The sequence below is a fragment of the Melospiza melodia genome, chromosome 28, assembly GCF_035770615.1.
Source record: "Melospiza melodia melodia isolate bMelMel2 chromosome 28, bMelMel2.pri, whole genome shotgun sequence".
Lineage (NCBI taxonomy): Eukaryota > Metazoa > Chordata > Aves > Passeriformes > Passerellidae > Melospiza > Melospiza melodia.
In genome coordinates, this window is record NC_086221.1 from 1,578,465 (window position 1) to 1,649,087 (window position 70,623).

The following is a 70,623-nucleotide window of genomic DNA, read 5'->3' on the forward strand; positions in this document are numbered from 1 at the left end:
GTAAAGAAGGCAGTTGATTGCTTTTGTCCTGAGTATCTTCTGAGTTCATGACTTCAGGTGGACTGGAACTGTCCCGGCATCACTAAAGAGGCCACAATGAGCAGGATCAAAGCCCCAGGGCACCATTAAGTGTTCTCCATCCATGCCTTCCAGAGCCCAGCAGCAATTCCTGCTGCTGCCCCCGCTCTGGGTCAGCCTGATGGGATTGCTCTGGTGTGAGGGGCCGGCTCCTGCAGGACACAGCGCTTGGAGCTGCTCTGTGTCCCGCAGCTTCAGCATCTCTGGCGCTGCTCCATGGCTGTGGGGCCTGTGCCACCAACATGCCTCCAATGTGCCACCAATGTGCTACTAATGTGCCACCAGTGTGCCACCAACATGCCACCATGTCTCCAATATGCCACCAAAGTTCCACCAGTGTACCACCAATGTGCTACCAATGTGCCACCAGTGTGCCACCAATGTGCCACCAACATGTCTCTAATTTGCCACCAAAATGCCACCAGTGTGCCACATATGTGCTACCACTGTGTCACCAATGTGCCACCACTGTTCATGGCTGTGTTTCCTGTGGCACCACTGTTCCACCTTTTCCATGGTCACTCCATTGCTCCTCAAAAGCTGCTCCACTGCTCCTCTGGGGATGTTCCAGCACAGTTCTTCTGCTCGTCCACCATTGCTCCACCACTGCTCCAACACTGCTCTACCACTGCTCATCCCCTGCTGTTCCAGAGCTCTGTCTCTGCTCCTCCCCTGCTCCCCTGTTGTTCCACAGCTGCTGCTTCTGTTCGAGTGCTGCTGCCACAGCTGCAGTGTCACAGAGAGGGGAACGTTTGGGCAGCAACCACTGTGGTGTCACAGAGACTGGGACAACGGGACTGCCAAAGCTGTGGTGTCACAGAGACCAGGACAATAGGAGTGCCAAAGCTGTGGTGTCACAGAGACCAGGAAAACAGGACTGCCACAGCTGTGGTGTCACAGAGAGGGGAAGGTTGGGGCAGCTGCTGCTGTGCTGTCATGGAAGGGAACACTGGGGCTGCCACTGCTCTGGTGTCACAAACAGGAGAACATTTGGGGCTGCCATCCCTGCAGTGTCATAGAGAGGAGAAGGTTGGGCCTGCCCCAGCAATGCTGTCATTGACAGGAGAATGCTGGGGGTGCCACCTCTGTGGCGTCACAGACAGAGGAACACAGGGGTTGCAATCGCTTTGGTGTCATAAACAAGGGGACATTGGTATTGCCACCGCTGTCATGTCACAGAGAGGGGAACACTGAGGTTGCCACCACTGCGGTGTCACTGACAGGGGAACACTGAGGCTGCAAATGTTGAGATATCACAAAGAGGGGAATGTTGGAACTGCCACTGTGGTGCTGTCATAGAGAGTAGAACTTTAGACAGCCACTCCTGCAGTGTCATAGAGAGGGGAACTTGGGGGCTTCCACCACTGCGGTGCCACAGAGAGGGGGACACTGGGGCTGCCACAGCAATGGTGTCACTGAGAGAAATTTTGGGCTGCCACCGCTGCAGTGTCACAGACTGGGGAACACTGGGGCTGCTACTGCTGCAGTGTCACAGAGAGGGGAATGTTTGGGCTGCTACTTCTGTGTTTTCATAGACAGGGGAATGTTGGGGCTGCCACCGATGTGATGTTGGAATGTTGGGGCTGCCACCACTGCTTTCTCATAGAGAGGGGAATCTTTGGTTTGCCATTGTGTTGGTGTCAGACAGAGGGGAATGCTGGGGGTGCCACCTCTGGTGTCACAGAGAGGGGGACTAGGGGTGTCACAGCTGTGGTGTCACAGATAAGGGACTTAGGGCTTCCCTAACTGAAGTGTCACAGAGAGGGGACAGTCAGGATTGCCACCACTATGGTGTCACAGAGAGGGGAATGTTGGTGCTGCTACTGCTGTGGTGTGACAGAGAAGGGAATGTTGGGGCAGCCATTGCTGTGGGGTCATAAAGAGTGGAATTTTGGAGCTGCCACCCTTGTGGTGTCACAGAGACGGGACATGGTACTGCCACACCTGTAGTGTCACAGAGTGGGGAGCATTGTGGCTGCCACCGCTGTGGTGTCACAGAGAGGGGAACGCTGCCAAACCTCCCCTGGGGCTGTGCCCACTCCAGTGCTGCTCCTCTGTGACACTGCAGAGCCTCCTGGGGACATTGTGACACTGCTAGGATTCATGGGGACATTGTGACACTGCGGGGACTCATGGGGACATTGTGACACTGCAGTGTTTCCTGAGGACACTGCGACACTGCATGGCCTCCTGGGGACATGGTGACACTGCCGGGACTCATGGGATCACAGGGGCTCTGTTACACTCTGGGCCCTTGTAGAATCCAGAAGCCCCTTTGCGGCCATGGGCCCTTGTGGAACCAAGAGGAGATGCCAACCTGTGGGGCCTCATGGAACCATCCACTGTGATCCCTCAGGGCCTCATGGTTCCCAGGAACCATTGTGACACTGCAGGACTAAGTGGCACCAAGGGGACATTGTGACACTGTGGAGTTCATGGAACTAAGGGGATGCTGTGACACTCTGGTGCCTAAAGATGTTCATTGTGACCCTGTGGCTTGTGGAAACAGGGGGACACTGTGACACTGTGGGGTCTCAGGGAATCCAGAGGCCCTTGTGACAAAGCAATGCCAGTTGGAACCAAGGATCCATTGGGATACCTCAGGGCCTTGTGGTGTCCAGGGGTCCTTGTGACATTGTGAGGCCTCATGGAGCCAAAGGGGCCCTGGGATTCTGTGGGGCCTCGTGGAGCCAAAGGGGCCCTGGGATTCTGTGGGGCCTCGTGGAGCCAAAGGGGCCCTGGGATTCTGTGGGGCCTCATGGAGCCAAAGGGACCCTGGGATTCTGTGGGGCCTCGTGGAACCAAAGGGGCCCTGGGATTCTGTGGGGCCTCATGGAGCCAAAGGGACCCTGGGATTCTGTGGGGCCTCATGGAGCCAAAGTGGCCCTGGTGACACGGCGGCCACTCGGAGATGTCTGCAGCCAGCCCTGTCTCCTGGCCTGTGCCAGGAGTGGCCACTTCCTGTCCGCCCTTGGGGCCGGTTTGGCTGGTGGTACAAGCAGGGCCGCTCTCTCCCAGAAGCAGCAGCTGCTCTGTGCAGCCACTGATGTTGTCTTGAGCTGAGAAACCCAGAGCCAAGGAAAGAGAGAGATCACTTGTGCAGGTTCCCAAGAGGATTTAATCCCTGAGAGGGTGCAGGGACAAGTGACAGCAAATCCAGGGTTCCAATAGCTTCAGTACGGGACAGGGAACATGGGGAGAATACAAACCAGAAGCAATGGCAGAAACCTGGGGAGGAGCACAGGGCAGGGCACACATTATGGCAGCCAGTGGGGAACAACAGGGGAGGAGAGTGGACTGAGCATAGCAATTGGCATGTGAGGGATACAAGATGGACACAGAAGTTTCTAGAGAGAAAGGTGGAGTTTCTGTAATGGACAAGGGAGGAGGGCAGGGTTTCCCTCAGTGGCAGGGAAGGATCTGGAATTAGGGGGAGCTCTTGAGGGAGATGGACAGGGGGATGGGATCTCTGGGACAAACCAACATGCATGGGGGGCAACTGGAACAAACTACTTTTATTTATAACAGCACAGTTTCATAACAAAGGAACTTACTGCCACACCTTGGGATTCTGTGTGGCCTCCCGGAAGCAAGGGAACTCAGAGACACTGTGGGGCCTCCTGGTTCTCAGTCTCTTCTGACACTGGCGTCCATCTACAGACACAAAACAGGGCAGCCTGAGCCTGTGGATCCAGAATATTCCCATCTCCATGGGAGGACGTTCCTGCCATCTGTGCTTCTGTGTGTTCCCTCTGCTCTCCTGGGGAATTGAATCCTACAAGAGACACCGACCCCGTTGGAAGCTGACACCACAGGGCCTCCTATGGGGTGGGAGCAGAGACATCTTTTGCTCCATCCTGCTGCTCAGAGCCCATCCAACCGGGAATATTTCCAAGGATGAGGCATCCACCAGGTGCCTGGGAAACCTGTGCCAGTGTTTCACCACCACAGCATCAAAGATTTCTTCCTTATCGCCAGTCTGAACTTATTCTCTTCTGCTTTAAAACCATTTCCCCTTCCCCAGTGAGACAAGCCCTACTAAAACATTTCTCCCCACATTTCTTGTGAGGTTCCTTGAAGTCCTGCAAGGTCTCAACTGGGTCTCTCCATGGCCTTTTCTGATCTAGACTGAACCACCTCAACTCCCCCAGCCTGTCTCTGTCACAGAGGTGCTCCAACCCTTTGGAGCATCTCAGCCCGCTCTGGAGCTGCTCCATGAAGTCTGAGCCTTTCCTGTGCTGAGGACCCCGATGTAAATTGTTTGTGCAAAAGCACCAGTCAGTCAAAGAGGGGAAAAAGCTCATTGCTGAAATGCTGCTGAGAGCTGGAGGGAGAGACTCTGCACAGCTCATGCACAGCCCTGAGGGGGGCAGGGACATTCCCATGGGGTCCCTGAAGCTGCAGGGCCAATCTGCCTACACTGGGACCCTCTGAGCTTGTCCAGCTCCTTCTGCCTGGGCTGGTGGCACATGGTCAGTGGCTGTCCAGAGCCACCCCCCTGACTGGCACTGATCTCCAAGGAGGTCTGGATCTCGCCTTGGCCATTATTCTGCAATTAGAATCCTGCGGACACGTCCTCAATTCCATTCCATGGTGTCTTCAGCAACCCAATGACATCACAGCTCTTGTCCATCAGTCAAGGATCTCCCACGGGTAACTTCTGATCTCTCAGCCCTGGGGCTCTCCACAGAAAAATCTTCCTGGGCCCTGCAGCTCCTGGGGCAAGTTCCAGAGCAAACAGTCAAGGCAGTGGCCTGAAAAGTTTTCCCAGGTGGCCCACAAGACATCTCTGCTGGATCGAAAATGTCCCTGGAAAAAGAGAGGTGCAGAACCCGTCACTAATGCCCTGGAATATCAAACAGGAATCACAGCCTTGGACAGTTCTCAGGAACCCCCTCACTGGGGATTTTCCTTCCTGGAAGCCCAAGATGTCTGAATGTCCTCCTGGTGTCTCAGGGCTTGGGTAAACAGGGCTTGTCAGAGATGCTGGCAGGAACCAACACCCCTCCTCCTCACAGGGCACCTCTGTTACCCCAATTAGCTTCGAGTGGCTGCCTGGGGACAGGTGCCCACTTCCCCATGTCCCTGGGACGGGCACATCCTGGTCAGGGCCAGTGCTGACCTGGGCCCAGAGCCAGGGCCATGACCCAGGTGCTCTGGGAAGGCTCTGTGGCTGCAGGTGTGACAGGATGAGGGGCAGGGCAGGGGATATTCCCCTCTGGACAGTGCTCTGGGCATGGAGCTTGGTCGGGTTTTGCGTCTGAGGGGAAAGGGATATCGGATTGTGTGGATGTGGGAATTGTCATAGCTGAGCCATTCCCCAGCCCTCAGCCTTGTCTGCAGGTGATCAGCATTGCCCAGTGCTCCCCAGTGTCTGCAGTGCCTGAGATGCCAATCAGCCGCCTGATCACATGTCCCTTGTTCCCCTTGTTCTCCCACATGTTGGGTTTGGGGCCGGGCTCCACTCTGGGGTGTCCCACAGGGAAAGCTCTGGGAGGGGAGGGGCAGCAGGAGATGGGGGATCTGGCACTGGGGGCTGTTGGAGGATGGATTGTGTTGGAGTGGGGGTTGTCCCCACAGGGTCTCCAGGTGCCTTTGGCTCCCTGCCTGCCCCCCTTGGCCCCCCAGGTGCCTGGGCCCTTCCAGGGGCAGCTGCCCTGTGCAGGAAGCTGGAGGGATGCCGGGCGAGCGGGCTGGATCCGTGCCCCAGGTGGGGTGGGATGGACTCTGTGCCAGGGCTGGGCTTGTGGCCAGGGCTGGGGCTGTGCCAAGCCGGGCTTTGGCCTGGGGGCTGGCAGGGAGAGTGCAGGGAGGAGTCCCGGCAGGGATAAAGGTGCTCCTCACCTGCTGCAGCCTCAGGCAGCGCTGCCCAGAGCCAGAGGAAGATGAAGGTGGCTGTGCTCAGCGTGGCCCTGCTCTTCTCCATCCTGCTGTGCCCCCCCACACAGGCCAAGGTGAGACGCCAGTCAAACACTGTTCCCACATCCTGCCCTTTCTGGCCTCCCATCCCACCCTTCTGGTTTCTCCTCTGTGTCCCATTCAGGGTCCCCAGCTGCCCTCCCACTGACCATTCCTGAGGCCTTTCCTTCCACGTCCTCCCTCAATCCTTTGTCTTTCTTCCTGGCCACTGCAGAGGGGTCTCCCTGTACAATTCCCTGACTCACCCCCCACTCCCACACCATCTCCCAGTCCTGTTGGTTTTGTCCCCACCCGTCCTTGTACTTCTGTCCCCACCAAGCCCCTCCCTTGCACTCCCATGTCCCTACACCTCAATTCCTTTCTCCTCCCCTGTACCTCACACCCTGCTCCTTCCACACCCCCAGCCCTGTCCCCTGGGCCCTCAATTGACCCCAGATCAGTGTCTTTGGGTCTCCCCCCACCTCAAACAGATCTCCTTGGAGGCCCTGAATTCCCATCCCTCTGCCTGTGCCCTGCTCCCTGCACCCGTGTCCCCCCACAGCGCCACGAGGTCTAGTTCAGACCCAGCCTTTGTCCTCCTTTCCAGGCACTCCTGGAAGGAACCCAAGATGATCTCCGGGAGGTGAGTGGACTGCTGGCATTGGAGGGCATCCCCTCAGTGAACTGGGGGGCAGTGGTGTCCCTCCATCCTTTGCTGGCACTGGGGACATCCCAGTGACCAGTGAGGTCTCCTGGTCTCTCTGCAGTTGAATTTAGACAATGTCGTGGTCCTGGAGACGCCTCTGGTGGGTACCACGAGTTCTGCCGGTGTCAGACCCTCCCCTTCATGGCCACCACAGCCCAGGCCATCCCAGTCTGTCCCAGCACAGCCCAGTGCACCCCTCCTGACAGCCCATACAATGCACTGCCCCAGGGCTCCTCCCCAGGGAATCCTTTGCCCAGGGCCCTGCTGCATTCCATCCCTGTCACCCCAGGACCCCCTGGATGAGCCAGGGTACAGCCCCTGCCCCAGCTGTGCCTCTTGGCCAGGAGCCCAGTGCTTCTGGGCAGCAGCACAGCAGCTCCTGCACCCCATTGCTGCCACAGCCCCTTCCCCAAGCCCGCCCCTGCTCTCCCCTGCCACCCAGTCCAGCCCTATGCCCTGAGTGTGTCTCTAACGCTGTCTTTATTCCCAGTCCACTCTGCGTTAAGTATTGAAGCAGGGGTGTTGTTTTCTGCGGCAGCAGGACCCGCCTGACCTATGAGGAGGTGAGCTGTGCCTGCAGGGACAGGGATGGGGACAAGGCCCCTCTCACATCCCAGTGGAAACAGAAGGGTGATGTTTTGGGCTTTGTGTTTTAGGATTCTAAGTGGTGCTGACATCTGTGTCCTGTCCTCCTCCGGTGGCAAGAGGAGATGATCGACCCTGGAGGATCCCTCTGAGCCCAGGGCCATTTGCCCTGAATAATAAAAAACCCTGTCAGCAAAGCTGTGTTCTGTATTTATGTCTCTATGTCCCCCTCCGTGCGTTTGTCCTTGTGTCTGGATTTCCACTCTCCTGCTCTCTCCCGGTGTGCAGGGGAGCTCGGCCTAGGTTCTGGTCACTTCATGCCAGGCTCTGCTGCCCCTACACCATCCCCCCACCCAGGTTGTTTGCTGTGGGTTGTGTGGGGTCTGGTGGTGGCAGTTTGAGTGGGTGGGTGGGTGTGCAGGCAGAGCCAAGAGCAGATGCTGGCTGTGATCACCACTGTGGTGTTGTGGGTCCGATACAAAAAAAATTTACAAAATATATTTCCGAAGGAATTTCTTTCTTCAGTGTAGAAATGCATCTATTTAAAAAAAAAACTAAAACAGTTTATTTTTGTCAAAAATATATTTATTGATGTTGAAATTTGGTTTCTGGGTTGGATGGGGCTGCTGGGTCTACCCAGTTCTGTGGTGGAATGGGACTCTGGGGTTTCCCCATGTCTGGGGTGGAAGAAGGATGCCAGGTCCACTTGATCTGGATGTTCCTTGGGGCCCAGGTGTGTGCAGCTCAGGAGGGTGGTACTGGCTGGCTGCAAGGTCTGCCCGGTCCCTGGGCCAGGTGCGGCTGCAGCCATACCCAGAGATGTGAGGGTGGCAACACTGTGGTGCCCAGACCTAATGAGAACTCTGCCCAGCTCTGGTGGGACTAGGACCAGTTTCAGAGTGGGCGAGGAGACCGGCTGTCACCAATGCTAACCAAGGGCTTGCTGGTTTTCTCTGCCTCCAGTTACTCCATTGAGGGAGCCGCTGCTGCTGGCACCACCCTGGGCAAGCCTCACAGCAGAACTGGCGCAGGGCATTGCCCTGGCAGAGGGGCAGGGAAAATGTCCTGGCTATGAGCAGCAGAGCAGAGAGAAACCCACTGGCCCAGGCAGCTGCTGCTGTGTGGGCACAAGCTCTGCTGGCCAGGAGGGTACCAGAGTGACCACAAGGCTTTGCAGATGGAGACAGAGCAGACATAGGTCATGATGGGGAGAAGAGAATATTCTGCTCCAAGGCAGAGGAAGAGGAAAATTACCTGTGCAGCCCATTCCCCTCAGGAGATATCCCTGGTATCCTGGAGTGTCTTGGGCTGAAATGCAAGATGTAACCAGAAGTATTTATTCTATCATCATCGGTTGAAATCAGGTGAGCCAGTGTTCTTTATCTCTTCCAGACCCATCTCTCATAACTCTGGAGGGGATATTCTCTGTTAATGGGCCACCTGCTAAAATCAGGTGAGGCAGTTTTCTTTATCTCTTCCCGACCCTCCAGGGAGGTATCTTCTGTTAATGGGCCACTGAGTCTCACTGCATGACTGATAAAAATTACATCATCCCATTGGGAGATGCTCTGCCCAGGAGGAGGAGCCAAGAATTCCTATCTGGATATAATCTGAAATTTGGAACATGACAGGCAGCCTTTTCCACTGGATTCCCAGAGGAAGACCAGGCCCTTCTACACCACCACTGGATCTTCAGAGGAAAACTACACCCTTCTACAGGATCACTGCTCCAACAGAACCACATCTGTCAATTCAGGAGGACTGCAGCCACTGTGACCCAAGAGGGTGTCAGGTCATATTCTGGCTCTGGCAGTGTTGTTTTGTATTACTGCATTTTTATTTTTATTTTTCCTAATAAACAGCTGTTATTCCTATTGCCATATCTTTGCCTGAGAGCCCTTTAATTTCAAAACTATAGTAATTCAGAGAGAGGGGGGTTTGCATTTTCCATTTCAAGACAGGCTCCTGCTTTCCTCAGCAGACACCTGTCTTTTCAAACTGAGACATTCCCACAGCATACTCCTGGAAAAGCTGTTGCCCATGGCTGGGACAGGAGCACTCTGTGCTGGGCTCAGAACTGGCTGGATGGGCCCAGAGAGTGGTGGTGAATGGTGCTGCATCCAGCTGGCAGCCAGGCACCAGAGCTGTCCCTCAGGGGTCTGTACTGGGGCCAGTTCTGTTCAATATCTTTACTGATGACATGGATGAGGGTGTTAAGTCTACCATTAACCAGTTAGTAGATGACACTAAGGGGGAAGTGTGTGTCAAGCTATTGGAGGTAAGAGGGCTGTCCAAAGAGACCTGGAATGGTTGGATGGATGGGCAGAGTCCAAGAAAGCGATGTTTAACCAATCCAAGTGCCAAGTCCTGCATTTTGGCCACAATAACCCCCCTACAACATTCCAAGCTGGGGACAGTGTGTCTGGACAGTGCTCAGGCAGAAAGGGCCCTGGGGGTGCTGGTGACAGCTGGTTGAATATGAGCCAGCAGTGTGCTCTGGTGGCCAAGAAGGCCAATGGCATCCTGGCCTGGGTCAGGAATGGTGTGGCCAGTAGGAGCAGGGAGCTCATTCTGCCCCTGTACTGAGCACTGCTGAGACTGCACCTTGAGTGCTGTGTCCAGTTCTGGGCCCTCACTTTAGGAAGGACGTTGAGATGCTTGAGCACATCCAGAGGAGGGCAACAAGGCTGGTGAGGGGTTTGGAACAGAAGCCCTGTGAAGAACGACTGAGGGAGATGGGGTTGTTTAGCCTGGAGAAAAAGGAGACTCAGAGGTGACCTTACCACTCTCACCAGCTATCTGACAAGGTGGTTGTAGTCATGTGGGAGCTGGTCTCTTTCTCCAAGCAACAACTCAGAGAATGGGAGGACACAGTCTCAAGGTGTACCCAGGGAAATTTAGGTTGGATGTTACAAAAAGTTTTCCTGAAAGAGTGATAAAGTACTGGAGTTGTCTGCCCAGGGAGGTGGTGGAGTCACCATCTCTGGATATGTTTAAAAATGACTGGATGTTGCACTCAGTGCCGTGGATTTAGTTGAGGTAGTGTTAGGGCACGGGTTGGACTTCATTATCCTAAAAGTCTCTTCCAACCTAGTGATTCTGTCTGTGAAAGTATTGTTGGAATCGCCAGCCAATGATGTCCAGATATAAAGTGAAACAAATTTAAGGTAAGAGCTGCATAACTTCTGTCCCAAAACCTGGCCCATGGGTTTATACTGGGCAAAGATCATCAAGTGGTCAGGGGCTCCACTAGCAATCTAATACTTCCTCTCCGTAATTTGCGACAAACTAAAATTCTAGACCTGCAAAATGGGGCCGTTGGTACGCTTATTCCAGGTATCAACCTGCACCCAGGCCAGCCTTTCTGACTGGGTGGACCTGGGATCCAGAAATTTGAAATTAGACCCCTTGTACACCTGTTGTCTGCAAATTTACCATCTGCCCCCTTAGATTTGGTGGAAAATGAATTCAAACTGGTGACATAGGAATTTTATAACTAGGGAGTGTTTGAAATGAATGAATGTGTTCACTTGTCCACAAGTTGGGAGAATTTGACCAGGCTGCCAGAGGTGCATGAACATCTTACACATCATCGAAGTGTGGGAAAAGACAGCTGTCACCAGAGGACCAAAGAGCTGTTGGTACTTAACCACAGGGAAAAAAGTGGTGAGCATGAGAGAGAAAGCACAATGGAAACATCACCTCCTCAGCTGGAGAACAACATGCTGGCAATATCCCCACCCATGCCAGGAACATGTTAATCAGATGCCTTAGGGCATTCCAACAGTGATGATTCCTGACAAAAATCCACCATGTCCAGGCTGTGGAACCTGTATGGACTGTGTGTTGGGCTTAACCGAACACCTAAAAAGAGCCTACAGCAAAAGGAGGATTTGTTTTCGATCTGCTAAGTACAGGAGGAAAACAAGTAACTAACACAGTATTGCATGTCATCTTCTAAATGCAGGACAATGGCTGAAATAGCTGCAACTGGGTAGTGGATCTGTGAGCCATGGGGATGGTACTTCAAAACAAAAATCAGTCTGGAACAACATAAAAGATTGGTACATCCAATTGTCAGAAATTGGGAAAGGATTGTTGCTTCCCATGCAAAGGAGACCTCCACCCGCTTGAGGAGCTCACAAAAGGTGTTGGACCAAGAAGGAAGAACATCTACTGATCAGGTTAGAAGCTCTGTTTCAGGGAAACAAAAACATCAATAAACTCATAGCTGAACACATTCCATCCAAGACAGCAAAGCAAATTCCTGACAAAAGGAGACTGTTCCCCAGAGAACCAGCGGTGGGTATGAAAACAGAACCTGGCATGAGTCATTGTCCAGAAAATTAGGAGGAACAGCTGGGGAACATCAACTAGCAAAAGGAGGGGTAGCTCAGGCCCATTATCAGAGAACTCCTGGTGAATGGCTTTCAGCTGGGAAACTCAACCCCTTCCCGAGGGCATTAAAGCAGTTACTTAATGGCCAGGAGACGACATCACTGGTCAATGAGTCAGTGCAGGACTGCTTCTGATGGCTGCATATGGTAAGCCAGATAAGAACATCAGCCACAGATAAGAACAAAATAGGGACCCAAGAAAGAAACTTGAGAAGAGGTAGCCAGAAGTTCATCATGAAGACAGCAATCAAGAGAGGTAATTAGCTGTGCTTCTGGCACCTCTTCCATCTAAATAGGGGGAAATTAGCCAGGATTATTCTGGATGATGTTGAATGTTTGTGCAGTGACATTCCACCCAGCAAAGTTTATTCAGAAGTTAAAGTCTGATGGCAAACACTAAGAGCCTTGGGAATTTCCAAATTAAAGGGAAAGCCAACAACTGCACTTTCAGGGACTTAATTACAGCTAAAGAAATTGAGAAGAATGTGCAAGAAATGAGCAGAAACTCAGCTCCTGGTCCAGATGGGATCACCCTAAAGGACATCAAGAAGATGGACCCTGAATTCTCCTGGATCATGGAGATATTTAGTTAACATCAGGTGAAATCCCAGGTATGGTGAGGGGATGCAGGACTGTTAATGCCAAGGTCAACCAAATCAGAACATTTAAAGGACATTAATAACTGGAGACCCATCAAGATTGGTTCTGTCTTGTTACAACTGTTCTCCAGAATGACAGCAAGGCTGACTAAGGTATGCCCCCTCAATCCAAGCCAAAGAGGCTGTATAAGAGCAGGGGGATGCTCTGAAAATTTGATACTCCTGCAAACAATAATTTCACCTGCCAAAAGAGAACACAGAGTGCTGGGTGTCGTACTTGTGGACACCGCTAAGGCTTTTGACACCGTGAGCCACCAGCACATTTTCTACATGGTCTGCAGCAAAGGGAAGTGGACTCCCATATTGTTAGCTTGGTGAGTAATATGGATGAGAACATATATCATCATGTTAAAACCTCTTCAGAAAACTGACACGCCAAAAAAACATTCATCATCCCCAGACTAATGTACTTGGCAGACCACATGGATGCAAAATCAGGGCTCCTTGAATCCCCTGACCTACAGATTCGATCAACTGTCAAGGAATGGCTACACTTAACACCATGCATGTGTAATGTCAAACTGCATCACACGAACATGGTGTTAAGTGTAGCCAAGGATGGAGGTTTGGGTATCACAAAGTTGATGGGACTCAATCCAAGTACACAGGCTTGAAAATTACATGGACTTGTCCAATGTTCGGATGATGCCTTAAGATTGATCCTGAAAGAAGAATGCTTAGGTCAAGTATATAGGAAATTATGGATGAGAGCTGGAGGAGATTAAGAAAAAATCCTGTCCATATGGAAGCCTAAACCTAGACAGAACTGCTGGATGGTGCTGGTGATGATACAACGTCAGAATGGAAAGCAGCTACTCCAAAAACTCAGTATCCACAAGCATGTAACTGGAGGAAACAGGAATTTAATAAATGGAAACAGCTGGTATCCTGTGAAGGTCCGCCCGAAATGAACGGGTGACGAATGATTTTTGGGTGCAAAAATAACCAACAAAGGCACAGGGGTTTTGCAGTAACAAATCAACAAGGTGCAATTTTATTGATGATAACCACAGCTAAATATGCGTTTGGTTAGGGGATCCGGGGAAGAGAAGGGTAGGACAGGGAAAAAGGGAGGAAAGGAGGTCAGGGAATGGGGTATAGCTACCAAAACGTGCTGTCTTTGGGGTCCCGCTGCCGAAACTCGCTGGTACACGTCTTGGGGAGAACTCAAAGGGCAGTCGAACCGAACCCCCAAGATATACTGTTCTTGGCTGGGGGAAGGGCGGCTGAAATTAGGTTTCCATGGAGGGGAGAAGAATAGGAACAGGAGGAGGGGGTGAGACAGTTCCATTGTTTTCATGGCTGAATGCTCACAGGTACGTTAGGTTTTTCCCCCTCCCTGAGTTGGGAGGGAGTACAGTCCCAGTCTCTGGAAGGAGGTTGCCAGGGGGGTGCCATGGGGGTGCCATGGGGGTGCCAATAGGGTGCCAGAGGGGTTCTTGGTTCCTTGATGAGGGGATTCGCATCTCTGTTGGTCCATCACGGTGGTTGAAGACAGGCAAGAGGGGTCTTCTCATGGAGCGGGGGGGAAAGCCACCCTAGAGCTCAGTCCAGCCAGGTCAGGAGTTTGGAAGAAAGTCCAGTTCAATTGTCCAGAAAAGGGCAGCATGCCCCCTTCGAGTACAGCATGGCATGTTCTGCAAACACCACTTGTGAACACACTAGATAAGCATGAGACTTTCTTTCCCAACTGGCTCAACAGTTTTAACCCTTCCGTAGTCTTTTCTCATGACAATTGTGAGGCAATTTCTGATGGACTTCTACATATCCCAAGGCTGTGCTATTACAGACTTTAAGAAGGATAACATCAGCAATTTCTAGATCTCAAGATACAGAGGCACACCTCACAGAAAACTAGTAACAGCACTGCAGCTGTGGGCCAATGTCTACACAAGGGAATTCCTGGCAAGAGGAAGACAAGATCAATGCGTCAAAAGCTGCAGACACTGCAAGCCTGAAAATGAAACATGCTCCCACATCATTAGAAACTGTCGAACAGCACAAAAGGCTAGGATTAAAAGACACAACTACATCTGTGACATATTAATCAACAAAGCTAAAAAGGACACTGCTTCAAGAGCCACATTGTGAGGGAACACAACAGTGAACTACATAGCAGATCTGATCTTTGCAAAAGAAAAACAGGCATTCTGGTGGATGTGACAATTGGATATGAATGCACTGACACATTTTTACAAGAAGCTGTAACCCAAAAGGTGAGTTTTGCACAGCCTGGCTTTTGGTAGCAGGGGGCCCACAAAGATGGCTCCTGTAGGAAGCTGCTGAAAGTGTCGACCATGTCCAGCAGAGATAATCCTTAATGGCTCTGAGGAGGGACATGCTGCTGGCCAAAACTGGGCCAATGAGAGAGGCTGGGAATGCCTCTGTGATGACATATTTGAGAGAAATCAAAACAAAGGTTTTTGCATCTAGTCACAGGTTTTTGCATCTAGTTAAAGAAGAGAAGGAGGTAAGAACATGCGAGGGAAAACAAGGTCAGTGGAGAAGGAGGGGGAGGTGGTGCTCCAGGCTCCAGAGCCAAGACTCCTCTGTAGGCCTGCCAAAACCCCTGTCTGTGTGGATTCCATGGCCTGGCACATCAGATCCACAGAAGTACAAAGCTTTAGTAGATACCAGTGCACAGTGTACACTGACGCCACCAAGGCACAAGAGTGCAGAACCTATTGGATCTCTGGAGTGACCAGGGGATGCCAGGAGTTGTCTGTAATAGACTGAGGTGAGCTTAACAGGGGACAGATGGCAAAAGCACCCCACTGTGACTGGCCCAGAGGCCCCATGTATCCTAGGCATCAACTACCTCAGGAAAAGGTACTTCAAGATTTGAAAGGGTATCAATGGGCTTTTGGTATAGCTACAGTGAATGCAGAGAAGATCAAACAGTTATCCACCCTGCCTGGCCTCTCAGAAGATCCCTTCATTGTAGGATTGCTGCAGGTGCAAGACCTGTAAGTACCAATTGCTACCAGGACAGTGCACTGGTGGCAGTACCACACAAACCAAGACTCTGTAACTCCTATCCAAGAACTAACTCAACAACTAGAGAGCCAAGGAGTAATCAGCAGAACCTGCTCACCCTTCAACAGCCCCATCATGGCCAGTGAGGTGTTACAGTACAAGCTGACTTGTACTGGGCAATTCCTTTGGCTATAAATAAGAAACTCAGCTTGGTTCCATAAACAAGTCCCTGGCTGAGCTATGATTCTCCACTGAGTAGAATCAAAACAATGGACTGATAGATAAGGCCGTCAAAATTGCAATAGCTCAGATGGACCTAGACTGGGAAAGAAAGGGTGAGCAATTTACATCCCAATGGGCCCATGAAACATCAGGGCATCTTGGAAGGGATGCAACACATAGATGGGGTCTTAATCAAGGGGTGGATCTGACCATGGAGTCCATCAGTGTGAAACAATGCACTGCCATCAAGCAAGCCACACGAGTGAAGCATCTTTGGAGTGGAGGGCAGCAGCTGGGTTTCCAGAATAGTGAAGCCTGGCAAACTGATTACATAGGGTCATTGCCATCAACATGCCAAGGCAAGAGTTATATCCTCATCAGGACAGAGACTACAACTGGCTGGCTGGAAACATACCCAGTAAACCATCCCACTGCCCAAAACAATTTCAGGTCTTGAAAGACGCATTTTGTGGTGACATGGAAGCCCAGCTAGAATTGAGTCAGACAGTAGGACTCATTTTCACAATAATCTTACAAACTCCTGGGCAAAGATGCATGGCTCTAAGTGGATATATCACATTCTCTAAAATCCACAGGACTCAGGGAAGATTAAAAGATAAAATGGGCTGCTAAAAACTATGTTCAGGGTATTAGGTAATGAGACATGGAAGCACTGGGATGCAAACTTGGCAGAAGCCACTTGGCTAGTCAATACCAGGGTATCTGCTTACTGCCCTGGTCCCACCTAAACCAAGCCATTAGACACTGTGGAAGGAGACAAGGTTCCTGCATTACACATAGGGAAGTGGCTGGGGAAGCCAGTGTGGATTTCTTCCTCCATGGGAAAAGGCAAACCCATTTGTGGGATCGTCTTTGCCCGAGGACCTGGGTGTACTTGGTGGGTGATTCGGGAGGATGGGGAGACCTTGTGTGTACTTCAAGGAGATTTAACCTTGGGCTAAGAATAACCTACAGCATAAGTTGTATGTTACAGGAGGTAAAGTAGCAGGAGGGAAGAACGGACATGGAAGAATGAATTTTGGCAAGGAGCAGGAAAAAGATTATGATGAACAGAGATGATGCCAGTGCCCAATAGTACACCATCAGGTGTACTATTTCTCCTGTCCTGACCTCACCCTCTGGTGGAATGGAGATCATTGGGAAGGATATGAAAGGACAGGTGATAGTAGCTAATAAAATGTATGTTTGGTATACAGAAGGCTTAAGGATTCTAGCAATGAGAGTATATGGGATCCAAGCATGACACAAATTCTATGGAATTGGGGTGGAGATTGTACTGGGTCTGACCAAGGTCAAGATCACTGGCCTTACAGTGCTGTGCTTTGCACTGGTAGCTGGATGGGTGTTGATAACAGACCAGTGTTTTGGCTACTGCCGAGCAGCGCTGCTCCTCTGACATTCCTTCCCCCACTAAAGGGGATGGGAGTGGGCAAGATCGTGGGAGGGGACACAACCAGTCCAGCTGACCCAAATTAGCCAAAAGGATATTCCATACCACATGATATCAGCTCAGGAGAGAGAGATCCTAAGCTAAGGGAGAGAGAAGGAAGGGGGGTACTCGTGAGTTTTCAACATCTGCTGTCCAGAGGAACTCTTATGTGTGCTGAAAGCCTGCTTCCCAGGAAGTGTCCAAACATCACTGCTGATGGGAAGTAGAGACTGACTTTTTATTCTCTTTTGCTGCTGCAAGCACAAATCTCTGCTTATTTCTTTCTTTTACTGTAATAAAACTGCCTTAGTTCACCCTGCTGGTTTTGCTCCATCTTATTCTCTGCCCTGTCCCATTGGGAAAGGGAGTGACAGACCGACTGAGTGCACACTTGCCACTCAGCCAGGGTCAACCCAATACAGTCAGGAAATATCAACATCTTCCCAAACAAATACAGGACCTCACCAATGCAGGATGTATCAGGTTTGCAGACTTTCCCACTGGACTTTCCCAAGTGGTTCTATGGAAACAGTGAGCTCCTACAGGACCTAGGACTCTCCCAAAGAAGGCAGGGGAAGACTGTTGTGCTGCTGGTCTCCAGAATGCTCTTTACCTCAGTAGATATTGTTCAGATGTTTGGAAGCAAGGCTAGCTTGGCTGCGTAGAGTTATTATCGTTTATGCAAATTAAAAAAAAACACAAAAAGTTAAAAGCTGGATGGCACATAAGGACAGTGGGAATGACACAATTCTTCCAAGGATGCAGCATTGTGTTTCACCCACATCGGAAGCTAAATTCTACTGATTTGGACCAAGGTGGATGGGACACCCATACTTAACCCAGAAAAAGAACATTTAAAAATAAATGCTCAATAAATAGCCAAATGCCTCATCATCTAATTAGTGACGTGAAGGAAAAAAATGAATGAACAAGATTCCCACAGTCCCTACCTACTATCCAGTGAAACCACAGCCAAGGGAACAGGTTTGTCAGAATCAGCAGGGGAAGAAGAACTTGTTGAGCCTGGTGCACTCTCAACAGTGTGGGATGACCCCCTGCTGGCGTCTCAGCTGCCAGTGAAATAGCACTACTGTGATCGTTTTGGTGAGCAGACCTGGTCTCCCGGGTAGAGGAGGGAAGGCCTCCCATGCTGGCAGCAGGCAGACCATGTCTGAGACCCCAGTGGGTAGACCTGGCCTTCCGTGCCCAGACTCAGCATGCTGGGGACACAGGGTACACCTGGTCCCCTTCTCCAGTGGGGTGACACAGCCTCCCATCCCAGCGGAGGACAGACCTGCTCCCTGTGACAGGACTTGGCCAGTGGGGACACGACTGTTTCCCAGGCCTGGGTTCGGGTGCTGTCCCTGATGACTCAGTGCCTGAGCAGTTCCCAGTGAGCCCTGCCACATGTTCCTCCCCCCACCCTCACCTCCCTGAACCACCACCACCACACTCCACTCCCTGGTGATATCAGAGTTGTCTCCAGCCTGCTCGGAAGGAGAGAGATCACAAACAGGCACAGGACATCCACGGTGACATCCCAGAGCTCTTTCATCTTCCAAAGACTTGCAAGGTCACAGGCCGTCACTGGTGTCCATGAGGACAACAGAGGTGTCTTGACATGCTAAGGGACCCATTTGGCACAGGCACTCGCTGAGGTTCTGTGGTGACATCCCAGAGGTCTCCAAGCTCCTAAAGAACACTGAGGTCATGTCCAATCCCAAGGGCTCCATGGGGACATGCCAGGAGTCCCCTGTTTGCTAAACTGCACTGACCTCACACGCTGTCACAGGGTCCCAGTGGCAACATCCCGAGTGTCTCCATGCTGCTAAAGAGCTGTAATGTCACAGGCACTCACAGGCTCTGCAGTGACATTCCAATGTGTCCAAGGTTGCAAAAGAACCATAAGGTCACACGCTGTTAGAGGAACTCCACAGGGACATCCCAGGGGGCTCCAGGCTGCTAAAGAAGTGCTTTGTCACAGCCACTCAGAGGGGCTCCATTGTGACAAGCCAGTGGCCGCTGTGCTCCTAAAGAGCAGTGAGGTCACAGGCAATGACAGCAGCTCTGTGCTGACATCCCCTGTGTTTCTGCACTGCTAAAGAACTCTGATGTCACTGGCACTGACAATGGTTCCACAGTGACATCCCAGGTTTCTCTAAACTGCTAAAGAGCACTCAGCTCAAAGGTCCTCCTAAGGCTTCCATCCTCACATCCTAGAGGGATCCAGGTCTCTAAAGAGCCCTGAGCTCACTTGCACTCACACGGCTTCCACGGTGACATTGCAGGGCTCTCTGGGCCTTCTAGGGAGCCAGGAGGTCACTGGCAGAGACAGGCACTCCATGCTCACATTCTAGAAGACTGGGCTGCTAAAGAGACGGCAGGAGCAGTCACAGGCACTCCGTGGCGACATGCCAAGGCTCTTCAATCTTCCTCCTCTCTCAGTCACCTTCAGCACCGCCACTGCCCCTCCCCTGCGCCTCCCCACGCCCCACCGCTCCCGGGGAGGGAAGGAGGGAGGGAGCCTTTAGGAGCCGCCGGGCTTCCTGACCCGGCCCCGTCCCCAGACTGTCAGCAGCGAGAGATCTCTCAGCCCGGGGCTTGCGTCTCTAACACCGCCGTGCCCCCACCCCGTCTCCCGCCTTCATTTCTGAATCGCTCCCTCGCCCCGCTGCGCTCCTGCTCGGCCCCGCCGCGGGCTGAAGGAGAAGCGGGAGAGCCGTGGGACAAACGCCATAAAAAAAGACTCCGAGCGACCCACCCAAAAGTCTCCTTGGCCAAGACACCGCGCAGGTGCCGGCAGCACCCGCAGCCCGTGCCCAGCCTGGCCCGTGCCCGGCTCCCCTGCCCGCCCCAACACGCTCGCTGCCCCGCGCAGCCGCCTCCTCTCCGGCCGCCGCCAGCCGCGCCTGAGGGCTCGGGCGGCGCCGGGAAAAGCCTTTCCCGTGGTGCTCCGCGCCACCGCCCGGCCGAGCGGGGACGGCCGTGAGGAGCGGCGCGGGGAGCGACGTGACAACCTCTCCCAGCGAAAAGGGAGAAAAGGAATCGAAAGGAAAACGCGGCGTGGGGCGGTGGGAAAGGGAAACGAACAATCACCGCACTCCCCTCTGCACTCCTGCCCGTACCCGCACCTCCGCCTGCCGCGCCGAAAAATAAAACACCCCGGCATCGCAACACAGAATTCCCTCAGAGCGCAGAAGCGAAGCCGAAAGCCGCCAAGGGCGCCCGGCCCCGCGATCTGGCGGCGGGCGGGGCCCTCGGGCCGGGCCGATGGCTGCGGGCCGGGCTGTGCCGCGTCGCCACGCTCCCCTCAGCCGGGCCGTGTGCGGGGCTGGGCGGGCTCGGGGGGCAGCGGGGCCCCGAGGGGCGGCGCAGGCGGAGCGAGGGGAGGCGGCTCGCTGGGAGCGCGGCGGGGACAACAGAAAAAAAAAATCTTAAAAAAAAGATACTGCGGTAGGGCGTGATGGTGAAAATAAAGGAGTACGATTTAGGGGTCTGGTAGCTCTCCAGATCAAAGGAGCTGTCCAGCGTCCAGTGCGAGCCGCCTGCTGCCAGTTTCCTGAGGGCCCAGAGGTGGCCACTTTTGCCCCCACTTTCCTTCCAACGATTGCAAAGCAAGATCACACCATGCAGCTCAGATTCAGTCATCAGCACTTATCAAATATCCCTGTCACCACCTTCCATCGGGCAGAAAATCAGTTTAACATGTTTTATGTTCATACTATCACTTATGTCCACCTGGGTCGTGCAAGTCGAGAGGGGAGAAAGAGGCCAAGAGTCACGTGAGAGGCCACATAGGCTCAGATAACACCTGTAATTTTTACTGTCTTCCACTGCCAGCTCATCTGGGAAAGCCTGGGAGTGTCATCAAGGCTGAGGCAAGTAATTCCCTGCCAATTTGTGGCACACACACTGGATGATAATGAATATGAGGAGACAATACTTCTCAAAGTAATTTAAAATCTGTGATGCTAAGTATCCCCCCACTCCCTTTCAGGCCTCACCATAATCTATCTGAGATATGCTGGTTGGGCCTTGGCCTTGACGAACCCTACCTGGGCTGAGCTGCTCTGGAGCTTCTCAGAAACACTGTGTACTCCCATGAACTGCTATGTTTTATTGGGCTTCTGGTTTTGTTGTTGTTGAATAGACTTTGAAATTTGTTTTTGCCCAAATGGCATCACATTCTAATTCTCACACTTTGAAAGAAAGCTGCTGATGGAAAGTTGGGGCCAGGATGAAAGCTTGTTGTGATAAAGGCCATCCCTCTAAGCAGGGGTGCCCAAGGAGCCCCTTGGAGCTGTGCGGGGCCACAGCAGCCGTGAGCAGCAAAGTCCCTGTGAGTGGGGCCTCTGCCAGACAGGAGCTCTCCTGTTTGCTGCACTCAGGGCATCCCTGCAGATGGAACAATCTCACTGAAACTCCCCTAAAACTGCTCCACTGGGGACCCTGTGGGGACAAGAATGTCACTGGGGACCCCCAACACCCACATACCCCCCATCCACTCTGATGGGGATCCTGCAGGGACAGGAGTGTCATCAGGACAACCCAGACACCCACCCACCCCTCCTTCCACCTGGAAGGTGGTTGTAATCAGCTGGGGGCTGGTGTCTTCTCCCAGGCAAACACTGACAGAAGGAGAGGACACAGTCTTAAGCTGTGCCAGGGGAAGTTTAAGCTGGACATTAGGAAAAAATTCTTTACTGAGTGATTGGGCATTGGCAGGGGGTACCCAGGGGGGTGGTAGAGTCACCGCGCCTGGAGGTGTATAAAAAAAGACTGGATGTGGCACTCAGTGCCAGGGGTTAGTTGATAAGGTGGTGTTGGGTTACAGGTTGGACTTGATGATCCCAAAGGTCTTTTCGTCTTTTCCAACCCAGTTAGTTCTATGATTCTGTGAACTTTGGTGCTACTGCAACTTTTCCTCTCCCGGAGGAGCCTCTTCCACAACAGCCCCTGGAGGAGGGAACACAGACAGCTCTGTGTCACCCCCGAGGCCCTTGGAGGGGGTGGGATCAGGGGTAGGGGGTGCCCACCTTGAGATTGATGAACTGGGAGGTTAGGGGGCAGTCTCTTTTTAGGGCTTCTCGCAGCCCCCCAGGAGGTCCTCCCATCTCGGTCTGGGAGGGACCAGAGTCAGCACACACAGTACGCCCAGACCACCCCTCTTTCCCTGGGAAACATCCCCCAAAGGTGCCAGATCCTGCTGGTATCTGGTGCAGCCAAGCTTTGGGTAGGCAGAGGGGAGCTCAGGGGGGCAAAGGAGAAGGGACAGAGGGGTTTATCCTGCTCCTGGTTCAGTGCCCAGTGCTAATGCCCAGTGCCAGTGTCCAGCCTCAGTGGCCATCCCTGCTGTCCAGTCCAACTGTCCAGTGCCCAGTGTCAATGCCCAGTACCAGTGTCCAGCCTCAGTGGCCATCCCTGCTGTCCAGTGCCCAGTGTCAATGCCCAGTACTGGTGGCCAGTCCCACTGCCCAGCCTCAGTGTCCAGCCCCACTCCTCAGCCCCAGATGGGTGCCAGCCCTGCTGCCAGCCCCAATACCAGGTGTGTGCAGATGTGTGCCAGTGTCACCCCCCATCCTGGGGGGCACAGGACAGCCACCAGTGGGCCCTGGGCCAGGCAAAGCCACACCGATCCTGGAGGAAGCTGATCCCTTTAACCCAGGGATCAGCTGGTGCAGCAGCAAGAAGGAAGCAGTGATGGGGACAGTGATGGAGATGGTGGGAGTGACAGAATAAGGCAGCCATGCACAGCTTGGTGTGGGGCCTGGGGCACGGCATGGGGCATGGTGTGAAGTATGGCGGTGGGACACAGCACAGGACACATGGCACAGGGCATGCTGTGGGTAGGAACATGACCCTGGAGCACGGCACAGGACACAGGACATGACACAGGACATGGAACATGGCCGGACAGCACAGGGACAGGGGAATGACTGTGGAGCGTGGCATGGGACACAGGGCACAGGACATGGCATGGGACAGGACCATGGAGGACAACACAGGGTTCAGTCAGTCCCAGCATCATCACCCCAAACCTCCTCCTACCAACCCCACTGGGACAGCCACCCCAAGCCCTGTGGACACCAGTGTCACCTGGAAGCTGGGCCAGCTCTGGATCTCCTGGAAGAGGGTGTTGCCAGGGCAGTTGGTGGGGCTGAGCTGGCCACACAGGACGAAGTCTGGCTGGACGCAGCCAGAGGCTGGAGTTCATCCTGCATCAGGGCCAGAGTGTTGGGGTCCGGCAGTGTGGCCAAGAAGTCCTGGAAGATGCCAGTGCTGAAGCCCTTGGTATTGTAGTCCTTGGTGTGGGCACTGACCCAGTGCCACCCCCGACCCTCGTACGGGTACCCATCCGAGCCCACCATGAAGCTACAAGGACCTGACAGTGGGGACCCAGTGGCGGGAACCATGGGGGCATAGTGGTGGGGACTACAAAGGGACAGGAATGGGGACCATGGGGAGCAAAAGGGACCACAGAGAGTGATAGGTACCATGGTGGGACAGTGATAGGGACAGTAGGGGGGACAGTGGTGGGGACTTACAAGGGAAAAGTGATGGGGACCTTGGAGGGCAACAAGTCCTTCAGGTGGTGACAGGGCCCACCAGGGTACAATGACAGCTCCCTTGGGGGTGCCAGCTCCCTACAGCCAATGTTGTCCCAACTGTGGGTATCCTGGTGGAAGCTCTGCATGTCCCTCATTGCATGGGAACAGGTGCAGCAGCTCTAGCATGGCTCTAGGGTGTGGTGCAGGAACATGGAGCCCAGCAGGAGCCACAGCAATTACAGGGTGCCCCAGTAGGGACCAGCCCCCACATGCAGTGGGACAAGGGGCTCCACGTATCCCTTAAGCCCTTAGGAACACGTCAGAGTCCATGCGGGGACGAGGGGCTCAGTGAGTCCTTGGAGACATGGCAGAGTCCATGCGGAGACAAGGAGCTTGATAGGTCTTTGGGGACACATGAGAACATCTGAGGGACCCTCAGCCTGGGTGTGGGAGGGTTCTCCTGGGAGTTACTGAGGAGATGGGAAGGGGCTACTCAGGGTGTCCATTGGCGGGGACATGAGGGGGCCAGTGTCCAAGGGACACAACAGTGTTGGCCATGGGGACATGGTGGTGGCCACCTAGGGACACCCACGCAGGGACCACCACCCAGGGGAGAGAGTGGTGGCCATCCAGGGGACAGAGTTGTGTCCATACAGAGGGCACGGTGGTGGTCATCAAGGAAAAACCGTGGTGTCCCCCCAGGCAGCATAGTGGTGGCCATCCACAGGACATGGTGGTGACCACCCAGGAGACCCCAAGATGTCCCACCACACCAAGCCACCTGTCCCCACCATCATCTCTCAGTGCCCACCCATGAGAGTGACCCCACCCCACTCACCTAGGGTCCCTTCTCACTCCTTCCCACCCCATTTGTGCAGTGACAACCCCCACTTGTGTGGTGACAAGCCCCCTTTGTGTGGTAACAACTCCTGTTTAGGGGGTGATAACCCCCACTTGTGTGGTGACAACCCCGTTTAGGGGTGACATCCCCTGCCCATACCCATATAGCACTCATTTAACTCCTGTGACACCCAACAGGCCAAGACCTCCACCTGCTGTGTCCTCACATCCCTAAGGGGCTGCCAGGTGTGTGACAGCACCCACAGCATCCCCAAAACCTTCTTTTGCCTCCTTCTCCTGCTGTCCTGGACACACCAGCACCCCAAATTTCCGGTGCCCTAACTCCTGGGGAGGGCAGGGGCGGTGGTCTCCCCATTTCCAAGCCATTGCTGGTCCTGTAGTAGCCCTGGAGCAGCTTGGCCAGCAGGATGGAGTCCCAGGCAAGTCGTGCACCCAGGACCACCCCATCCATGGCCCTGATGACCACAGCATCGTGGCCAGGGGATGGGAGGCCCTGCAAGGTGTAATTTTAGTTTTCCACATCTTCTCAGCAGCTGCTGGGTTCCATCATGGTCCCAGTGTTGTCACCTGGAAAGATGTCCCCAAAGCCTCAGTGATGGTGACAGTAAAGAGAGGATCAGCAGGGGGTTGAGGCTGTGGAGGGGTCGCCCATGTCGTCTAGACATCAGCCAGATCTGGGTGCTGGCAAAGAGGGGACTGAGGGCCACCATGGAGCTGTTGGGGGCCAGCATGGCCCCATAGTCCAGGGTTGCAGTGTCACAGCGCAGGAGCTCAGTCAGGAGCTGCCACTGCCCAGGAGTGAGACCCAGGAGGGGGTCCCAGGGGTGCTCACCCAGCCCTGCGTGGCATTCCAAGATTGACCCTCAGCCCCTGCCCCAGTGCCGGGGCGGTGGTAGGGGAGCCGCCCTGGCCCAGGGACTCGAGGGTGTCCATGATGTCAGTCACAGAGAACACACGGCATGCGGGACACCCTCGGGGACATGCGGGTGGGCAGGGAGCGGGGGCATGTGGGGGGAAGGGTGGGGACACGGTTGAGATGGGGAAGGCACCCAAAAATGCATCAAAAGCAGGGGGAGGGCAGCCAAAATTAAGAGGAAGGACCAAAATCTGAAGAATGCATCTAAAACTGGGGAAAGGACCCTAAACAGAGGGGAAAGATCTTATAGGTCTCTTCCAGTCTTGAAATTCTGTGATTCTGTGAAAGACCCAAAAGAAGGGGAAAGAACCCAAAATGGGGTTAAAGGACCCTAGAGAGGTGGAAAGGACCCAAACCAAGGAGAAAAGACACAAAACCAGAGATCAAAGTGTTGTTGGTGCTGTGGGGTGTCATGGGGTGTCCCTATCTGTGCCGGGAAAGGTACAGACGCTCAGTGCAACGAACAGACACGGGAACATGCTACGGGAAACGGGGACACCCTGCGGGACACGTGAATATCCTGAAGGACACGGCCCCGGGACCTCGGGGACTTTGGTCCCACTGGGGGCGGGGGGTAGGGGACACACAGAGAGGGACAGAGACACACGGAAAGGAATAGGGTCACACGGGGGAGATGGGGATGGGGATATTCCGAGGGGACAGGGACACACGACCGTGGATAGGGACACGTGCAGAGGGATAGGGACACACGGGTGGGGGACAGTGATTCACAGAATGAAGGGGGGACAGGGACACACACAGGGAGAAGGGAACACGATGCCACCAGGATACACATGTGGGGACATTGCCATCAGGACATGTCAGCACAAGTCACCAGGACATGTCAGAGGACGCTGCCACCAGAATGTGTATTAGGACAAAAGGCGGATCCGGTGACACCCAGCGCTGCACCACGTGACCCCGCAGGTGACACCGCCCACACCTGACCCTTGCCCTGTCCCCTGCCTGTCCCCAGGAGCGGTTCCATGGCGGTGACCACGGCGCTAGGTTCCCTGGGTGCGGTGGCCCTGGGCACCTTCGTGGTGGCCCTGCTGCTGCGGTGGCTCTGGGATGCGCTGGTGGCTGTCATCCGATTCCGAGCCACTTGTCGCCAGCTGAACAAGTTTCCCATCCCGCCCTGGTGTAATTGGTTGCTGGGACACACCGGCATGGTGAGAGGACAGGGGGTGACACCTGCGGGGACAGGGTGGAGGCACCTGCAAAGGAACAATTGGGTGGTGGCACCTGTGAGGGGACCGAAGGAATGGGGTGGTGGCACTTGGGGGGATGGTGAGGACGGTGTGGGGGCACCTGCAAGGGGAAAGTGAGGACAGGGTGTTGGCACCTGCAAGAGGAAAGTGGGGCAGACACAAGTGTCCCCAAGGCTGACAGTGTCCTGAGGACACACATGTCCCTGAGCCTGTCTGTGCCCCCAATGGCACACATGTCCTGTTGTCCCCAGGGCCAGAGCACGGAGGAAGGTCTACAGCAGGTGGACACCTTGGTGGCCCAGTACTGTCATGGCTGCCTCTGGTGGGGACTTCCCTGGCTGCCTGTGCTGCGCCTCTTCCACCCCAGCACCCTCCGGCCACTCCTCAGTGCCTCAGGTAGGACATGGGACATCAGACGGGTCCCCAGGGCCACCCATGGGGGTCACCGCACCTGGCACAGAGACCTGGCAGTGCCCAGGCAGTGGCCACCAACCCAAGCCCACAGGTCCCCAGAGATGTCACCATTGGCAGGCCAAATGCCGCCCCATAGTGGCCACCAACCTGTCCTTGAGGTTCCCCAAGGCCACCCAAACATGTCACCATGTTCAGCCTCTGGTTGTCCCCCAACCCTCATCCTTTTGGTGGCCATGGGTGCTGGGAGAAGGTCCCCACCTGATGGTTAATGGGTGCAGACAGGGCGGGGCCACCCCCAGTGTCCCCACACAAGGAACCTGAGGGCACCCCAGTGAATCCCTGCCCACCCTATCCTTGTATCCTGCAGCTTTCGTGGCCCCCAAGGACAAAATTTTCTACGGCTTCCTCAAGCCCTGGCTGGGTGAGTGGAGGAGGTTAGGATGGGGACAGCACCCTGGGGTGCCCCGTGAATGGAGTTGGATGTCACAGGGGTGGGGAGAGCACCCCTGGGTGGCCCCCCAGGATGGATCCTGGTGTGTCGCATGGGACAGGGGCGGTGGAGGACAGGGACATCCTTGGGTGTCCCCAGATGGATCTGTGTGTGTCACAGGGGACAGGGGTGGTGAGGGACAGGGGCAACCCCCTGAGTGCCCTCAGCGGACCCCAGTGTCCCCTCCCCAGGAGAGGGGCTGCTGCTGAGTGAGGGGCAGCGCTGGGCGCGGCACCGGCGACTCCTGACGCCCGCCTTCCATGGGGATGTGCTCCGGAATTACCTGGGAATCTTCAACCAGAGCACCCGCGTGCTGCTCGTGAGAGATCCCAGATGGGCATGAGTCTCCACCTGCACCCCAAATCCTGAGTGCTGCACCCCAAATTCTGACCTGCATCCCAAACCCTGAGTCCTGCACTCAAAATTCTGTCCTGCACCCACTGCTGCATCCTGAGTCCTGTCCTGTACCTAAATTCTGTACTGTCCCATACCCCAAAACCAAAGCTGCCCCCAAACCTCAACTCCATCCCTCATTCATCACCACATTCCTGTTCTACACCCTCTCCCCAACTCTTCCCCCTCTCCCACCCCTGTCTCACCTCCCAATTTATCCCCTGGTCCCTGGCCCCTGTCCCTGATTCCCTCCCCAACCCAGCCCTTCCCTGCAGGCCAAGTGGGCGGCAGCAGCAGAGGCAGCTGGTGGGGGGCCAGTGGAGTTGGAGGTGCTGCAGCCCCTGAGCCTCCTCACCCTGGACACGCTCCAGAAGTGCATCTTCAGCCACGAGAGCCACTGCCAGGAGTGAGTGTCGCCTGTCCCCACTGACCATCCTAGAGTGCCCTGGTGACCCTACCATTGTCCGTGCTGGCCATCCTGGTGGCTGTGCTGGCCCTGCCATGGTCCCCACTGGCCATCCTGTCCAATCACTCTCCCTGTTGATCATTCTAGTGGCCCCAATGGTCCTGCTATCATCCATGCTGGTGGCCACAGTGTCCCCCCATTGTCCCTGGTACAGGCAGCCCAGTGAGTACATCCAGGCCATCCTGGAGCTGAGCTCGTTGGTGGTCCGGCGCCAATTCCAGCCACTTCTCCACCCCTGGTGGCTCTACAGCCTCTCCTCTGATGGCCGGCGCTTCGCCCGTGCCTGTGCCACTGTCCACGCCTTCACTGCTGATGTGGTGCAGCGCCGGCGCCAGGCACTCGCCTGCCTGGGCCACCAGGCCTGGCTGGATGGCCACCAGGGACGCAGCAGGGACTTCATCGACCTCCTGCTGCTCACCAAGGTGGGGCTGGGGTGGTGGCCATGGGGACCATGGAAGTGGTCAAGAGAGTGGTGGTGGCCATGGAAGGGTTGGCCATAGAGGCCAGTACCATGGTGGTGGCCATGGGAGGCTTGGGCATAGACTGGTGGCCACAGGGGAACAGTGGTGGCCATAGGCAGCACTGACCATAGAGCTGGTGGCCAGTGGGATGGTGGTGCCATAGGGTGGTGGCCATGGATGGGATTTGGCCCCAGGTGGCCCACGGACTGGTGGCCCCAGTGGCCCGTGGCTCATCTTGCCTCTGCAGGACGAGAATGGCCACACCCTGTCGGACGAGGACATTGCAGCTGAGGCTGACACCTTCATGTTTGAGGGTAAGCACGAGCTCCCAGGTGCCATTGGGGAGGAGCCACTCCAGTGTCCCCTCACTCACCCAGTGTCCCCACAGGCCATGACACCACGGCCAGTGGCCTGGCATGGCTCTTCTACAACCTGGCCGGCCATCCTGAGCACCAGGAGCGATGCCGCCAGGAGGTCCAGGAGCTCCTGGCTGGCCGGGACACTGCAGACATTGAATGGTGAGATGTCCCCAGGGCCACCCCGGTCATGTGGCTTGGGAGCATGGTGCCACCTCTGCTTGTCCCCAGGGAGGATCTGTCCCAGCTGCCCTTCACCACCATGTGCATCAAGGAGAGCCTGCGGCTGCACCCTCCTGTCACTGCTGTGTCCCGGCGCTGCACCGAGGACATCCCCCTGCGCGATGGCCGTGTCATCCCCAAGGGTATGGCATGGCCAGGGTGCCCTCAGTGTCACCACCCACCCTCATGTGCTGTCCCTAAAGTGGCCATTCCCATCCCACCAGGGGTCATCTGCCTGATAAGCATCTACGGGACCCACCACAACCCAGACCTCTGGCCCGAGCCTGAGGTAGGGCCACGCTCTGAGGTGTCCCTGTCACCATGATGGTGACAGCTGTGTTCCCTCGGTGTGACTGTGTCAGTGTCACCCCAGGTGTTCAATCCTCTGAGGTTCAGTCCGGAGAACAGCAAGGAACGGTCCCCGTCGTCCTTCATCCCCTTCTCTGCTGGGCCCAGGTATGTGCTGGAGTGGGGACAGGAGTGTCCCCAAGTGTCACCCCTGTCCCTGGCTGGGTTCACAGTGGGGTGACAGTGACAGTGGGGATGTGGTGGCAGGAACTGCATCGGGCAGAGCTTTGCCATGGCTGAGATGAAGGTGGTAGTGGCATTGACACTGTCCCGGTTCGTGCTGCGGAGAGACAACGCGAGGCCGCCCCCGCGCCGCAAGCCCGAGCTGATCCTGCGTGCCGAGGACGGGCTCTGGCTGCTGCTGGAGCCACTGGCAGGAGGGCCTGAATGACACAGGTCACCAGGACATGGGGACATCCTGTAAGGCAGGTGTCACAGCCAGGGGAGGAGCAGGGAATAAATGGTAGCATGTAAGGGACAGTATCATGGTGGTGGTGGGGATGTGTTGTCCTTGGCCGTAGGACGCTCCATCGCATGGACATGTCAACCCATGGACTTGTCCTCTAGGCCACTTGTGTCGCCATCCATGGCCATGTCCCCCATGCCCTCATCCATGGCCATATAGCCCCATGTCGCCATCTCTATCTGTGACAACCCCCCTCCATGCCCTATATTGCCATCCACAGCCATGTCCGCACCCATGTCCTTGTCGCTGTCCCCATCCCTACCATGTCCCCCAATGTCACTATCCATGTCTTAGCTGAATGTCTTTATTTTACCCCAATGTTTGGGTGAAGGGATGAAGAAAAATGAAGGAAAATCAAAGCCAAAATAAAAGGATTTACATGTCCATGCTGCTGAGTATCCGTGTGCCTGGGCGGGTAGAAAGGACCTTTTCTAGAGGGATTTCCACTCCATTGTCTCCAAAATCCTGGGTTTTTTGCCCCAGTCCATCACCATCTGGATGTGGAAGATGCCTGTGGGCCAGAGAGAATTACAATCATGGAATGATTCAGGTTGGAAAAGACCTCCAACACAATCCAGTATTCCTTGATGCCACTCAAAGAAATGATAGGATGCAAAAGGTGAGACTTTTTTGGGGTTGAAAGTAAAAAACTGTGCTGTCCACTATGAAATTCTGATGTCTGTTTGCATCCTAATGGATTTTTCTCTGGCTGCGTCGAAATGCTCAAGGGGAGCCAGGAAGATATGGAGACCACCAGCCAGGTGTCTTCCCAACATGGATCACCAGGACCATGGATGACCAAGTCTCTGCACAGCGAGGGTCACTGTGGACCAACCAATGGTGGTCCTCCAATAGTGGATGGAGTTGAAGCAGCACTCAAAGCTCTTCCTGCACACAGGGCACTTGTAGGGCATCCCTTACTGCTGCCTCTCTTGGTGTTGGGTCACGGTAGAGTTCTGGGAGAAGCTCTTCCCACACTTGGGAGGCTGTCAGGGCCTCTCCCCTGTGTGGATCCGCCAGTGGGTGAGGAGCGTGGAGTTCTTCTTAAAGCCCTTCCTGCAGTCAGGGCAGCAGAATGGCCTCTATTCTCTGTGAATCTGCTGATGCTTGAGGAGACGGTATCGACTCTGAAACCTCTCCTCACACTCAGAACACTCATAGGGCCTCTCCCCAGTGTGGATCCTCTGGTGGGCAATCAGGTTGGAGTTCTGGCTGAAGCATTTCCCACATTCTGAGCACGTGTAGGGGCATTCCCCAGTGTGCATTGTCTGGTGGATGATCAGGTCAGAGCTGTCACGGAAGCCCTTCCCACATTCTCCACACACAAAGGGTCGTATCCCAGTGTGGATCATCTGGTGGCGGTTCAGATGGCAGCTCTTCCTGAAGCCTTTCCCACATTCACCACATTTATAGGGCCGTTCATCAGCGTGGATCCTCTGGTGGAGTTTCAGGCTGGAGCTGATCCTGAAGCTCTTCCCACATTCCCCACACTCGTGGGGCCGTTCCCCGGTGTGGATCCGCTGGTGGGCAATCAGGTGGGAGCTGACGTTGAAGCTCTGTCCACACTCCCCACACTCATAGGGTCGTTCCCCGGTGTGAATCCTCTGGTGGACCATCAGGTCAGAGGTGTCTCTGAAGCTCTTCCCACATTTCCCACATTCATAGGGCCTTTCTCCAGTGTGGATCTTCTGGTGGCGGTACAGGTGGGAGCTGATCCTGAAGCTCTTCCCACATTCCCCACACTCATGGGGCCGTTCCCCAGTGTGCATCCTCTGGTGGATGAGCAGGTTGTAGCTCCTGCGGAAACTCTTCCCACATTCCAAGCACTGGTGGGGCTTCTTGCCATCATCAAGCTGCTCATTGACCACCACTTTAGAGCTCTGGCCAGATCTCTGGCTGCTTTCCAGGCACAGGCTGGGTCTTTCCACCTCAGAGCATCCTGAGCTGGGTTTGCAGCCCCTCCTCCTGCGGCATCTCCGGGGCTTTTCCTCTCCATTGGCTTCCTGCGCCGTGGAGCCGCTCAAAACGGCCTCTTCCACCAGGTTCTGCCACGGGCATTTGTCCTCCCTGCTCTCCATGCTCAGCTCCTGCTCTGGGGGAGGAAGGATAAGGACACGATGGGATTTGCCTCCGTGCCACAGGCAAGGACAAGGAGATCCCCCCAGGGCTGTCCTGCAGCTGGGGCTGTGCTGGGCTGGGAGAAGGAGCAGCACAGAGGGGAAAGGGGCACTGACTTCCTCCTCACCTGCCAGGCTGTCCCAAGGCATCTTCCTCTTCCTTGCAGACTTCTCCTCTATCCAGATAAGGTTTGGAAATGGGCAATCCTAATTTGGGGGGAAAACAAGATGTGAGTGCATTGCCTTTGGAGGTCCCACTGGCCAAGTCCATCTCTAGAATTCACTGGGTGTCTGGTGGCCAGAAATACCTCCAAAAAGCAAGAAGTCCAAAAACCTCTCCCAGGAGTTCCCTATTTCCAGTGTCCTCACTTTGGGGTTATGGGGGTCCCTCTTCTCAGAGCTGCTGGGGGGCCGTGGGTCCTGGGCATTCTCCCTCCCCTGCGTTCTGCTTACACAGGCTGAGGGTCTTTTGGGGGTCCCAGGGATGAATTTATGATGCTCGTATCCCCATTTGTCTGAAATAAATTTTGCACCTTTATAGCACTGGTTCCAAGAACAAAGAGGGAGGAAGAAGAAGCATGGAGTTTGTTTTCAGAACCCCTTTCACTCCTCCACATTCCTGCTCTTCTGTTGTCTGCAGATAGACAGACAGCAGGGCAGAGCCCTCCTTTGCTTTTGGTTAGTTTTAGCTAGCAGAGGAAGAGAAGTTCCCTGGACTGTGGTTTTTGGTTTTCCTTTTCTTTGGACCTGTCTAAACCTGCTCTGGACTGAACACCAAGAAGAGCACCAGGTGCTCACACCCGAGCCCCACTGGGGCTGGGCTGTGGCATTTCCAGCACCAGAGAGACTGAGCAAGCCAAACTACAGCCCATGGAGGGACTTAGTGAGTTTGTCATCTCTTTTGAAGCAGCAAGAGGTTGTATTGTTGAATATTGTTCATTTTTGGGGCTGGTGAGTGCTTTGCCTGTTAAAGAAACAGTTTTTCCACTTCTCTCCAAGGAAATCTTTTTCCAGAACCAGATTGAGAGAGGGGCCGCTTGAATTTGCTCTTCTAGAGGAAACGCCTTTAGAGGTTTTTCTCCCAAAATTGCCCTAAACCAGGAAATTGGCGTGGGCTTTGAAGGTCCCGCTGGCCAAGTCCATTTCTAGAAGTCACTGAGTGCCTGGTGGCCAGAAAAGCTTCCAAAAATCAAGAAGGAGAAAAAAAACCTCTCCCAGGCGTTCCCTGTTCCCAGTGTCCTTATTTGGGGTTTGGGGGTCCCTCTTCTCAGAGCTGCTGGGGGCCCGTGGGTCCTGGGCATCCCCCCTCTCCCGGGTCCTGCTCAGGCATGCTGAGGGTCTTTTGGGGATCTCAGGGCTCATCCTCTCCTCATTCGAACGTGGCTCCCAGGTGTTCCAGGGTGCCCTTTCTCCAGCATCCCTGCACTCCAGGCACTCAGCGCTTCCCGGGCTCCCCGACAATACTTTCAGGGTCGGGGAGCCCTGCCTCACTCTTCTCCCGGCTCCACCACTCATCCAGCCTGCCGGAGCTCCCCCGGCTCTGCTATCGCCCCTCTCCCCACGCCGGGGCTCCCCCCTTTCATCCCCCGGCTCTCCCGGGGATCCCCAAAACCCGTGTCGTGTCCCGCCCCGCCGGCACCGGGCGATCGCCACGTGGACCCCGCAAAATCCCCCCAGGGCCATTTACTGCTCAGCTCTGCACTCCTCCGAGATCCAAAAATATCTCCTCATCAAATAAATACAAAATACCTCTCCCAGCGACACCGAAATATATTTGGGACTCGACTCCGGAATCGGCAGGGCCTAAACCACAGCAAAATCCCCTTCTCCCCGCCAAAAAAAGCCCTCCCGGAGCTGCCGCGATCGACTCGGGGCGAGCTTCCCCTCGGCGCTCACCTGCGGGATGCGGGGCAACGCGATGCTGCCGGGCCCAGCCGAGCTGCGGGCTCGCCATGGAACCCCGCAACCCTCCTTCCACTGCTGCCGCTCCTGCTCGGACTGCTCCCCTTCGTGCTCCTCTTGTTCTTGCTCCTCCCTTTCGCGTCTCCCTCCCCTTCCTCCCGCTCCTCCTCCGCTCCCGCCCCGGACCCTCCTTTCGCACCGCCTCTGTCCCACGGCCGCAGCAGCACCGGCTCGGGGGCAGGGGGAGGAATACCCAGAGCTCCCAGCGTTGGGCAGGGGGCTTGGGACTCCCCAGTGCAGATCCGCCCGTCCCGTCCCCCTCCCCCCGAGCCAAAATTCCGCTCCTGGGGCTCGGTAGATACGAGCGGTGGCGCAGGTGGGGTGGAAGTGGGGAGCGCTGGGCGCTGCGGCTCTGCCCGGGAACTGCGGAGTCACCGCTAAGGAAATCGGTCAGAGTTCCTCTGGAATTCCTCTGCCTGGAACTAAGGAGAGGCCCTGACAGCGTCCTGAGTGTGGGAAGGGCTTCTCCCAGAACTCCACCGGGACCCGACGCCAAGGGAGGCAGCACCAAGGGAATCCCTGCCGGTGTCCCCGGTGCGGGAAGAGCTTCGTGCTCTTCGAGCTCCAGCTCTATCTCCCATGGGAGGATCCGCGCTGGATAACCCACAGTGACTCTCGTTGGACAGAGACTCTGCGATCCGTGGTCCTGGTGATCACGGATCACCGAGGAGCCGAGCCCCCGCCCATCGCTGAGGGCTCCTGGGGGTTTCTCCCACTGCCCCAGAGCCGGTGCTGCTGCGGCCGTGGGACAGAGGCGGTGCGAAAGGAGGGTTCGGGGCGGGAGCGGAGGAGGAGCGGGAGGAAGGGGAGGGAGACGGGAAGGGGAGGAGCACGAGCAAGAGGAGCACGAAGGGGAGCAGTCCGAGCAGGAGCGGCAGCAGTGGAAGGAGCATTGCGGGGTTCCATGGCGAGCCCGCAGCTCGGCTGGGCCCGGCAGCATCGCGTTGCCCCGCATCCCGCAGGTGAGCGCCGAGGGGAAGCTCGCCCCGAGTCGATCGCGGCAGCTCCGGGAGGGCTTTTTTTGGCGGGGAGAAGGGGATTTTGCTGTGGTTTAGGCCCTGCCGATTCCGGAGTCGAGTCCCAAATATATTTCGGTGTCGCTGGGAGAGGTATTTTGTATTTATTTGATGAGGAGATATTTTTGGATCTCGGAGGAGTGCAGAGCTGAGCAGTAAATGGCCCTGGGGGGATTTTGCGGGGTCCACGTGGCGATCGCCCGGTGCCGGCGGGGCGGGACACGACACGGGTTTTGGGGATCCCCGGGAGAGCCGGGGGATGAAAGGGGGGAGCCCCGGCGTGGGGAGAGGGGCGATAGCGGAGCCAGGGGAGCTCCGGCAGGCTGGATGAGTGGTGGAGCCGGGAGAAGAGTGGGGCAGGGCTCCCCGACCCTGAAAGTATTGTCGGGGAGCCCGGGAAGCGCTGAGTGCCTGGAGTGCAGGGATGCTGGAGAAGGGGCGCCCTGGAACACCTGGGAGCCACGTTTGCATTGATATAAAATTTCAATAGCCAATCCGAATTTTACTTCTATATCTTTTATTTTAAAGCAAGCAAGCAAGCAGCGCTGGGTGGCTGGGGAGTCGCTGCTCCACTCATGGCACGCACCACTTAAAAGTTTGGTAAAGTATATATACTGTTTTTAAACCCACAAAGCATTTTCTAATATGCTTGGTTAGTCCAAATCAGCAAATAACAATAAGCTAGGATCAGGAATTTCATAATCTTTCCAGGTGGTCGTTGATTCCTATCCTTCTTGTGTTCGTCTGGAGGGAGGCCTTGCTACATGATTTTGTCAAGTGCATCAAGCTTTTTATTATACATAACTATTTAATTGCTTTGTTGCAATATCTTTTAGCTTTACCCCAACTTCCTCCGTTTTATTCTAAGTATCAGTCGTCTTGCTACCTCATCTCTTTTACTCTACTATACTTCTTTGATTTTGATGCTTTATTTGGCTATTTGGTCAGAAAGTTTCACAACTTTTCTTTGTGTCTATTTTGGACACAGCAGATAGAAGCATTTGCTGATTCCATTGCCAATTGACACAAATCACAAAAACATTTTTCACAATCCTTCCCCTTTATGTTATTGATTCATGTCTTTGCTTCAAATTGAGCTAATACTTTTTGGGTTGCAGTTTTTCGGTTCTGCTTTGCCTTGACTATCATAAGGGAGTGAGTTTCTTCTCCCATGGTTGTTATTTTAGGGTTTATGGGCGTTGCTGAAATCTGCATTCCCTGGATCACTGAGTATATTAGCCTAATAAAGCATGGAACTGTACATGGTATAAACAATACACCTAATGCAGAACAAAGCAACATGAACCCTCATTTTTCCACCAGGCTCCTTCAAACAAATTATTCCACCAATTGTCAGTTAATATGGAATTCCATTTTTGCACTGGAACACGTGCAACTTGTTTAATTTTGCCTGCCAAATTTGTAATAGCTTCTCCATTATCATCAGTCTCTAAACAGCACTCAGACGTACTAAATTTTCCACAAAATGCCCTTCTTCAGCTAATAAATAATCTAGGACTAGCCTATTCTGATATACTGCCACTCTGGTCTGGGTTAGTTGTCTAGCTACAAGCTTCAGTGCCTCTGATGTTTGATTAGAAGTAATTTCTACAATGGCCTGTAATCTAATGATTCGGTTAAGCATATACATAGGGATTTTATAACCCCAGCTGCTGTCCTGAGCCCAGGAGGCAGGATTGTAGTAATCTGTGATCTGTTGGGAAGTCCATTCTTCATTTCTCTAGGTCGGTTTTCCTCCTATTTCAGTTTGTTTTCTTCTGCGCAGAGTTTCATAAAGAGGTAGTCCTGAACATTTACCTTTGCTCTTTGGTAGCAAAAAGAATGCAGGTTGTATAATTCCAATTGTACAGGTACCTCTCCACCTCTTTGATATTCATTATATGCCCTTTTACCAGCGATCCCAAATAATCCATTTGAAGCTGTCCAATTTTCAGCCATCTAACCCAGATTTTCCCAATATCCCCTAAGATCTTTTACCTTTTCAAAAGGATTAGCATGTGTTACACTTTTCCAGAAAACAGTACCCTTGGTACAGTTGATAGACCAATAACCTGTTGATGGTTTCGGCCACCATGTTGTAAAAGTGGAGTTGGTGGTATATATTATCTTGCAGTGGGTTTGTCCTGCGTTTGTAATAAAATTGTTTCCTTTCCTAGAAATACAAATTTGATCTACTACTTCGTGACTCAATGTTTACCTGTCCGGTTGAATTTCATTAAATCTTTGTGTCCTGTTCCATAATATAAACTGATCAGGTCCAACCCCTTCTCCTCTCCATGCCATTGCTCGGTCATTTAGGATCCCCATAAACCCAACAGTTAGTCACATTTAATTCCTTAACTACTTTTTGCATCAGATCAATACACAAATTTTTTTCCTAACATAGGGAGGTCCCCATCACTGAGTCTTTTCTGTATTTTTTTATACAGGTCACTTCCTGCTCTTGTTCTTTTTTGTTTTGAATTTCCCCTAAGTTCTTTGTGACATTTTTCACTAATTCTTCCTTGAATTTATCTTGTACTCCCCCTTTATCTGAGTATCCCCACATTCCACCTTTGGTAAAACAGAGGAATGGTTCTCCTCAGGGACAAAATTGGTAGTTTCGAGGTGCCCATCCTCCCATTCCTGAATTTGTTGCTACCCAGTAACTCTTTTCTCCTATTGTACAGGTTTCAAGTTTTCCTGGCTCATAACATTGTGCATTAATATGAGTGTTTGGTGCAAACGCTCAGGCTGTGGTCCGGCCATACTTTACATTTTGGTAGCCCTTCAAGCAGGGACTGGTTATCCCATTCTATGGAAGACTCAGCAGTACCAGAAGGCCCCACAGTTTTATTATCCCTCTTCCTTCTCTGCCTACTGGGGTGCTCCCAGCAGTGAGGGGTATCATCTTCTCGGCGGCAAGGATATTCTTCATGGGTTCTGTATGAGCTTTCCTGGGTTTCGTGCCATTTCTTAAATACTTCCCAGTTCTTTGCTTTGACTGGCTCAGATCCGCAAGGGACTTGATTACGTTTGAGATGCTCAATCTTTTTATTATTTGCCTCACTTGATTGTCCCCCTGTTAATCCGTATTTCCACAACATCCGCCACTCATAAGAATCTAGTTCTAATGTTCCTTCCTCTATTCTCTTTTTTTTTACAATATATTCAGTTAATATCTGTTCAATGTGTTTACACTCTGGACACAATCCACTTGGAGGATAACCCCTGCGACAATGATAATACCACCTCTCCTTACAATAGTTTCATTCAGTGCTTCCAAAGGATAGCAATTACAATCCTGTTCAGTACAGGTTATTGTATTTCCCATCATCTCTTGAGAATATGGCATCCCATATAACGCCTTACACGGGGAGATCCCATGCTCTGAGTTTGGCATTGTTCGAATATTTAACAATGCCAATGGTAAGCACTTAATTCAAGATAGTTTTGTTTCAATCATTAGTTTTCCTAGCTGATGCTTTAGGGCCTGGTTCATTCTTTCTACTCTCCCCAAACTGTGAGGTTGCCAAGGGGTATATTATTCCCAAGAGACCCCTAGAGCTTTCATTACTTCTTTTAACACTTTTGAGGTAAAGTGGGAACCCTGATCCGAATCAATCCCTCCAGTCATCCCAAATCATGGAATTATTTCTTCTAAACTAATCTTTGTAACAAAATGTGCTGTTGTTTGTGTCACAGGATAGGTCTCTATCCAATGAGTTAATTGGTCTACTATTACTAACAAATACTTATCTCTTCCCGCTTTCAGTAATTTGGTAAAATCCGCTTGTATCTTTTCAAAAGGCCTATATGCGGTTTTTCTGCCTCCCTGCAGGGTCTGTCTAGATGTCTTCTTGGTAATTTTCTGGCATATAATGCATCCTTGTGTCTTCTGATTTGCTATATCAAATATTCTTAGACACCCTAAAAACTTTAACAAGTGGTCACTTAGTGCTCGTGTTCCCCAATGAGTTCATTAGTGTAATTGGTAAATTATTCTTTTAACATAACTTTTAGATACCATTTCTCTACCATCTGGTAAAAGCCAATTATTCTCTTCTAGCTTAGCCCCTAGCTTCTCCATCTCTTGTATTTCCTTTGAGATATAGTGTTTTTGATACTTTGTATCATCTTCACATTTATTCAAATTATTTAAGAACACAGCTAAGCATACTGCTGCCCTTTGTGCTTCTGCATCAGCCAAATTATTCCCATGAGTCCGATAATCTGTTCCCCTCTGGTGTCCTCTTACATGGACAACAGCTATCCGTGATGGACCCCTCAAAGCTTCTAATACTCTTATGGAAACAATTGTATTACTTATTTCTATCTTAATGGGTCCAATCTTGAGCTTTCCTATTATGGTGCCACACTTTGGGATTAATTTTGTCTTCCTCTTGTGACGTTAAGGTACCGCACCCCCTCCCCAGGAGTTAGGGCACCGGAAATTTGGGGTGCTGGTGTGTCCAGGACAGCAGGAGAAGGAGGCAAAAGAAGGTTTTGGGGATGCTGTGGGTGCTGTCACACACCTGGCAGCCCCTTAGGGATGTGAGGACACAGCAGGTGGAGGTCTTGGCCTGTTGGGTGTCACAGGAGTTAAATGAGTGCTATATGGGTATGGGCAGGGGATGTCACCCCTAAACGGGGTTGTCACCACACAAGTGGGGGTTATCACCCCCTAAACAGGAGTTGTTACCACACAAAGGGGGCTTGTCACCACACAAGTGGGGGTTGTCACTGCACAAATGGGGTGGGAAGGAGTGAGAAGGGACCCTAGGTGAGTGGGGTGGGGTCACTCTCATGGGTGGGCACTGAGAGATGATGGTGGGGACAGGTGGCTTGGTGTGGTGGGACATCTTGGGGTCTCCTGGGTGGTCACCACCATGTCCTGTGGATGGCCACCACTATGCTGCCTGGGGGGACACCACGGTTTTTCCTTGATGACCACCACCGTGCCCTCTGTATGGACACAACTCTGTCCCCTGGATGGCCACCACTCTCTCCCCTGGGTGGTGGTCCCTGCGTGGGTGTCCCTAGGTGGCCACCACCATGTCCCCATGGCCAACACTGTTGTGTCCCTTGGACACTGGCCCCCTCATGTCCCCGCCAATGGACACCCTGAGTAGCCCCTTCCCATCTCCTCAGTAACTCCCAGGAGAACCCTCCCACACCCAGGCTGAGGGTCCCTCAGATGTTCTCATGTGTCCCCAAAGACCTATCAAGCTCCTTGTCTCCGCATGGACTCTGCCATGTCTCCAAGGACTCACTGAGCCCCTCGTCCCCGCATGGACTCTGACGTGTTCCTAAGGGCTTAAGGGATACGTGGAGCCCCTTGTCCCACTGCATGTGGGGGCTGGTCCCTACTGGGGCACCCTGTAATTGCTGTGGCTCCTGCTGGGCTCCATGTTCCTGCACCACACCCTAGAGCCATGCTAGAGCTGCTGCACCTGTTCCCATGCAATGAGGGACATGCAGAGCTTCCACCAGGATACCCACAGTTGGGACAACATTGGCTGTAGGGAGCTGGCACCCCCAAGGGAGCTGTCATTGTACCCTGGTGGGCCCTGTCACCACCTGAAGGACTTGTTGCCCTCCAAGGTCCCCATCACTTTTCCCTTGTAAGTCCCCACCACTGTCCCCCCTACTGTCCCTATCACTGTCCCACCATGGTACCTATCACTCTCTGTGGTCCCTTTTGCTCCCCATGGTCCCCATCCCTGTCCCTTTGTAGTCCCCACCACTATGCCCCCATGGTTCCCGCCACTGGGTCCCCACTGTCAGGTCCTTGTAGCTTCATGGTGGGCTCGGATGGGTACCCGTACGAGGGTCGGGGGTGGCACTGGGTCAGTGCCCACACCAAGGACTACAATACCAAGGGCTTCAGCACTGGCATCTTCCAGGACTTCTTGGCCACACTGCCGGACCCCAACACTCTGGCCCTGATGCAGGATGAACTCCAGCCTCTGGCTGCGTCCAGCCAGACTTCGTCCTGTGTGGCCAGCTCAGCCCCACCAACTGCCCTGGCAACACCCTCTTCCAGGAGATCCAGAGCTGGCCCAGCTTCCAGGTGACACTGGTGTCCACAGGGCTTGGGGTGGCTGTCCCAGTGGGGTTGGTAGGAGGAGGTTTGGGGTGATGATGCTGGGACTGACTGAACCCTGTGTTGTCCTCCATGGTCCTGTCCCATGCCATGTCCTGTGCCCTGTGTCCCATGCCACGCTCCACAGTCATTCCCCTGTCCCTGTGCTGTCCGGCCATGTTCCATGTCCTGTGTCATGTCCTGTGTCCTGTGCCGTGCTCCAGGGTCATGTTCCTACCCACAGCATGCCCTGTGCCATGTGTCCTGTGCTGTGTCCCACCGCCATACTTCACACCATGCCCCATGCCGTGCCCCAGGCCCCACACCAAGCTGTGCATGGCTGCCTTATTCTGTCACTCCCACCATCTCCATCACTGTCCCCATCACTGCTTCCTTCTTGCTGCTGCACCAGCTGATCCCTGGGTTAAAGGGATCAGCTTCCTCCAGGATCGGTGTGGCTTTGCCTGGCCCAGGGCCCACTGGTGGCTGTCCTGTGCCCCCCAGGATGGGGGGTGACACTGGCACACATCTGCACACACCTGGTATTGGGGCTGGCAGCAGGGCTGGCACCCATCTGGGGCTGAGGAGTGGGGCTGGACACTGAGGCTGGGCAGTGGGACTGGCCACCAGTACTGGGCATTGACACTGGGCACTGGACAGCAGGGATGGCCACTGAGGCTGGACACTGGTACTGGGCATTGACACTGGGCACTGGACAGTTGGACTGGACAGCAGGGATGGCCACTGAGGCTGGACACTGGCACTGGGCATTAGCACTGGGCACTGAACCAGGAGCAGGATAAACCCCTCTGTCCCTTCTCCTTTGCCCCCCTGAGCTCCCCTCTGCCTACCCAAAGCTTGGCTGCACCAGATACCAGCAGGATCTGGCACCTTTGGGGGATGTTTCCCAGGGAAAGAGGGGTGGTCTGGGCGTACTGTGTGTGCTGACTCTGGTCCCTCCCAGACCGAGATGGGAGGACCTCCTGGGGGGCTGCGAGAAGCCCTAAAAAGAGACTGCCCCCTAACCTCCCAGTTCATCAATCTCAAGGTGGGCACCCCCTACCCCTGATCCCACCCCCTCCAAGGGCCTCGGGGGTGACACAGAGCTGTCTGTGTTCCCTCCTCCAGGGGCTGTTGTGGAAGAGGCTCCTCCGGGAGAGGAAAAGTTGCAGTAGCACCAAAGTTCACAGAATCATAGAACTAACTGGGTTGGAAAAGACGAAAAGACCTTTGGGATCATCAAGTCCAACCTGTAACCCAACACCACCTTATCAACTAACCCCTGGCACTGAGTGCCACATCCAGTCTTTTTTTATACACCTCCAGGCGCGGTGACTCTACCACCCCCCTGGGTACCCCCTGCCAATGCCCAATCACTCAGTAAAGAATTTTTTCCTAATGTCCAGCTTAAACTTCCCCTGGCACAGCTTAAGACTGTGTCCTCTCCTTCTGTCAGTGTTTGCCTGGGAGAAGACACCAGCCCCCAGCTGATTACAACCACCTTCCAGGTGGAAGGAGGGGTGGGTGGGTGTCTGGGTTGTCCTGATGACACTCCTGTCCCTGCAGGATCCCCATCAGAGTGGATGGGGGGTATGTGGGTGTTGGGGGTCCCCAGTGACATTCTTGTCCCCACAGGGTCCCCAGTGGAGCAGTTTTAGGGGAGTTTCAGTGAGATTGTTCCATCTGCAGGGATGCCCTGAGTGCAGCAAACAGGAGAGCTCCTGTCTGGCAGAGGCCCCACTCACAGGGACTTTGCTGCTCACGGCTGCTGTGGCCCCGCACAGCTCCAAGGGGCTCCTTGGGCACCCCTGCTTAGAGGGATGGCCTTTATCACAACAAGCTTTCATCCTGGCCCCAACTTTCCATCAGCAGCTTTCTTTCAAAGTGTGAGAATTAGAATGTGATGCCATTTGGGCAAAAACAAATTTCAAAGTCTATTCAACAACAACAAAACCAGAAGCCCAATAAAACATAGCAGTTCATGGGAGTACACAGTGTTTCTGAGAAGCTCCAGAGCAGCTCAGCCCAGGTAGGGTTCGTCAAGGCCAAGGCCCAACCAGCATATCTCAGATAGATTATGGTGAGGCCTGAAAGGGAGTGGGGGGATACTTAGCATCACAGATTTTAAATTACTTTGAGAAGTATTGTCTCCTCATATTCATTATCATCCAGTGTGTGTGCCACAAATTGGCAGGGAATTACTTGCCTCAGCCTTGATGACACTCCCAGGCTTTCCCAGATGAGCTGGCAGTGGAAGACAGTAAAAATTACAGGTGTTATCTGAGCCTATGTGGCCTCTCACGTGACTCTTGGCCTCTTTCTCCCCTCTCGACTTGCACGACCCAGGTGGACATAAGTGATAGTATGAACATAAAACATGTTAAACTGATTTTCTGCCCGATGGAAGGTGGTGACAGGGATATTTGATAAGTGCTGATGACTGAATCTGAGCTGCATGGTGTGATCTTGCTTTGCAATCGTTGGAAGGAAAGTGGGGGCAAAAGTGGCCACCTCTGGGCCCTCAGGAAACTGGCAGCAGGCGGCTCGCACTGGACGCTGGACAGCTCCTTTGATCTGGAGAGCTACCAGACCCCTAAATCGTACTCCTTTATTTTCACCATCACGCCCTACCGCAGTATCTTTTTTTTAAGATTTTTTTTTTCTGTTGTCCCCGCCGCGCTCCCAGCGAGCCGCCTCCCCTCGCTCCGCCTGCGCCGCCCCTCGGGGCCCCGCTGCCCCCCGAGCCCGCCCAGCCCCGCACACGGCCCGGCTGAGGGGAGCGTGGCGACGCGGCACAGCCCGGCCCGCAGCCATCGGCCCGGCCCGAGGGCCCCGCCCGCCGCCAGATCGCGGGGCCGGGCGCCCTTGGCGGCTTTCGGCTTCGCTTCTGCGCTCTGAGGGAATTCTGTGTTGCGATGCCGGGGTGTTTTATTTTTCGGCGCGGCAGGCGGAGGTGCGGGTACGGGCAGGAGTGCAGAGGGGAGTGCGGTGATTGTTCGTTTCCCTTTCCCACCGCCCCACGCCGCGTTTTCCTTTCGATTCCTTTTCTCCCTTTTCGCTGGGAGAGGTTGTCACGTCGCTCCCCGCGCCGCTCCTCACGGCCGTCCCCGCTCGGCCGGGCGGTGGCGCGGAGCACCACGGGAAAGGCTTTTCCCGGCGCCGCCCGAGCCCTCAGGCGCGGCTGGCGGCGGCCGGAGAGGAGGCGGCTGCGCGGGGCAGCGAGCGTGTTGGGGCGGGCAGGGGAGCCGGGCACGGGCCAGGCTGGGCACGGGCTGCGGGTGCTGCCGGCACCTGCGCGGTGTCTTGGCCAAGGAGACTTTTGGGTGGGTCGCTCGGAGTCTTTTTTTATGGCGTTTGTCCCACGGCTCTCCCGCTTCTCCTTCAGCCCGCGGCGGGGCCGAGCAGGAGCGCAGCGGGGCGAGGGAGCGATTCAGAAATGAAGGCGGGAGACGGGGTGGGGGCACGGCGGTGTTAGAGACGCAAGCCCCGGGCTGAGAGATCTCTCGCTGCTGACAGTCTGGGGACGGGGCCGGGTCAGGAAGCCCGGCGGCTCCTAAAGGCTCCCTCCCTCCTTCCCTCCCCGGGAGCGGTGGGGCGTGGGGAGGCGCAGGGGAGGGGCAGTGGCGGTGCTGAAGGTGACTGAGAGAGGAGGAAGATTGAAGAGCCTTGGCATGTCGCCACGGAGTGCCTGTGACTGCTCCTGCCGTCTCTTTAGCAGCCCAGTCTTCTAGAATGTGAGCATGGAGTGCCTGTCTCTGCCAGTGACCTCCTGGCTCCCTAGAAGGCCCAGAGAGCCCTGCAATGTCACCGTGGAAGCCGTGTGAGTGCAAGTGAGCTCAGGGCTCTTTAGAGACCTGGATCCCTCTAGGATGTGAGGATGGAAGCCTTAGGAGGACCTTTGAGCTGAGTGCTCTTTAGCAGTTTAGAGAAACCTGGGATGTCACTGTGGAACCATTGTCAGTGCCAGTGACATCAGAGTTCTTTAGCAGTGCAGAAACACAGGGGATGTCAGCACAGAGCTGCTGTCATTGCCTGTGACCTCACTGCTCTTTAGGAGCACAGCGGCCACTGGCTTGTCACAATGGAGCCCCTCTGAGTGGCTGTGACAAAGCACTTCTTTAGCAGCCTGGAGCCCCCTGGGATGTCCCTGTGGAGTTCCTCTAACAGCGTGTGACCTTATGGTTCTTTTGCAACCTTGGACACATTGGAATGTCACTGCAGAGCCTGTGAGTGCCTGTGACATTACAGCTCTTTAGCAGCATGGAGACACTCGGGATGTTGCCACTGGGACCCTGTGACAGCGTGTGAGGTCAGTGCAGTTTAGCAAACAGGGGACTCCTGGCATGTCCCCATGGAGCCCTTGGGATTGGACATGACCTCAGTGTTCTTTAGGAGCTTGGAGACCTCTGGGATGTCACCACAGAACCTCAGCGAGTGCCTGTGCCAAATGGGTCCCTTAGCATGTCAAGACACCTCTGTTGTCCTCATGGACACCAGTGACGGCCTGTGACCTTGCAAGTCTTTGGAAGATGAAAGAGCTCTGGGATGTCACCGTGGATGTCCTGTGCCTGTTTGTGATCTCTCTCCTTCCGAGCAGGCTGGAGACAACTCTGATATCACCAGGGAGTGGAGTGTGGTGGTGGTGGTTCAGGGAGGTGAGGGTGGGGGGAGGAACATGTGGCAGGGCTCACTGGGAACTGCTCAGGCACTGAGTCATCAGGGACAGCACCCGAACCCAGGCCTGGGAAACAGTCGTGTCCCCACTGGCCAAGTCCTGTCACAGGGAGCAGGTCTGTCCTCCGCTGGGATGGGAGGCTGTGTCACCCCACTGGAGAAGGGGACCAGGTGTACCCTGTGTCCCCAGCATGCTGAGTCTGGGCACGGAAGGCCAGGTCTACCCACTGGGGTCTCAGACATGGTCTGCCTGCTGCCAGCATGGGAGGCCTTCCCTCCTCTACCCGGGAGACCAGGTCTGCTCACCAAAACGATCACAGTAGTGCTATTTCACTGGCAGCTGAGACGCCAGCAGGGGGTCATCCCACACTGTTGAGAGTGCACCAGGCTCAACAAGTTCTTCTTCCCCTGCTGATTCTGACAAACCTGTTCCCTTGGCTGTGGTTTCACTGGATAGTAGGTAGGGACTGTGGGAATCTTGTTCATTCATTTTTTTCCTTCACGTCACTAATTAGATGATGAGGCATTTGGCTATTTATTGAGCATTTATTTTTAAATGTTCTTTTTCTGGGTTAAGTATGGGTGTCCCATCCACCTTGGTCCAAATCAGTAGAATTTAGCTTCCGATGTGGGTGAAACACAATGCTGCATCCTTGGAAGAATTGTGTCATTCTCACTGTCCATATGTGCCATCCAGCTTTTAACTTTTTGTGTTTTTTTTTAATTTGCATAAACGATAATAACTCTACGCAGCCAAGCTAGCCTTGCTTCCAAACATCTGAACAATATCTACTGAGGTAAAGAGCATTCTGGAGACCAGCAGCACAACAGTCTTCCCCTGCCTTCTTTGGGAGAGTCCTAGGTCCTGTAGGAGCTCACTGTTTCCATAGAACCACTTGGGAAAGTCCAGTGGGAAAGTCTGCAAACCTGATACATCCTGCATTGGTGAGGTCCTGTATTTGTTTGGGAAGATGTTGATATTTCCTGACTGTATTGGGTTGACCCTGGCTGGGTGGCAAGTGTGCACTCAGTCGGTCTGTCACTCCCTTTCCCAATGGGACAGGGCAGAGAATAAGATGGAGCAAAACCAGCAGGGTGAACTAAGGCAGTTTTATTACAGTAAAAGAAAGAAATAAGCAGAGATTTGTGCTTGCAGCACCTAAGAGAATAAAAAGTCAGTCTCTACTTCCCATCAGCAGTGATGTTTGGACACTTCCTGGGAAGCAGGCTTTCAGCACACATAAGAGTTCCTCTGGACAGCAGATGTTGAAAACTCACGAGTACCCCCCTTCCTTCTCTCTCCCTTAGCTTAGGATCTCTCTCTCCTGAGCTGATATCATGTGGTATGGAATATCCTTTTGGCTAATTTGGGTCAGCTGGACTGGTTGTGTCCCCTCCCACGATCTTGCCCACTCCCATCCCCATTAGTGGGGGAAGGAATGTCAGAGGGGCAGCGCTGCTCGGCAGTAGCCGAAACACTGGTCTGTTATCAACACCCATCCAGCTACCAGTGCAAAGCACAGCACTGTAAGGCCAGTGATCTTGACCTTGGTCAGACCCAGTACAATCTCCACCCCAATTCCATAGAATTTGTGTCATGCTTGGATCCCATATACTCTCATTGCTAGAATCCTTAAGCCTTCTGTATACCAAACATACATTTTATTAGCTACTGTCACCTGTCCTTTCATATCCTTCCCGATGATCTCCATTTCACCAGAGAGTGAGGTCAGGACAGGAGAAATACTACACCTGATGGTGTACTATTGGGCACTGGCATCATCTCTGTTCATCATAATCTTTTTCTTGCCCCTTGCCAAAATTCATTCTTCCATGTCCGTTCTTCCCTCCTGCTACTTTACCTCCTGTAACATACAACTTATGCTGTAGGTTATTCTTAGCCCAAGGTTAAATCTCCTTGAAGTACACACAAGGTCTCCCCATCCTCCCGAATCACCCACCAAGTACACCCAGGTCCTCGGGCAAAGACGATCCCACAAATGGGTTTGCCTTTTCCCATGGGGGAAGAAATCCACACTGACTTCTCCAGCCACTTCCCTATGTGTAATGCAGGAACCTTGTCTCCTTCCACAGTGTATAAGGGCTTGGTTCAGGTGGGACCAGGGCAGTAAGCAGATACCCTGGTATTGACTGGCCAAGTGGCTTCTGCCAAGTTTGCATCCCAGTGCTTCCATGTCTCATTACCTAATACCCTGAACATAGTTTTTAGCAGCCCATTTTATCTTTTAATCTTCCCTGAGTCCTGTGGATTGTAGGGAATTTGATATATCCACTTAGAGCCATGCATCTTTGCCCAGGAGTTTGTAAGATTATTGTGAAAATGAGTCCTACTGCCTGACTCAATTCTAGCTGGGGTTCCATGTCACCACAAAATGCGTCTTTCAAGACCTGAAATTGTTTTGGGCAGTGGGATGGTTTACTGGGTATGTTTCCAGCCAGCCAGTTGTAGTCTCTGTCCTGATGAGGATATAACTCTTGCCTTGGCATGTTGATGGCAATGACCCTATGTAATCAGTTTGCCAGGCTTCACTATTCTGGAAACCCAGCTGCTGCCCTCCACTCCAAAGATGCTTCACTCGTGTGGCTTGCTTGATGGCAGTGCATTGTTTCACACTGATGGACTCCATGGTCAGATCCACCCCTTGATTAAGACCCCATCTATGTGTTGCATCCCTTCCAAGATGCCCTGATGTTTCATGGGCCCATTGGGATGTAAATTGCTCACCCTTTCTTTCCCAGTCTAGGTCCATCTGAGCTATTGCAATTTTGACGGCCTTATCTATCAGTCCATTGTTTTGATTCTACTCAGTGGAGAATCATAGCTCAGCCAGGGACTTGTTTATGGAACCAAGCTGAGTTTCTTATTTATAGCCAAAGGAATTGCCCAGTACAAGTCAGCTTGTACTGTAACACCTCACTGGCCATGATGGGGCTGTTGAAGGGTGAGCAGGTTCTGCTGATTACTCCTTGGCTCTCCAGTTGTCGAGTTAGTTCTTGGATAGGAGTTACAGAGTCTTGGTTTGTGTGGTACTGCCACCAGTGCACTGTCCTGGTAGCAATTGGTACTTACAGGTCTTGCACCTGCAGCAATCCTACAATGAAGGGATCTTCTGAGAGGCCAGGCAGGGTGGATAACTGTTTGATCTTCTCTGCATTCACTGTAGCTATACCAAAAGCCCATTGATACCCTTTCAAATCTTGAAGTACCTTTTCCTGAGGTAGTTGATGCCTAGGATACACGGGGCCTCTGGGCCAGTCACAGTGGGGTGCTTTTGCCATCTGTCCCCTGTTAAGCTCACCTCAGTCTCTATTACAGACAACTCCTGGCATCCCCTGGTCACTCCAGAGATCCAATAGGTTCTGCACTCTTGTGCCTTGGTGGCGTCAGTGTACACTGTGCACTGGTATCTACTAAAGCTTTGTACTTCTGTGGATCTGATGTGCCAGGCCATGGAATCCACACAGACAGGGGTTTTGGCAGGCCTACAGAGGAGTCTTGGCTCTGGAGCCTGGAGCACCACCTCCCCCTCCTTCTCCACTGACCTTGTTTTCCCTCGCATGTTCTTACCTCCTTCTCTTCTTTAACTAGATGCAAAAACCTGTGACTAGATGCAAAAACCTTTGTTTTGATTTCTCTCTTAAATATGTCATCACAGAGGCATTCCCAACCTCTCTCATTGGCCCAGTTTTGGCCAGCAGCATGTCCCTCCTCAGAGCCATTAAGGATTATCTCTGCTGGACATGGTCGACACTTTCAGCAGCTTCCTACAGGAGCCATCTTTGTGGGCCCCCTGCTACCAAAAGCCAGGCTGTGCAAAACTCACCTTTTGGGTTACAGCTTCTTGTAAAAATGTGTCAGTGCATTCATATCCAATTGTCACATCCACCAGAATGCCTGTTTTTCTCTTGCAAAGATCAGATCTGCTATGTAGTTCACTGTTGTGTTCCCTCACAATGTGGCTCTTGAAGCAGTGTCCTTTTTAGCTTTGTTGATTAATATGTCACAGATGTAGTTGTGCCTTTTGTGTTGTTGGACAGTTTCTAATGATGTGGGAGCATGTTTCATTTTCAGGCTTGCAGTGTCTGCAGCTTTTGACGCATTGATCTTGTCTTCCTCTTGCCAGGAATTCCCTTGTGTAGACATTGGCCCACAGCTGCAGTGCTGTTACTAGTTTTCTGTGAGGTGTGCCTCTGTATCTTGAGATCTAGAAATTGCTGATGTTATCCTTCTTAAAGTCTGTAATAGCACAGCCTTGGGATATGTAGAAGTCCATCAGAAATTGCCTCACAATTGTCATGAGAAAAGACTACGGAAGGGTTAAAACTGTTGAGCCAGTTGGGAAAGAAAGTCTCATGCTTATCTAGTGTGTTCACAAGTGGTGTTTGCAGAACATGCCATGCTGTACTCGAAGGGGGCATGCTGCCCTTTTCTGGACAATTGAACTGGACTTTCTTCCAAACTCCTGACCTGGCTGGACTGAGCTCTAGGGTGGCTTTCCCCCCCGCTCCATGAGAAGACCCCTCTTGCCTGTCTTCAACCACCGTGATGGACCAACAGAGATGCGAATCCCCTCATCAAGGAACCAAGAACCCCTCTGGCACCCTATTGGCACCCCCATGGCACCCCCATGGCACCCCCCTGGCAACCTCCTTCCAGAGACTGGGACTGTACTCCCTCCCAACTCAGGGAGGGGGAAAAACCTAACGTACCTGTGAGCATTCAGCCATGAAAACAATGGAACTGTCTCACCCCCTCCTCCTGTTCCTATTCTTCTCCCCTCCATGGAAACCTAATTTCAGCCGCCCTTCCCCCAGCCAAGAACAGTATATCTTGGGGGTTCGGTTCGACTGCCCTTTGAGTTCTCCCCAAGACGTGTACCAGCGAGTTTCGGCAGCGGGACCCCAAAGACAGCACGTTTTGGTAGCTATACCCCATTCCCTGACCTCCTTTCCTCCCTTTTTCCCTGTCCTACCCTTCTCTTCCCCGGATCCCCTAACCAAACGCATATTTAGCTGTGGTTATCATCAATAAAATTGCACCTTGTTGATTTGTTACTGCAAAACCCCTGTGCCTTTGTTGGTTATTTTTGCACCCAAAAATCATTCGTCACCCGTTCATTTCGGGCGGACCTTCACAGGATACCAGCTGTTTCCATTTATTAAATTCCTGTTTCCTCCAGTTACATGCTTGTGGATACTGAGTTTTTGGAGTAGCTGCTTTCCATTCTGACGTTGTATCATCACCAGCACCATCCAGCAGTTCTGTCTAGGTTTAGGCTTCCATATGGACAGGATTTTTTCTTAATCTCCTCCAGCTCTCATCCATAATTTCCTATATACTTGACCTAAGCATTCTTCTTTCAGGATCAATCTTAAGGCATCATCCGAACATTGGACAAGTCCATGTAATTTTCAAGCCTGTGTACTTGGATTGAGTCCCATCAACTTTGTGATACCCAAACCTCCATCCTTGGCTACACTTAACACCATGTTCGTGTGATGCAGTTTGACATTACACATGCATGGTGTTAAGTGTAGCCATTCCTTGACAGTTGATCGAATCTGTAGGTCAGGGGATTCAAGGAGCCCTGATTTTGCATCCATGTGGTCTGCCAAGTACATTAGTCTGGGGATGATGAATGTTTTTTTGGCGTGTCAGTTTTCTGAAGAGGTTTTAACATGATGATATATGTTCTCATCCATATTACTCACCAAGCTAACAATATGGGAGTCCACTTCCCTTTGCTGCAGACCATGTAGAAAATGTGCTGGTGGCTCACGGTGTCAAAAGCCTTAGCGGTGTCCACAAGTACGACACCCAGCACTCTGTGTTCTCTTTTGGCAGGTGAAATTATTGTTTGCAGGAGTATCAAATTTTCAGAGCATCCCCCTGCTCTTATACAGCCTCTTTGGCTTGGATTGAGGGGGCATACCTTAGTCAGCCTTGCTGTCATTCTGGAGAACAGTTGTAACAAGACAGAACCAATCTTGATGGGTCTCCAGTTATTAATGTCCTTTAAATGTTCTGATTTGGTTGACCTTGGCATTAACAGTCCTGCATCCCCTCACCATACCTGGGATTTTACCTGATGTTAACTAAATATCTCCATGATCCAGGAGAATTCAGGGTCCATCTTCTTGATGTCCTTTAGGGTGATCCCATCTGGACCAGGAGATGTTCATGCACCTCTGGCAGCCTGGTCAAATTCTCCCAACTTGTGGACAAGTGAACACATTCATTCATTTCAAACACTCCCTAGTTATAAAATTCCTATGTCACCAGTTTGATTTCATTTTCCACCAAATCTAAGGGGGCAGATGGTAAATTTGCAGACAACAGGTGTACAAGGGGTCTAATTTCAAATTTCTGGATCCCAGGTCCACCCAGTCAGAAAGGCTGGCCTGGGTGCAGGTTGATACCTGGAATAAGCGTACCAACGGCCCCATTTTGCAGGTCTAGAATTTTAGTTTGTCGCAAATTACGGAGAGGAAGTATTAGATTGCTAGTGGAGCCCCTGACCACTTGATGATCTTTGCCCAGTACAAACCCGTGGGCCAGGTTTTGGGACAGAAGCCATGCAGCTCTTACCTTAAATTTGTTTCACTTTATATCTGGACATCATTGGCTGGCGATTCCAACAATACTTTCACAGACAGAATCACTAGGTTGGAAGAGACTTTTAGGATAATGAAGTCCAACCCGTGCCCTAACACTACCTCAACTAAATCCACGGCACTGAGTGCTACATCCAGTCATTTTTAAACATATCCAGAGATGGTGACTCCACTACCTCCCTGGGCAGACAATTCCAGTACTTTATCACTCTTTCAGGAAAAAACTTTTTGTAACGTCCAACCTAAATTTCCCTGGGTACACCTTGAGACTGTGTCCTCCCATTCTGTGAGTTGTTGCTTGGAGAAAGAGACGAATTCCCACATGACTACAACCACCTTGTCAGGTAGCTGGTGAGAGTGGCAAGGTCACCTCTGAGTCTCCTTTTTCTCCAGGCTAAACAACCCCACCTCCCTCAGTCGTTCCTCACAGGGCTTCTGTTCCAAACCCCTCACCAGCCTTGTTGCCCTCCTCTGGATGTGCTCAAGCATCTCAATGTCCTTCCTAAACTGAGGGCCCAGAGCTGGACACAGCACTCAAGGTGCAGTTTCAGCAGTGCCCAGTACAGGGGCAGAATGAGCTCCCTGCTCCTGCTGGCCACACCATTCCTGATCCAGGCCAGGATGCCATTGGCCTTCTTGGCCACCAGAACACACTGCTGGCTCATGTTCAACCGGCTGTCACCAGCACCCCCAGGGCCCTTTCTGCCTGAGCACTGTCCAGACACACTGTCCCCAGCTTGGAACATTGTAGGGGGGTTATTGTGGCCAAAATGCAGGACTTGGCACTTGGACAGGTTAAACATCACTTTCTTGGACTCTGCCCATCCATCCAACCATTCCAGGTCTCTTTGCACAGCCCTCCCACCTTTCAATAGCTTGACACACACTCCCCCCTTAGTGTCATCTTCTGACTGGCTAATGGTAGACTTAACACCCTCATCCATGTCATCAGTAAAGATATTGAACAGAAGTGGCCCCAGTACAGGCCCCTGAGGGACAGCTCTGGTGCCTGGCTGCCAGCTGGATGCAGCACCATTCACCACCACTCTCTAGGCCCATCCAGCCAGTTCTGAGCCCAGCACAGAGTGCTCCTGTCCAAGCCGTGGAGTATGCTGTGGGAATGTCTCAGTTTGAAAAGACAGGTGTCTGCTGAGGAAAGCAGGAGCCTCTCTTGAAATGGAAAATGCAAACCCCCTCTCTCTGAATTATTATAGTTTTGAAATTAAAGGGCTCTCAGGCAAAGATATGGCAATAGGAATAACAGCTGTTTATTAGGAAAAATAAAAATAAAAATGCAGTAATACAAAACAACACTGCCAGAGCCAGAAGACGACGTGACACCCTCTTGGGTCAGGGTGTTGGTAGCAGTCCTATTAAATGGTGGCTGCAGTCCTCCTGAAGTGACAGATGTGGTTCTGTTGGAGCAGTGATCCTGTAGAAGGGTGTAGTTTTCCTCTGAAGATCCAGTGGTGGTGTAGAAGGGCCTGGTCTTCCTCTGGGAATCCAGTGGAAAAGGCTGCCTGTCATGTTCCAAATTTCAGATTATATCCAGATAGGAATTCTTGGCTCCTCCTCCTGGGCAGAGCATCTCCCAATGGGATGATGTAATTTTTATCAGTCATGCAGTGAGACTCAGTGGCCCATTAACAGAAGATACCTCCCTGGAGGGTCGGGAAGAGATAAAGAAAACTGCCTCACCTGATTTTAGCAGGTGGCCCATTAACAGAGAATATCCCCTCCAGAGTTATGAGAGATGGGTCTGGAAGAGATAAAGAACACTGGCTCACCTGATTTCAACCGATGATGATAGAATAAATACTTCTGGTTACATCTTGCATTTCAGCCCAAGACACTCCAGGATACCAGGGATATCTCCTGAGGGGAATGGGCTGCACAGGTAATTTTCCTCTTCCTCTGCCTTGGAGCAGAATATTCTCTTCTCCCCATCATGACCTATGTCTGCTCTGTCTCCATCTGCAAAGCCTTGTGGTCACTCTGGTACCCTCCTGGCCAGCAGAGCTTGTGCCCACACAGCAGCAGCTGCCTGGGCCAGTGGGTTTCTCTCTGCTCTGCTGCTCATAGCCAGGACATTTTCCCTGCCCCTCTGCCAGGGCAATGCCCTGCGCCAGTTCTGCTGTGAGGCTTGCCCAGGGTGGTGCCAGCAGCAGCGGCTCCCTCAATGGAGTAACTGGAGGCAGAGAAAACCAGCAAGCCCTTGGTTAGCATTGGTGACAGCCAGTGACAGCCGGTCTCTTCGCCCACTCTCAAACTGGTCCTAGTCCCACCAGAGCTGGGCACCACAGTGTTGCCACCCTCACATCTCTGGGTATGGCTGCAGCCGCACCTGGCCCAGGGACCGGGCAGACCTTGCAGCCAGCCAGTACCACCCTCCCGAGCTGCACACACCTGGGCCCCAAGGAACATCCAGATCAAGTGGACCTGGCATCCTTCTTCTACCCCAGACATGGGGAAACCCCAGAGTCCCATTCCACCACAGAACCGGGTAGACCCAGCAGCCCCATCCAACCCAGAAACCAAATTTCAACATCAATAAATATATTTTTGACAAAAATAAACTGTTTTAGTTTTTTTTAAATAGACCCATTTCTACATTGAAGTAAGAAACTCCTTCGGAAATATATTTTGTAAATTTTTTTTGTATCGGACCCACAACACCACAGTGGTGATCACAGCCAGCATCTGCTCTTGGCTCTGCCTGCACACCCACCCACCCACTCAAACTGCCACCACCAGACCCCACACAACCCACAGCAAACAACCTGGGTGGGGGGATGGTGTAGGGGCAGCAGAGCCTGGCATGAAGTGACCAGAACCTAGGCCGAGCTCCCCTGCACACCGGGAGAGAGCAGGAGAGTGGAAATCCAGACACAAGGACAAACGCACGGAGGGAGACATAGAGACATAAATACAGAACACAGCTTTGCTGACAGGGTTTTTTATTATTCAGGGCAAATGGCCCTGGGCTCAGAGGGATTCTCCAAGATCGATCATCTCCTCTTGCCACCGGAGGAGGACAGGACACAGATGTCAGCACCACTTAGAATCCTAAAACACAAAGCCCAAAACGTCACCCTTCTGTTTCCACTGGGATGTGAGAGGGGCCTCGTCCCCACCCCTGTCCCTGCAGGCACAGCTCACCTCCTCATGGGTCAGGCGGGTCCTGCTGCCGCAGAAAACAACACCCCTGCTTCAATACTTAACACAGAGTGGACTGGGAATAAAGACAGCGTTAGAGACACACTCAGGGCATTGGGCTGCACTGGGAGGCAGGGGAGAGCAGGGGGCCATGGGGAAGGGGCTGTGGCAGCAATGGGGTGCAGGAGCTGCTGTGCTGCTGCCCAGAAGCACTGGGCTCCTGGCCAAGAGGCACAGCTGGGGCAGGGGCTGTGCCCTGGCTCATCCAGGGGGTCCTGGGGTGACAGGGATGGAATGCAGCAGGGCCCTGGGCAAAGGATTCCCTGGGGAGGAGCCCTGGGGCAGTGCATTGTATGGGCTGTCAGGAGGGGTGCACTGGGCTGTGCTGGGACAGACTGGGATGGCCTGGGCTGTGGTGGCCATGCAAGGGGAGGGTCTGACACCGGCAGAACTCGTGGTACCCACCAGAGGCGTCTCCAGGACCACAACATTGTCTAAATTCAATTGCAGAGAGACCAGGAGACCTCACTGGTCACTGGGATGTCCCCGGTGCCAGCAAGGGATGGGGGGACACCACTGCCCCCCAGTTCCCTGAGGGGATGCCCTCCAATGCCAGCAGCCCACTCACCTCCCGGAGATCATCTTGGGTTCCTTCCAGGAGTGCCTGGAAAGGAGAACAAAGGCAGGGTCTGGATTGGACCTCCTCGGGCTGTGAGGGGACATGGGGGTAGGGAGCAGGGCACAGGCAGAGGGATGGGAATTCAGGGCCTCCAAGGAGATCTGTTTGAGGTGGGGGGAGACCCAAAGACACTGATCTGGGGTCAATTGAGGGCCCAGGGGACAGGGCTGGGGGTGTGGAAGGAGCAGGGTGTGAGGTACAGGGGAGGAGAAAGGAATTGAGGTGTAGGGACATGGGAGTGCAAGGGAGGGGCTTGGTGGGGACAGAAGTACAAGGACGGGTGGGGACAAAACCAACAGGACTGGGAGATGGTGTGGGAGTGGGGGGTGAGTCAGGGAATTGTACAGGGAGACCCCTCTGCAGTGGCCAGGAAGAAAGGCAAAGGATTGAGGGGGGACATGGAAGGAAAGGCCTCAGGAATGGTCAGTGGCAGGGCACCTGGGGACCCTGAATGGGACACAGAGGAGAAACCAGAAGGGTGGGATGGGAGGCCAGAAAGGGCAGGATGTGGGAACAGTGTTTGGCTGGCGTCTCACCTTGGCCTGTGCCGGGGGGCACAGCAGGATGGAGAAGAGCAGGGCCACGCTGAGCACAGCCACCTTCATCTTCCTCTGGCTCTGGGCAGCGCTGCCTGAGGCTGCAGCAGGTGAGGAGCACCTTTATCCCTGCCGGGACTCCTCCCTGCACTCTCCCTGCCAGCCCCCAGGCCAAAGCCTGGCTTGGCACAGCCCCAGCCCTGGCCACAAGCCCAGCCCTGGCACAGAGTCCATCCCACCCCACCTGGGGCATGGATCCAGCCCCCTTGCCCGGCATCCCTCCAGCTTCCTGCACAGGGCAGCTGCCCCTGGAAGGGCCCAGGCACCTGGGGGGCCAAGGGGGGCAGCCAGGGAGCCAAAGGCACCTGGGGACCCTGTGGGGACAGCCCCCAGTCCAACACAATCCATCCTCCAACAGCCCCCAGTGCCAGATCCCCCATCTCCTGCTGCCCCTCCCCTCCCAGAGCTTTCCCTGTGGGACACCCCAGAGTGGAGCCCGGCCCCAAACCCAACATGTGGGAGAACAAGGGGAATAAGGGACATGTGATCAGGCGGCTGATTGGCATCTCAGGCACTGCAGACACTGGGGAGCACTGGGCAATGCTGATCACCTGCAGACAAGGCTGAGGGCTGGGGAATGGCTCAGCTATGACAATTCCCACATCCACACAATCCGATATCCCTTTCCCCTCAGACGCAAAACCCGACCAAGCTCCATGCCCAGAGCACTGTCCAGAGGGGAATATGCCCTGCCCTGCCCCTCATCCTGTCACACCTGCAGCCACGGAGCCCTCCCAGAGCACCTGGGTCATGGCCTGGCTCTGGGCCCAGGCCAGCACTGGCCCTGACCAGGATGTGCCCGTCCCAGGGACATGGGGAAGTGGGCACCTGTCCCCAGGCAGCCACTCAGAGCTATTTGGGGTAACAGAGGTGCCCTGTGAGGAGGAGGGGTGTTGGTGCCCTGCCAGCATCACTGACAAGCCCTGTTTACCCAGGCCCTGAGGCACCAGGAGGACATTCAGACATCCTGGGCTTTCTGGGACTGCCTGGTGCAGGCTGGTCTGTGCATGAGGGAGCTGAGAGCAGATGGATCCCTGGTGGGGACAACCCCGACTCCAACACAATCCACCGTCCAACATCCCCAGAGCCATGTACCCCCATCTTCTGCTGCCCCGCCCCTCCCTGGGCTTTCCCTCTGGGACTGCCCAGAGCTAAGCCCATCCCAAAATCCATTGTGTCCCAGCAGAATTGTCCCTGTTCCCACTCTGGGACTTTGAGGAAACAGCAGTGGGCACTGACTCCTCTTCCTGGGGCATCAGGACCCCAGACTCAGGGAAAACAGGAATGTAGGAGGACTTCGAGTCAAGGGCAGGCAGGTGATTGGTATCTGCACTCACTGGGAGCACTGGGCAGTGTTGATCACCTTGCAGACAAGGCTGAGCCTTGGGCAATGCCTCAGCTGTGCTTGTTGCCACAGCCACAGCACTCCATTTACCTTTCCCTGCCGGCCCCAATCCAGTCCCATCTGCAGCCTCAGAGCAGAGTCCAGAGGGCAATGTCCCCCACCCTGCCCTCACCCTGTCCCACCCATGGCCACCGTGCCCACCCATAGCACCTGTGTCCCCTCTGCACAGCTGCCGCACGCAGGGTGCCAGGGACCCGATCCCCAGCAAGGCTCAAACTCCTGCCCTGGCCTTGGCTGCCATCGTCTGCAGCTCCCCAGGGCCCTTTTCCCCACACAGGGTCTCTGCAGTGCCCTGGGCCTGAACCAGGGCAGCATTGGCCCTGATCAGGATGTGCCTATCCCAGGCACATGGGGAAGTGGGCACCTGTCCCCAGGCAGCCACTCAGAGCTAATTGGGGTAACAGAGGTGCCCTGTGAGGAGGGGAGGTGTTGGTGCCCTGCCAGCATCTCTGGCAAACCCTGTTTACCCAGGCCCTGAGGCACCAGGAGGACATTCAGACATCCTGGGCTTTCAGGAAGAAAAGTCCACAGAGAGGTGGTTCCTGAGAGCTGCCTACAGCTGTGATTCCTGTTTGACATTCCGGGGCATTAGTGAAGGGTTCTGCACACCTCTTTGCCCAGGCACAATGTGGATACATCAGAGATGTCTTGTGGCCCAGCTGGGAAAACATTTCAGGCCACTGCCTTGACTGTTTGCTGGGGAACTCACCCAAGGAGGAAGATTTTCCTCGGGGGTTTTACTGCTTTGTGCTTTGGAGGAGACACCAGAGTGTCCTCTTGGGGGATTCTTGAACAGATGGACAAGAGCTGTGCTCTGTTTGGTTTTCTGAGGTCGCCTTGGAGAGAAATTGAGGAAGTGTCTGCAAGGGAAGAGGCCAAGGGAAGAGGCCTGGAATCAGGGGGGAAGCAGACCTTGTTGAGCCTGGCGCACACTGGGCAGTGTGGGGTGATCCCCTGCTGGTGTCCCAGCTCTCAGTGCAATACCACTGCTCTGATGGACTGGGTCCTTAAGAAACAAAAGAAGTTATCAAGCTCAGGGGAGGAGGGGATGTGGTCGCACTTCTCTTCTCTGGGAGTTTCTCTCCGAGGGGGGACATTCCATGAGAATGGGGATGCGGTAAAGGACAGGGTGAGGGCAGCTGCTCCCCTCTCTGGGCTTCGGAGGAACTAATTGAGGTATCCTCTGTCCTTTCTCGATTCATATCAGTGGAAAAAGAGTATGTACCATAACACAAATTTCCCCAGTAAAATCAGTGCCTATTACCCCAGTAAAAACAAATAATCCCATCATGGTGGCTGATGATCGTCCCAGAAGCAAAGCTCCCATAGGTTGTCCATCAATGATGATTGGTCCCTTTATTGCAGTCGGGACCTTTTCCGCTTGGGTGGTCATCAATGTTACCGCTACTGAGGCTGCCACGTCCAGCCCGAGGCTCCCGGCGGTGGCTGGTTGAAGGGGGGCTGGGCTGAGGTGTTGACAGCTGCTACTTGTGTCTGGGCGCGGTCGCTGTTCACACTGGGCCTCCCATTACCCGAGCGGTGTCGGCAGGCTCCCGTGTTGTGGGTATCTGAGCGACAACTGTGACACCAGACGGTAGCTGCTTGGCAGGCTTGCCGGGTATGTCCCATGCCTCCGCACCGGTAACATTTAAATTGGCCAGCAGATGGAGATCGTGGAGTATTTGTTGCTGCTACTTGTAGGGGTGCAAGGGCGGCAAGGACTTGGCTCTGCGATGCTGCTGCCTGCTCCTTCAGTCCTACCCCTAGCTCTTTAATAGCTTCTACTAACATTGCCTGACTCCCTACGGGCACATTTGCCATGTGTTCTAAAGCTTCTTCTATAGTCCAATTAGCTCCTAGGGTATTTAACACATTTTTCATAGCCTGGTTGCTATTTTGAATAGCACACTGTTTCAGAAGGGCCCCTTTATTGAAATCTGCCACGCCAGCTCACTCGATTGCAGCGGCCACCTTATCTACAGAAGATCCAAACGATTCATCCCTTCCTTGCTTTATACCCATGTATGAGGGAACCCCACCTGGTTCTTTTATCCTGTCTATAGCCAGCCTCACCAGTCGCATAGCCTCTCAACAATTATCAGGACTGATTAACGCTTGTGCTTCAGTTCGAGCAAAAGCCCCTATACCCAATAATTCATCTAAGGTTACCCCATGTAAAGGGTCAGCTGGTTGTCATACCACTACTATGCACTCCTGGCAGAGTGCTTGCCAATGTGCATTAAACAGAAGCTGTTGATGTTGAGTAAAAATAAGCTTTGCAATTCCTCTACAATCGGCTGGCAATAACACCTGGGTCCCCCAAATATAGTCAAGCATTTGCTTTGTGGGCTCACCGGTCACCCCAAACTGACTAACTGTGGACTGTAACTGTGACAACAGTTTTCAATCTAGAGCAGTAATTGCTGCCTGTAATCCATCTCCGACCAGAGGAGTATACACCACTGGGCAAGCCACTTCCATAGCTGCTGCCATAGCCTCACTATAGCCCAAATCCATGATCTCTTTTGCTACCGCTGCCCATGCCTTCCTCCGCTCTTGTGCAATGGCCCCCGCTAGGTCACTCTCTGCCCCAGGGATCGGCTCATTAATAGGAGAGGGAGTGGAGGGTCTGGCCAGGGCACAGGCAGTGAGGATGGTGCTGTTATGGGGGGTGAGCTGCTGCTTGAATCAGGAGCTGACATTGGTGGCAAGATGACTGTCGATGTGGCAGGGGATAATGGGCAGTCTGACCAATCCCCATAACTTTTATTCTTACCATGAGCCACAGTAGCTTGCTGTGCAGCCTTTTTTCTACCTGATAATATACTAACTCATTATGCACCACTCGCCATAGCTTCCCTAACTTCTTTGCAGTTTTATCATCATCTAAAACAGCCTCCCACAGCTTATCTCCAAACTTTAGCCACTCAATTAATGAACTGTATGAGGATTTTGAAAAAATTCCTGTGCATACCCGTAAGCTAATAACCCATTAAGCTCTTTCTGCAGATCTATGCCCTTAATCTGTTGCTTTTTAACAAAGCAAGTAAATAAATCATATGCTGCTTGCCTTTCCATTTTAAAAACGTCAGCGCTGTTGCAGCCCCACAAGGTCGCGGCAGCACGTATCGGCCAGGCCTTCCTTTGAAGTCACCCAGGGCACGGCACCTCCCTCGTTTTCAGCAGTGCTTTTTCACTGTCCTTGCTGCGACAGAAGCCGAACTCCTTCACCGATCTCCTGTGGTCGCTATTACCAATATCACGTCGCGGGGCCCACCATGTTGGGACCGGCGGGACAAATGTGGCACGCAATATGAGTGATCAGCAAATCTCAAATCTTTATTGATAGGTACACATCTTTATGTTGATGTTAATTAGGCTCATACATTTTCAAAGGCGAGCTGACTATTGCCTAGTTACTTATCAGCCAACTATGCCTACTTCTGCATTCTTGTGGATATTTTATTGAAACTTTTCTTCCTATTTCTACCAAAGATGCTCTCCCCTATCCTACTGTTGCACCAAGGGCACAATGTCCATGCCTGTTATTGGACACTGACTACTAGCTTCTATGCTTGTCCCCTTCAAACTTAACCAGCGGCATTAAGTCGATGTGACCTTTCTCAGCTAACCAACTGTCTCCACAAAGCTCTCCACACTCCTCTACGAGCATAGCCCACAGGGCAGCACTGGTCTTGGTTTTGAAGATATGCGAATATGCTCTGAGCCCAGTGCCCATGGTCCTGGTCTCTTCCGCCCGAATTTTCTTGATGAATTTGCAAACCAGCTGTAGGAGAAGGGAAGAAGCCAGGGATGATGCAGAGAATGCTCCAAGCATGGTGCTAGCAGGCCCAGCCCAGGTGGGGATGGCTGCAGGTACCCGGGCTGCTCTGCAGAAGAGGCCCCGGGCAGGGTCCTGCTCTTGTGTGCGCTGCAGGGCTGCACCTGGCAAAAAGCGAGCGCAGCCAGAGCTGAGGGGCTGCGGGAGAGGCCGGAGAACACAGCCCAGCCCTGCGCTCCCCATGCAGGGACAGCCCTGGGATGCCCCAGGGGATGGAGCATGGCCCCTGCGGGGTGTCTGACTGGCCCCTCTTCTGTCCTGTCCATGGGCATGGGATGGGATGGGATGGTATAGGATGCAATGGGATGCAATGGGATGGGATGGGATGCAAAGGCGCCAAGCTGGCTGCGGGCAGCAACCCTTTGGCCCAGCTCTGGCACTCACCTTCCTGTGGCAGCTCAAGTGGCACCGCCTCTTTTGTATTTTGTGCTTGGGCAGCTCCAGGGCCTTCTTCATCCTCTTCCAGCCAGGGCAGCTTGGGCACTCTTGCTCCATGTCAATGACTGGATTTGTGGCTACTTGCAGGAGAGATACCTTGCAAAAACTCTGAGTCAGCAAGTCCTGCAGTCCTGCCTGGAAGGCACCTTCAAGACAGAAGCCTCGGAAAGGCTACAGGACAGAAAGTCCTGCACTGTGATCTCAAGGGCTCCTGCCACAAGGACAGGAGACTCCTGTCAAGGATTGTGGTCTGGCCTCGAGGGCACCGGTGGCAGGGATGGGAGATGCCTCTGGGCCACCAAGTCCTGTGGTCTGGCCTCAAGGTCAGCTGCAGGAATAACGCCTCGGAAAGGCTCCAGGTCAGACAGGAATGAGTGCACTGTGCGGGGGCTCCTCATGGCACCGCTCTGTCCCGTCCTGTCCCGTCGTGTGCTCCGAGCACTGTGGTGTCTTGTCACCACCAGCTCCTATGCCACCACGTGTCACAAAGGGCCCTTGGACACCTGTTCCATGCCAGGGTGACCATTCTGCACCATGTCACAAAGGGCCCCTGCACCATCCCCCCCCTGCCCTGGGGCTGCCCCCAGCCCACCCAAAGTGGCCCAGCTTGGAAGGAATCTCTCACCCCAAGTGTCTAAGACAGCCCAAAAGTATCTTTACAAATGGCTGAAACCATCAGCAAACACTGCCCTGCTCTGTGGGCTCAGAGCCACAGAAGGAGTCCCAGGGCTGCCGACGCAGCCATGCTGGGAAGGGCACAGGACCTAATCCTTGCCCAATAATTCATTCTCCTAGCCTTCTCAGCCTCAGAAGCTGGTACGACCTCCTTGGGACACGTCCCAGCTGGTGGCCATCCTAAACCCATGGGTGTGACACAGACAAGGAACGTGTGGGCCAGGGCACGAATGCTGCTCTGACCCTTTGGGGCCCGGGGAGCGCTGACATCAGCAGGTGTGGCAGAGTCCCTGCCCAAGCAGAGCTGCCACCCCCCAAGCCATGGCAGCACTGGTGCCCATCTCCTGCCCCGGAGACCTGTGCCCCTGGGGGGCTTCTGTGCCAGAGGGAACCAAAGCCCATGTATTTTTGGGGCTGTGCTCCTTCCTGCAGGGGCTGTTGGCAGCAGCACCTGGAGCAACTGCTGGCAACACTTGGTCTCTTACTCCATGCTGAAATTATTTTCTCATTGAAGTAATTTCCTTCAGCACAAAAACACCTTAGTGGTGAAGGCACAGAAAACCTGGCATTTAAGACTCCTCAATTCAGGAAAGTTTTACTTCCTGTTGCTCAACTCAAGTAGTTCCAAAAAGTTGCAAACTTGCCAAGTTCATTGGGATGGTCTGAGAAGGTGAAGAGTTGGAATTTTGCTTCCCTTCTCAAAGCAGCAATTCATTTACCTTAAAATCATCCACTGAGAGTCACTTTACAGAACATAACACTGCACAGAGGCAAAAAAAAGGCCATTCTTTGGTTTGAAAATGGTTTTCTGTGAAAGGATGATAATGTCCTAATTTTCTTAAGGAATAAAAGCTCTCAAGAAATGAAAGTCCACTCAGTGTTACAAAAGTAGCCCAAACGAATGAGTAGATGGCGAAAAGGCTAATCCTCCCCCGGTACTGACATTTAAGTGGCCAATAAAGTACAGCTCTCCCCTCTTGTTCCCTTCAGGAGAATCAGGACCATGAACAGGAAAAATTACAGATATTCTTTCTGCCCTCCATAACCAAAGCTGTGCCAAATCACAGATGCTGCCTTCAAACTGACTCAAATTCCAGCCTAGACCTCTCACCTTCCAGACAACACCTTCTCCAACACCCCACCAACACCAATCCCCCCAAACTCCCACACAGAAGCCCTCAACACCCCACCAGGACCCCCAGCTCTCCCTGTCCCTCCGCAGAGCTTTCCCCCCCTCCAGCAGACGCCCTGGTTCCCTGCACATGCCGTGGGATGGCACTCAGGAGGATCTGCTCCAAGGCCTTCCCCGGTGGCAGCTCAACCTGCCAGGCCTGTGGATCCTGGATCACCCTTCCCACCGAGCCTTCCTGGGCACGGCTGCTCCATTGGCACCTCTGTGCTCAGCTCGGACTGCTCCACTCAGCCAGGGCTGCTGGTAAAGGATCCAGAGCAGCCTGGCCAGCTCTTTCTCCAGCTCCCTCTTTACTCTCCACGGAGGTAGAACATCCCACAGGAAAGCAACTGGTGCCACAAGAGCAGGGGGCCTCAGGCACCTTTGTTAATGGAACAAGGCCTTTCTTTGACATAAGTAAGCACAAGCAATTTACATTAGTAAACAAGTGCTTAGGGCAGACAGACATAAGTATTTAGCACCAGTTAGCATAAGAAAAACCTGGCTGACCTAACTTGACATGAGAGTGACTTGACAAAAAGCTTTAGACATAGTCTGCCAATAGAACTACGGGCAAGTAGGGAATCAGCCCAGTGCAGGGAAGCCCTGAGGAAGACTTTGTGCTGCTTTAGGCATGGAGAGCGCTCCTGGCCAGTGCCTGGACATCAGCTTCAAGTCTAGGAATCTGACACAATGTATTTCTAACCCTCTGCCTATCGAATCACCTCAGCAGTGTAAAGATGGATGGTATTTTTGATACAATTCCTACATCAACCCACTGAAATTTAAACATGGTGGAGAAACATTTTAGTGGGGTGCAGACTCCTGCCAGGTCAATAAAAGGGCTTCTGGCAGACAATGCATTTGTCTGCTGATTTCTCTGAATGAGGGAGATCCCTCAGGACTGCTATATCCAGAGGGAACACCCTTGGCCTTGACCTGTAGGCACCTGCACAAGCTTAAAATCAGCTGCCTCAGCTTCCAGGACCTCTCTTGGCCAGCATCCTGACGTGGATGCAGGGCTGCTGCGAGGCACTGCTGGGACCCAGTGGGACAGGACCGGCTGTCTCGTGTCCACGTAGCACCCCTGACACAGCCAGGCCATCCCAAAACCAGACAAACACTCACGTGTCAGCAGAGGGGAGCAAGGAGCACTGGGTTTCTGTCAGGGTATCTCAGCTGGGCTCGCTCCACAACATGCCCCTGTTTGAAGGCCTGCTGATGCCCAGCTGCCAGAAATGCCCACCTTGTTCTCTCCAAGATGCACAGGGAGAGCCAATGAGCAGGATGCCTCAGGAGGCAAACCTTCCAAGCCTTTTCTGAGGCCAGGGACACACTAAGATCAGCCAAGGCTCTCCACGCTGCCTGGCCCACACAGACCAGCTCTGTGCTGGCCCTGGGCCACAGCAGCTTCAACCAGGCAGCAGGAAGACGCATATTGTCAAGAGCTGAAACACATCAGACAGGAAAGATGTGAAAGGTGTGTGCGTAAATGTTGTATTCATATTGGTGTATAATTATATTTCCAGAGCCTCATACCTTCTTGCGTGGTTTTCTCATGGCAGATCTTCACAGCAGTGGTGTTGTTGCTTCTCGGTCAGGGCTCCTCTCCCCAGGCTCTCCCTGACCACCCCGCCCCCTTTTATCTCAGCTACCTCCATGGGCTACAGCTGCTGCCCAATCAAGGACATCATAGCTGCAGCCCATTTACAATAACCAGAATCAGGGCAGGGTCACTAATACAATAGAGAGATCTTTAACTGCCATACATATACTTACAATACATAAGTTAACTCAGGCCCCCACATTTCCCCCTTTACTTTTACCAATTTTACAATTACCATAGACATTTTTGTCCCAGCTCTCAGGCTGCCACACACACATATCTGTCCCAGCTCTCAGGCTGCCACACACACATATCTGTCCCAGCTCTCAGGCTGCCACAGCTCGCAGCTGTCTTTACCTCTATAGTCCCAGCTCTCAGGCTGCCACAGCTCGCAGCTGTCTTTACTTCTATAGTCCCAGCTCTCAGGCTGCCACCGCTCGCAGCTGTCCGGGGGATTCCACACCTTCTTTCCTTGGCTGCGTGTTCGAATCACGTCGGGGTCACCAGATGTTGTATTCATATTGGTGTATAATTATATTTCCTGAGTCCCATACCTTCTCTCGATGGTCTTCTCATGGCAGATCTTCACAGCAGTGGTGTTGTTGCTTCTCGGTCAGGGCTCCTCTCCCAGGCTCTCCCTGACCACCCCGCCCCCTTTTATCTCAGCTACCTCCATGGGCTACAGCTGCTGCCCAATCAAGGACATCACAGCTGCAGCCCATTTACAATAACCAGAATCAGGGCAGGGTCACTAATACAATACAAACATCTTTAACTGCCATACATATACTTACAATACATAAGTTAACTCAGGCCCCCACATTTCCCCCTTTACTTTTACCAATTTTACAATTACCATAGACATTTTTGTCCCAGCTCTCAGGCTGCCACAGCTCGCAGCTGTCTAGTCCCAGCTCTCAGGCTGCCACAGCTCATACATAGAATATATACATATCCTCCTTTTTTTTTTTTTTTTTTTTTTTCTTTTTTTTTTCTTTTTTTTTTTCTTTTTTCTCTCTTTTTTTTCTCTTTTTTTTCTTTTTTCTCTTTCTTACTTCTAGCAACCCTACAACTACAATACACATATCTGTCCCGGCTCTCAGGCTGCCATACACATATCTGTCCCAGCTCTCAGGCTGCCACACACACATATCTGTCCCAGCTCTCAGGCTGCCACAGCTCGCAGCTGTCTTTACCTCTATAGTCCCAGCTCTCAGGGTCCCAGCTCTCAGGCTGCCACAGCTCGCAGCTGTCTTTACTTCTATAGTCCCAGCTCTCAGGCTGCCACCGCTCGCAGCTGTCCGGGGGATTCCACACCTTCTTTCCTTGGCTGCGTATTCGAATCACGTCAGGGTCACCAGATGTTGTATTCATATTGGTGTATAATTATATTTCCTGAGTCCCATACCTTCTCTCGATGGTCTTCTCATGGCAGATCTTCACAGCAGTGGTGTTGTTGCTTCTCGGTCAGGGCTCCTCTCCCCAGGCTCTCCCTGACCACCCCGCCCCCTTTTATCTCAGCTACCTCCATGGGCTACAGCTGCTGCCCAATCAAGGACATCATAGCTGCAGCCCATTTACAATAACCAGAATCAGGGCAGGGTCACTAATACAATAGAGAGATCTTTAACTGCCATACATATACTTACAATACATAAGTTAACTCAGGCCCCCACACGTAAAGGCCTTTAATTCACAGCTCTCAATAAGAGCTTTGGGGCTCATGGCTGGACACAGATGCTCCTGCTGACACCTCTGCCCAAAGTGGGGAACCCACCCTACTGCAGGTGCTTGGGTTGGTCTCTGCAGGTCCAGGCAAATGCCAAACCTGCTCTTCACAGCCTTCTCCCTTGCCCTGCCCTTCTGTCAAGTGCAACCAGCCTCAAGAACTAAAAGGAGCACAGAGAGCCAAAGGGGGACACTTGCACCTACCTCACTGGGAGCTACATGAGAAGCACTTTCCTTGAGAAGCAAGCCCCTTTCCACCAAAGGCATTTCCCCAAATGTGTAGCTTTCCTGGGGAACACCAACACACTCTTAAGAAAAGCTGCAAGGCTGAATGACTCCAGGTCCTTTCAGGACACGCACTCCAGCTCTAGCTCATATTCCCCCAAGCGTGTTTCCAGGTGGAGGTTCAGAGGTGCAGCCCCAGGCCCTCTACAAACACAAGCTGCCTGCTGCCTCTTCAGCTGCATCAACTCCTGCCTGCGCTCACAGCACCAAAACTAGGCTGTTACCAGACAGAGCCCAGAGCCCTGTCCCCTCTTGCCAGGACTCTCTTGCCAGCGCTTTCCAGAACTCTCTGCTGTGCACTCAGAGCCTTTCATGCCCGCTCCCAACAGGCTTTGGAATGCAGAGCCCAACCTGGCTGGCTCGGCCACCAGCACAGCCCAAACACAGGCAGAGGAAGAAGCAGCAGGGGCTGTTTTGTGGCCATGCCCAAGAGGAACTGGAAGGGTGCCCTCCCTCTGGTCTCACTTGGTTGGCTTTCTGGCTGGGTCTGAGCTTGGGGGTGCCATTCCTCGCTTGTGGGGACCGGAAGCACACCCGGGATCCTGGCCCTGTCTGACAGAGCTCCGGGCACCGGCACGGTCACGCGTCCAAGTCTCGGGCACCGTGCTGCTGCTTCATTTGCTCTTAGGCACACCCAGAGCTCTCTGTCGAGCCCGGATGGTCTCTGGTTCTGCCCTCTTCCTGATCCTGTGCAGGGATGGAGCACTGCTGTGCTTTCAGGAGGCTGTTCTTGAAACCTTCCAGCATTCCAAGCTCCGTTGCCCTCCATGGATGCTTGCCACAGAATCCCTCACAGCTGGGTTCAGAGCCACCTCAGGTTGGCTCTTCCAAAGTCCAGGGGCTCCATCTGTAACTCCACAGTGTTGTGGAACTGGACCTTCAGCACAGGGACCTTTCCAGCCTGATTTGCCCTCGTTCCTCTGTGTCTGTGCACAAAACATGGTGTGGAAGAGAATGGCAGAAGGGGCCTGAGTGTCCCTGGGCCCCAGATTTGCATCGCTCCAGCTCCACAGAGATGCAGGTAAAGCAAAGAAGCCAAACTGTTTATTAATGGAAGGCAGGGCAAAGGGATAAGCTGGAAGGGAAGAAAGGGGATGGGCAGGTGTGGAAGTGCTCTGCAGCCACGGGATGGAGTTTCTCTGGCTGGCACACCCTTGGTGGCTGAGGGCACACACGAGAGTGGCCACGCCCTGATCTCTGCCGAGACCGTCTAGGGTGGCGGCAATTGCTAGGTGTGGGTGACACAGCAGGAGCATGGCACGAGAAATCAGAGGCAAAGGAAACAAGGAAAGATCACTTGTCTGAGTTTCCAAGGAGGCTTTGCCTGCGTTTCCAAGGAGGCTTTATTCCTGAAACGGGTCAGGTGCAAGTCACAAAAAAAATGGGTCTGACTAGCAATTTTAAAGAGGGGATGGTGCAAGGGGTGGATACAACTCTCACCCAATGAGGGGATCTTAGGGGAGGAACACATCACTTACCAATTCCAAAAAGGAGCATTCAGGGGAGGGAAGAAGCCTCACAAACCAATCAACCATCGAGACAGAGCTGACTGACACAGAACATTTGAGAATACAAGGGGAGTGACTACACAGACTGACAAGAGTAGGGGTAGTACAACTGAGATTGACAAGGGCTTATAAGGGAATGAGGGGAGGAGCAGGGAGACTGACACACTGATGGGCAGACAAGTGGTGGGAAAACTTTGTGGTAAACAATTTAGGACTGAACCGTTAGGGGGAAAAAATGGGGTACATGGGAGAAAAAATTGGCGTACATGGGAGAAACCATTATAACTGACTAACATAGGAAATCTAACTTTTACGTTAAAACACCTCTAGAACACCAACTACCACAGGTAGGGTCCAAGGGCTGGAGGGAGAGAGCTGTCAACAGGGAGGGAGAAGGCAGGAGCTATGGGAGCTTCCCACACTCAGCTGTGCCAATCATCAGCTGTGCCTGGAGATCCAGCTGATCGTCTCTGGTCTCCAGCTGGTCTCACCGTCCAAGGGATCTGGAGAGACCTCTGAAGCCAGGCTGTGGAACTTGCAGTTTATTGCAAAGGGTGTGGGTGCCAGGCCCTGTTCGGAGCTGCCAGACGCAGCTGGAGCAGGCCTGAGAGAAGTAAAGAGAGTGGTAAAGAGAGAAGGCAAGAGTGTGGTAAAGAGATGAGAGAGAGAGAGAGAGGAGAGGGAGAGAGAGAGAGGACGAGAGAGCAAGGTTCTCGTTACAATATAATAAATCATCTTCTGTGTTGAATATTTTAATTCTCACTAACCAATCTAGTACAAGATACAAATCCTATAGCATTTACATACAGCCTGTAGGAATCATTACATCACCATACTGTGTTACATTTTAAACCCCAAAAACTCCTCGTTGGACCCCTTCTGCCAAGCTAGTGGGGTCTGCTCTGACCCTTGGAGCTGTCTG

The 70,623-nt window shown here is 53.4% G+C and overlaps 2 protein-coding genes across 2 annotated transcripts; one reads left to right on the top strand and one right to left on the bottom strand.

Moving 5' to 3' along the window:
- The first annotated feature begins 26,275 nt into the window (after window positions 1-26,275).
- LOC134430429 (cytochrome P450 4F3-like) lies at window positions 26,276-30,507 on the top strand. The gene is made up of 12 exons (XM_063178088.1): window positions 26,276-26,468; window positions 26,759-26,903; window positions 27,289-27,342; window positions 27,603-27,730; window positions 28,080-28,210; window positions 28,425-28,692; window positions 28,979-29,045; window positions 29,120-29,249; window positions 29,319-29,452; window positions 29,534-29,598; window positions 29,683-29,765; window positions 29,865-30,507. The coding sequence occupies exons 1-12, from the start codon at window positions 26,283-26,285 to the stop codon at window positions 30,046-30,048; spliced, it is 1,575 nt and encodes a 524-aa protein (XP_063034158.1). The 5' UTR covers window positions 26,276-26,282; the 3' UTR covers window positions 30,049-30,507.
- LOC134430431 (zinc finger protein 239-like) lies at window positions 30,414-34,270 on the bottom strand. Its single transcript, XM_063178089.1, has 3 exons — window positions 34,137-34,270; window positions 32,369-32,447; window positions 30,414-32,215 (listed from the first exon to the last, which is right to left on the bottom strand). Exons 2-3 carry the CDS (start codon window positions 32,388-32,390, stop codon window positions 31,206-31,208), a joined length of 1,032 nt encoding a protein of 343 aa, XP_063034159.1. The 5' UTR covers window positions 32,391-32,447; window positions 34,137-34,270; the 3' UTR covers window positions 30,414-31,205.
- Between the last annotated feature and the right edge of the window lie 36,353 nt (window positions 34,271-70,623).

Coding starts and splice junctions, on each gene's coding strand:
- LOC134430429 (XM_063178088.1), top strand. CDS start 26,283: ATGGCGGTGACCACGGCGCTAGGTTCCCTGGGTGCGGTGGCCCTGGGC. Junction 27,731..28,079: donor AGAGCACCCGCGTGCTGCTC/GTGAGAGATCCC, acceptor CCTTCCCTGCAG/GCCAAGTGGGCGGCAGCAGC. Junction 29,250..29,318: donor GACACTGCAGACATTGAATG/GTGAGATGTCCC, acceptor GCTTGTCCCCAG/GGAGGATCTGTCCCAGCTGC.
- LOC134430431 (XM_063178089.1), bottom strand. CDS start 32,390: ATGCCTTGGGACAGCCTGGCAG. Junction 32,216..32,368: donor GCCTTGGGACAGCCTGGCAG/GTGAGGAGGAAG, acceptor TTCCTCCCCCAG/AGCAGGAGCTGAGCATGGAG.